The 60,948-nt window shown below is 45.8% G+C and overlaps 1 protein-coding gene and 1 long non-coding RNA gene across 3 annotated transcripts; one reads left to right on the plus strand and one right to left on the minus strand.

Moving 5' to 3' along the window:
• Positions 1 to 16,204: 16,204 nt before the first annotated feature.
• LOC119028700 lies at positions 16,205 to 17,285 on the plus strand. The gene is made up of 2 exons (XR_005077784.1): positions 16,205 to 16,637; positions 16,714 to 17,285. It is a non-coding gene; the product is annotated as an uncharacterized LOC119028700 (long non-coding RNA).
• A 12,120-nt stretch (positions 17,286 to 29,405) lies between these two features.
• plpp3 (phospholipid phosphatase 3) lies at positions 29,406 to 60,072 on the minus strand. 2 transcript variants are annotated; one of them, XM_037114679.1, is made up of 7 exons: positions 59,441 to 59,579; positions 45,097 to 45,254; positions 42,549 to 42,641; positions 41,521 to 41,708; positions 41,375 to 41,432; positions 37,221 to 37,397; positions 29,406 to 31,713 (listed from the first exon to the last, which is right to left on the minus strand). In XM_037114679.1, the coding sequence occupies exons 1-7, from the start codon at positions 59,577 to 59,579 to the stop codon at positions 31,585 to 31,587; spliced, it is 942 nt and encodes a 313-aa protein (XP_036970574.1). In that variant the 3' UTR covers positions 29,406 to 31,584. The 2 variants fall into 2 exon arrangements, with proteins under 2 accessions (XP_036970574.1, XP_036970575.1); XM_037114680.1 differs by lacking the exon at positions 45,097 to 45,254 and adding an exon at positions 45,761 to 45,915 and having other exon boundaries at positions 31,574 to 31,713; positions 59,441 to 60,072.
• Positions 60,073 to 60,948: the final 876 nt, after the last annotated feature.

A 60,948-nucleotide genomic window follows, 5' to 3' on the forward strand; every position in this document is an offset into this window, starting at 1 on the left:
AACCACACACACACAAGCCACTTCACTCTCTTACACACCATCACTTCAAACCCGTCCATTACCACCCTCCACTATCAGCTGCACGTCTTGGTGCTCACCACGACACGGCCCCCATAAACCTGAGAGATTAGACGGGTGGTTATGACGGGCAGCCGTCATCACCTCTGTTTATTCAATCTCCGTCCCCCTCTCACCTCTCTTCTTCTCTCCCAGGACTCGATCTTTGACTCCTTTAGGGAGGTCTGCACTTCTAGGAAAACCCCTCTGGACCCAGCAAAAAAGACACCACAAAAACAGAGAGCGGGACGTGTACGCATCCACACAGATAACCACCACACATGTGTTGAAGCATGCCAGTCCTCCCAGAGGATTTGGGATGTTTTGGCTGAATAAACACGAGCTTGTTTATGCTCTGAGGTGGCGGTCAGCAGCCTTGAGAGATTCAAAGACCTTTTTTTTCTGTAAAAATGATTATGGTGGCAGATAAACATGAGCGCTGAACCACAGAGGACTTTTAAAGCTCTCAAAGGTGAATCTTTTTTTCTACTTGAAGTGTCCTCATCAATGTTGGACATCATACCATGGGCCCTGTTGTAACTACGGTGTGTGTTCTAAAGGGCATGGCACAAGTGGGTTCAGGGTGCATAAGTTAAATGGTGGATAATCTGGGTCCAGCTGATAAATCCTGAGATCCTGTCTAGAAATATTTATTTCAGAAGCTACACATTTCCTCTGGAGAGTTTCCTTCGTCCTGTCTAGTTTATAAATAAAGCTATTAGTTTTGCTGAAAGCCACAATATTTTTTGACATTACTGCATTAATGGAAATGTTTCAAACAACTAAAAGCAGCTTTTTTATAATCATAAAATCAAGGTGTACAATGTTTACTTCAAATAACAGGTAAAATACTTCGCCTTTAACTTAAATCCAGCTTTTTTTTAAGTGATCGGCGGTGCAGCCACCTTCTGCAGCCTTAAGATAGCAATGTGCAATCAACATGTTGATCTGAAACTAGCAATGACACTTGTGCTGTGTTGTGCAAAGCTTTGCACCAGGCATAAGACAGAGCCCCATGAGTTGGAGACTGATATGTCCATATCAGGTGCTCACCAAATGGTCTCTGCTCTCGGGTGCAGAAATATTACCCAAACACTCGAGGAGCCTCAAGCCTCGGTGAACCAGAGCCCAACACGGCCTGAGAGGCAGAGAAACAACGAGCATCCGCGCTGGGAACAATCCACAACACAGAGAGCGAAGACAGAATGATCTGGGACATCTGCAGAGGACATTCTGCAGAAAATGTCAACAAACAAATGAGAGAGGAGTGATGCATGTGATTTGTGGCTGCGCAGGAATCCTGCAGAACAATAGCAAAGTCAACAACATTAAGATAAGTACATAATGCACTTCCGTAGTGTACACACACACACACACCCACTCGCCGACATTTGCATAAATAGTGTATACATACACTGACACACTGATGTCGAGCGGCAGTAAATCAGCTGGAATGTGGTTTCAATAGTCTGAGTCACCGTGGTTGGAGCCAGAGAGACACTGTGGTTTATCCCCAGCAGAGTTATGATCCCAGTAGTAAACATGGGGACGAGCCACACGCCCACGCAGTGACCACCCACCTCTGCGTCCTCTGTCCGGACGCCGAGCGTTTGGACGGCGTGTCTTCAACCCACTGATTGATTTTCGCACTTTAGGCCGAGCTCAGACGGTTGGTCGCTCAGACCTCCGTGTCTCTGGGACGCACTACTGTAAATATCAGACAGCCAGAAGGTTTTGTGCTGAGTGAAATACGACAGGTGACCACGGTGTGACCCAGGACGCTGGAGGCTCTCAGACAGAAACCATAAAGCTCGCTCTCCTTCTGAAATGGAAACTGTTGGGTCTCAGCGTTGGCAGGACATGAAGACACCAGGCTCGTTAGTGATTAATACTTGTCTTCCTCTCTCTTCCTGGCTTCACTGTGTTAAACCTGCAAACTATTAATTTCCACTTTCCCTTTTAGTGTCATAAGCTGAGTTTCGATGCAGATCCAACAGAATGGAATGCAAGTGAAAAATGAAAAAAAAAACAAGACTTGAGACTACACTGCTGAGTTGTAATGACAGCTTTTAGAGACATAAAAGACTCCTACCAGACATTTGTATCTGTATTTTGTTTATAAGCGCTTGTGACTGGATCTGGATTTGCCCCAAGAGTCTTAAAAATCACTCTGGATTCATCAAGCTCCAATGAAACGCACTTACATAGCCTAAGAAATGTTTTGTTGACAGTTCAGAACAAGACACAAATTATAAAGCGACTTCAGACGCCAGTGTGCTTCATCAGAGCGGCCTGTCGGATGGTTGAACAGTTCTTTCCCTCCCACACCTTTTCCGATGTCGTAATTGGGCGCGCTGTGTTCAACGATTTCTCTGAATACCCAAAAAAACTGATGATCTGACATTCACACCCACTTTGCGCTGTCATTGGCCAGCTGTGCGGGCGTGGGAGAGTGAGGAGGGTTTGAATTTCTCTCTCAACTCTCTTTTTTAATTCTTGTCACAACTGCATTCTGTCACTTTTCATGTGATCAGCAGAGTACAGCGCTGTGAAAGCCTTCTGCGAGAGACGCCAGGGGCCAAATCACAGTGGTTCGAGCAGCGTTCTTTGAGGAACTACTGGCAGCTACGGGTGGAGATTACAGCATCTATTATATTAGAACTGGAAAGAACATTCATTAAGCTTTATTTACCAGCTGGCTCCCCTGGTGGCAGCGTTCTCCTACATGTACTGTAGATGTGATTGGTTGACGTCAGCCAGTGTTAGACGGTGATAGACAGACGGTTTGTTAAATCACCTGCCAAGTGTATTTTTGAAATTGCCTGAACTTTTTTAGAGAGCATCCATGGATGACTTCCCAGATGGTTGCGTCAGGTTATGCTGTTGCCATATTTCAACAAAATTGTGTCTTTGGATCAGCTACAAGCACTTGATATTTGACAAGGCTCGACAGCATGTCATGCAAATTACATTGTCTCGAGCCGCACCGGCCAGATTTACTCTAAATCCGCCCTTTTGTTTATTCTCTGGAAAATCCAATTTAACATTATTCAACAAAGGCATGTATGGTTTAGATTTCTGTGTATAATTTGTCCAGCAGAACTATCTACAACATGTTTACTTAAAAAAGTAAAGAACATTAAGTCATCAAAATATCATAATTATCTGTGTATTGACATGAAGTCTTCCAAAATGGATAAAATTACATTGGAGCATTGTGGGAAGTCTGCTGCTGCTAGAGTATTGACAACAACAGACAAAAAAAAAAGATGCTCAGAGAAAATACAATGTCAAGCCCTGGTGTGACTTCTAAATATCTTATGACACAGCTGGAGTCACTTTAAAGATTAGAGGATTTCAGCTCAAAGACAATGACTGTCATCGTCAAGCTTGTGAGTAATAATTCAAGATTTCCTTGTATTTCATCCCCGCAGGATCTAAGCTGATCAACAGATCACACATGCATGAAGGCAAAGTAGTGTCTCCCAGACAACACCGTGATTTATGTACCCAAACCTCGCATTTAAACATGACTCACAAAACACTCTTGACAGGAAGAAACCGAAGGAGACATGAGACGGAAGCTGTCGGCCGTCAAGGAAGAGAGTGGAGGAAGAGGATGTTGGTAGCGACCCCCAACCGGCCGATCACCTGGTGCAAGCATCAAAATTCTCCCCAGGAACCTCTACTGGTCATCTCATCGTCACGCCCACTCTGTTCACTATAAATAACCCCGTCTATGAGTCTATTGTTCCCGCACGGCCATTCATGAAGGGGAAGGCCACACTTTCACCTCATTGACTGGTTGTGTGTTTGTGCACTGGAAGCGACAGCGTGTCCGCGCCGCAGGTGGGCGCCTGGAAGCGTGTCTAAGAGGAGGAGGATTTACGAGGTGGTGTGAGACAGGACGGGGGGACACGGTCTGCCTGACGGGATGCTTCAGGCGGAGGTCAGGTGGATGATGTTACTGAGGAGAGTTTACGGCACAAACGATGGCTGTCATAACACTGCACCGTTACTGGAACCTCTTCAGACTTTCGCAACGCACATCTGCATCGCTCTCCGAATGTATACAGCCAGAAGCACGCTGGTTTTGAATGGAGAGTGCTGAGCTTGCAGGCTGTGTTTGCCCATTAGTCTTAATGGCAGCGCTGGAAAAACCTTCCATTAAGTTCTTGTTCAGGGTTTCCCTTGAAAGAGTACACCGGAACATGGTAATGGCTGTTCGCTGGATCTTATTGAACACTGAGTTTCCTCCTGTACTAATTTGCTTCCCCTTCCCATGCACGGCCTCCTGAGCAGTGCCTGTTGCTTGATGTAATTACACCAGCATCCACTAGATGGGGTGTTCTGACCCCTTGGTCTGTGGTGCACCATGCCAAATGCTCAACCATGGTGGTTCACCATAGATCTGCCATCTAACCCAGGCTCATTGTGGGATATTAATACACAGCAAGTCACGTGAAACCTGCTCGTTCCAATTCTCACAAAGCACACACTGACACTCTTGACTGCTGTGAAGAGCATTTTTTTTTTTTTTTCCGAAGCTGGAAGTGTTTTTGCGGTGGATCTGACAACATTATGAGGAATCTAAATTACTGCCACATTTATTATAATTATCCCCGACCCACCCACTCCTCCCTGTGTCTCTCTGTTCGAGTGTGATGTTCAGAGAACTGTGATTGAACCCTGTCTCACGATCCAGCTCTGATCTGCTCATGTTGTTGTTATTTGTGTTGCGTACGAGGATGGAGAGTCACAGGTCTCAGAGGTTCTGTAGGCTCTCAACAGTTCCAGTCTGTCTCGTCTTGACTCTTCATGGTACGAGGACGGAGGGCCGGGCCGAGGTTGGCTTCGGGCTGCGGCGTTTGAGGGAACCAGAATCCTGCCAACGACTATGAGACGCTCCACTGTCAAAGACCCATGTTTGTGTTTACACATTTGAGCGTGTGGGAACGGTTTCAGGCCTGCATGTGCATTCTGTGTTCTCGTGTCATTATGGTTCTGGGTTCAATGTACTTAAAGCATGCGGCTCCCCTCGTCTCCATCAATCAGGGGGTTCTCGCAGACAGTCTCGGAGTCATGGGCCTATTAGCCACCGCGATCAAACTCATCTCCAACACAGTTTCACTCACGATGACTTTAATCTGGGTCCATCCCTCAAAAACCCTGCTCCCCTCACTCCTGGTGCCTCAGAATGGGGACATTAAACACGGTCTACCCAAAATCTGTGATGATGTCATGAGAACAGTCACATCGGATGAGTCGAATGAGGCAAGCGTCAAAAGGGGTTTCTCACCGCTTTGAAATACGACATGAAAGCTGTGTTTGAGCGCAACAACAGAAACAGGCTGTAAACACACTCGTTAGCAAGCAGACTAAACTGAAACTTTCTTGCAAGCAGATGCTTTTTCACACGTCCATCAGACACGGACCAACATTAGCGTTCGTTTTGACTCATGTTTTTTAGTCCACCCCATGAAAGTAAGCTCAGTCTGCTTTGATTTGAGTCTTTCGACCGACTCGTGAGAAAGAATCTGGCTCCTCTGGCAGCTAAATGCTCCACTTTGTTCACCAGTTAGTCATCATCTTTAGCCCATTTGCTGCTGGGCAGGTGGAGAATGGTGGGTTTTTTTTGTTTTTTTTTGTTTTAGAGCTTTTTCCTTTTAACAGCCTCCCACTGTCTCTGGAAACAATGCAGATGTGAGCAGCGAGTGTGAAGCAAACCACTGAGGTTGCAGCAGTAAAACCAGAACACTGAGTTGAAAGATGCTTTAATGCTCTGCAGAGTGGAGCGGGAAGCAGAGGTGGGTGATAATTCTCCGCGAGCACATTTACAACCCAGATCCTGGAAAAGGTTGGGATGTTGTGTAAAGCATAAATTAAAACAGAATGCGATGCTTTGTAAAACATTTCCCACCTATTCAAGTGAATGAAATGGTAATTAGAGGTAATAAAACTTGTTTTTTTTTGTAAATTTAAACATCATAATTTAAGGCCTGCGACACACAAAGTGTGCAGATCCACAGTGTCAGAACCAGAAGCAGTCAGATGATCAGGGCGTCGTATGAAAATATTGATTTTAGAAGCTTTAACTATATGTAATTTCTTTCTATCAAAACCAATGTACAGTAAAGTGATCTGGCTGTTGTCTTAACAACGACTATTGCTGATGAAAATCTGTTTGACGGGATCCCGACACAATTGCTTACGTGTGGGGTCATGTTTTAGTTTCATTTACGGCACGTTGAGTCTCGTTCGCCATCTCTCATCGTTACTCTTTGACTTTATCCCGAAGCTTCAGCAACAGGCAACCAAATTAAACATATTATTTGAATATTGTTGGAAACAAAGTATACAACTCAACAATTTCCATTAGATATATTTTTAAACCACAAAGTGCGAGAGAGAGATAGAGGACATTTTAAGAGTTAATGTAATTTTCTCCAAAATGTCCACACACACCTGCCAGTGGAAATTCCATCTCTGTTTGGCAACACGGGGCGATCCCGGCAAAGTATATTTATGTGCGCTTGTGAAATCATCTGATCAAAGTCGAGGCTGGGTGGAGAAAATGTGTGAGTGTTCGACAGCCAAGTATTAATAGCTCCGCTCTTGCATGTTGGGTGAACGGGACACATGAAGGTGTACAGCATGTCTGGTTTGTGGGTTTGCCAATTATGCTGTGTAGGTGTGAGGTGTCAAACTGGTAGCAGTCATAAAAAAAAAGAAAAGAAAACGTACACTCAGTCTTGGAAGAGTCACTCCAGAAAATACAGAGACTTCTGCTGAGTCAGCGGTGGATTCATATCCTGTCTGATGCCAGCCCACGGATGAATGTTGAAGCCCGTCCAGCTATTAGCCTGAAGGGACGATTAAGATCACCCTTCATATTTCAGTCATAACCATATTAAAACATTGTCTGATGGATAAATACAAACATGTGCCTTTCATTTCCTAGAACACAGGAAACAGGAAGTCAGGGGACAGGAAGAGAGCGTAATGGCCCTCATTCCGATTCGGGTCCCTGATCCAAAAAAGCTAAAAGTGTTTTCATGTTGTGAGTGTTTCTCATTTTCTGTCCATTTTTGAATCCATCTGAAGGATCGCTGTGACTTCAAATTCCCTGTCCCAAAAATAAAATCTAGGTCTGCGAGGGGGGAAAAACCTTATCTGTTCCACGTTTAATCCATTTGTTTCGTATCCATCCAATGTCCTTTACCAAGATTTGATTTCATATTAACCAAGTAAACAGGAAACGCACGTCCCAGCCCCCTCGGCATGCGCTCGTTCTGTACAAAATTCATTATTCCACCCCACCCACACACCCTTATGATCTAGAGCGCGTTAACACTGGCATCCACCCGCCCCTGTGCTGCGCAGAAACCTCTCATAATCTGCTTTGATCCCACTCATTTTCTCATTGAGCTAAATTGAAAATCCCCTCTCCTCTCCCACTATATTTCCAATTCCTTCCACTCTTCTGTGATTGCTCACCCAGTGTGAAATTAACCAACTCTTCCAAAACTAACAAGTTTGAAGTCGTGTTGGTTCAGACAGGGTCGCCGCCACACCCCACATCCGTGTCCCCCCCCCGTTTCCCTCCTTTCCTGTGGAAATGGGATCATTTAGCATGACGCGAGATAAGCTGAGTGGACGAGGTGAGTGACGGCTTTTTTTTTTTTTTTTTTGTGTCAGGTCTGACGCACAGAGAGATCCCTTCCTGACAGCGCCCCTGCACTCAGTGAGAGGCGAGGGCACAGGTCAGACCGGGCTATGCTATCTGTTTATCCTCCCGTCCGTCTGTGTTGTCTTTCTCTCTGATTACGTCAGTAACTCTAATGAAAGTTCTCAATGATCATAGGCGGCACCCTCGCTATCGCTCCCACTGATGCCCTGTTGATCTCCGATGCTTGCCTGTTGGTGATATTACCACAACACCTTTCTTTATCTGCCCTCCTCGCCCCCTGAACTCTCGCTCATCCGTATCCTGTCTTCATCGCTCATCTCGCCTCTCTTGCCTAACCTCTGCACGTCATCTTTGTTATTCCGAGTAGGCAAGAATGAGCCACCAGAGGTTATTTTCCACTCTGGCGGAAGAGTAATTTCTTCATAAATAATGATAAGTGAGGAGGAATTTTCATTCACGCTCAGCGGTCATGGTCCTGAGGAGGAGGAGGAGGATGAACTTTGACATCTTGCATACTGAACCTCTGCCAGCTAATTTACAGAGATAAGAAGGGAGAGTACTGCCGATATAATGAGAAATCATAAATTCATGAGATTTGGAGAGGTTGACAGCCTCAAACCAATGTGAGTATTCCTGCTCTGTATTGTCACCTGATGGGACATCTCCTATTTTCCACGTCTGCGCAGGAGGATTGGAAAGGAATGACTGGAAAATTTAGAGGCAAATGCTCATTTGCTGTGTCGTCAAAGGTTAGGGTTTATTTATTTATACTCTATACGCTATACGCTATATATACATGTCTGTTTCAAACAATACAGCTGTCACTCCTTATGGACTTAGAAGCTTCCGTTACATTGACATGGATGTCAAGCAGTGACACCACTAGAAGACGCGCTGCAGAGTCAACTTGGTCTTGCACGGATCTCCATTTTTCTTTTCGCAGCCATCCAATCTCAACAATCTCACAACGCCACTCAAAGGCCGTCCCAATTCGAAGGCTTCTCTAAATGCAGCCCACAAATGCGGCCTTCTTTCACCTCTTTTTGGAGGATGCACTGTTACTGTTATCCTTCACGGCCACTGATATCCCAGTATTCTTTGCGTGCCCTTAAAAGAAGAAAGAAACAACGAAAATGGCGACATCACGTGGTGCAGATCGTCACTTTCTCGAGCCTGGCCGGCAGAAATCGTGACGAAAGGGTAAAACATCTGGTGACGCAACCAGGAAGTGCTCCAAAGACTAGACCGTCCCATTCAACAACGGCTGACGCGGTTAACAAGGTCTCTCCAAAGGACTCGCCTTCAAAGGCCATGAAGGCCGGGTCCTTCGAAGGACGCAGACCCCGAAGTGAGACACAGCACCTGTTTGTCTCTGTGCAGCTAACATGGTTCTATCTAGGTAATGAAACAATGTTTTATCTTGTTTAATTTTATGTTAAAAAGCCTTTAAATGGACCCAGTCTAACGATCTCTGCCAGCTTTGATTCTTTACGCTAAGCTGAGCTAACCAGATACTGCCATTAGCATCATATTTTTAAGACAGACATAACAACGATGCCAATATTTCTCATCTGTCTCTTCGCAAGGCAGCTATTTCCCAAAAATCTAACGTGACTAATCATTTACGGAGTGTGACGGTTGATTCTGGCAGGTTACGAGTCTGATAAAACCTCACCAAGCACTTGAGTCAGTGTCCTGCGTGGAGTGGAATCTCAGTTTGTCCCTGCTTGTATCAGTGACCTCATTTTTCCAGTGCATATGTCCTGTTAGCAGGTCTTATTTCCGCAAGGGCCGCGGGGAGCCCTGCCAACTCCAACTCACACAGAGCTTACAGCACAGACACTCAGCTGTATTACACATACAGCTTTGAGTATCGCACATACCGTACAGAGTAAGACTGATTTATCATTTCACCTGTTCATCAGTGTGTGCGTGTCAGTTTTGAGCTTGATTTGTAGTTCTTTTGGTTGAATTATGTGTTCCCGTGCACGGCATGCCAGCCTCATTCTTTCTCCACCGCTGATGCCCGCTGGTCTGTATCAAATCTCCCTCTCCTTCTCCTTGTCTTTGCTTCCCACTTCCATCTCTCTCTCCCCCCCTCTTTATTCACACAGGAATGTGTGATATGTGGATCAGCAGACAGGGTGTGTGATATTCCTGCTGAGCTCTGGAGAGAAGGCCGGATGGGGAAGAGGTGGTGAAAAACAACCCCGCTGCCACCTCCGCTCACGCATCCTTCATCGCCTCTCTCTCCCCGACCCATCACACACCTAACCTACTTTTATGACCTTTCACCTCCGTCCCGAAAAACTCTCCATGCGCGCATACGGTTTTTCTGGCAGGATCAAGAATCTCACTGATACTTGTTGCATCTGGTTCCTTTAAATGAGAAATAACCCCTTCCAGAGGCGATGCTAGCTTCAGGGAATGTTGACCTTCTGCGTGTATTTCATCCCTGAAATCAATTTAAAAATTGAGAAATTGTGTGTTTTTGATTTCCAGGAAGATAACTAAAGACAGGGATGGAGGAAAATAGGGATTTAGAGTGAGATGGAGAGGGAGGAGAATGCTAAGGAGGTCCGTGCAAGTATTGCAGATTGCCCTATCTTTTGGGTCATTGATGGCGAGAACACCACATAAACTGAAGTGCTGTGCCTCGTAGGACTTGAACACATGGTCCGAAAGCAGGGGGGAGAAGCGGCTCTGTGCAGCAAGTGGACTTACCATGCAGACCCTGCAGTCCCAGACTGAGGGAGAGAAAAAGTGAAGGAGGGGGATGACAGGGGAAGAGAAAGAGAAATAACTGCAGAGTCTGGCAGAGCCGCAGATAAAGAAGTGAGAGGGCAAAGAGGCACAGAGGAATAACTGCGGAGCTCGGTGTGCAGCTGAATAACGCAGCATGTGTTTCTGATAAATTATCACTCACCTCTAAAACACACCTCACATATTTTACCCGTACATGGAGTGAGTGAGACGCGGTGTTGGATATGTCTGTTTGTGCATAAGAAGTCCCAGCAGGAGTTACAGACCGGTTTTAGATTTTCTTCTTTTGTGAGATGGAGTCTAAGTTTGTTTTGAGAGGTGCAGCCTCTTCGGTTTTTTTTCCACCTCAGGCATTCAGAATCAAAATCAACTTTATTGGCCAGTACATACACAAATACAAGGAACCTGACTCCGTTTTTTTTTTTCCCTCTATGTATTTCCACTGGAGTTGATTTTACAGCTAAGAAAAGGGACGACAATGCTACACAAATATTGTTAAGCATAGGGAGTACTGTCAATTAAACAAGTATATGAAAACATTTTAATTACATGTAAATGTTTCTTCTATCTATATTGCATAAGATTAATGTTTAATTTAATGGAGACATGTTCTGCTCATTTTCAGAAACATAATGGGTATTTTGGGTCTCTACTAGAACAGGTTTACACACTTTAATGCTCAAAACACTAATCAGTTTTCTTGTACTGTCCAGTGCTGCAGTTTTAGCTCCCGTCTCTTTAAGGCCCCTCCTCCTGGACACCCAGTCTGCTCTGACTGGTCAGCTCAAACACGCCTGAGCCAGCACCAGTAATAACAGAGCATCTCTGCTTAGTTAATTCTTCCGTGCCAAACTAGCCACCAGGCATTAATTATGCAAATGTTTGACTCTGTGATGTCACAATGCACAGAATTACCGATGGGACTACTGACGAGGTGTTTGCGGAGCAGTGTTTTCTGTGGGAGAGAGGAGCTTCTGTTGGTGCAACCTTTGCCCTTTTAACTGTCAAGATCTTTTACATGCACAAGAACTTTTATAACACACTGAAGGAAAGAAAAAAAAGGTAAAAGCAATGTAAATATGCAACAGATTTATATGTTTGTATTATGCATAAAAGTAATGGATTTCAAATTGGTTATTCTGTCTCCTGTAATTAATCAAACATCAAGTTATTTAATGTACACACTGACTCAACATGGTGCAAAAACTTTGTATTAAGTGTGAACCTTTACATTGAACTCATACAATAGAATCAGACAGAAATGTAGATGCAATTAAAACAATTACATTATCCTGTAAAGTGCATAACCACATGTTGATTTATTCCCAGAACCAATTCTGGAGAGGCCCCTCCACCTACACAGGTTAAAGGAGGACAGAAGATGATTATGTAACCCCCTTTAACCCTTTAACTGTTACCATGAGGTCAAAGGTCACACAGATAAAGGGTCCAACAGAAAGCAGGGTAACTTTCTGTAACGATTGGTCGAGCAAACAAAACAAGCCTTCACACCGAGCTGACCACAGCTCATCCCAAACAGCTATCTTATCCCAGAGAACCCCCTTCCTCCACCTCCCCTGTGCCTTATCTCCAACCATAAACCACAGAAATGATTTAGACATGATAACTCATGAATCATGCTCCTGAGGTTTACTCCCAAACTGATTCACATAAACCAGAGTTAGAGAGTGCAGAAGTCAGATATGTCGCCATCTCCACCGATCCAGAAAACAGCCAACCACAACACCGAGGCTGTTAACAGGCCGTCTGGCTCATAGGAGCACGAGAGACGCTTCCAAAAACCTCAACCACCATCTTTCCTGACTCAGTAAACGCCTTAAACGTGCAGGTGGAATGACGGAGGGGAGCTGGAACGAACTTAGCAGATGGTGAAACAGTCTGCTTCTTAAAAAGGTAGCCATAAAATGATAGTCTCGGACAACCCAGATGACTATAGCACACCACGGTATAGCAGCTTAGGTAAAGCTGGTCTGAGTGATTCCACAGAGATTTCCTGGTAGTGTGATACTGTTCACCAGTGACAAGGTCAAGAGAGAGGCACGGCTCTTTCACCACAGTCCTGTAGACATGAAATACACAGGAGGATTAGTGGACGTCGTGTTACAGTAGCTGTAGGGTGATCTGGGTTGGTGCTGTTTCTGCACTGATGATAGAATTGGGTTGAGGCGTTGACCATATGAAGAGTGGAGAAGTACTCAGATCATTTATGTAAGTCAAAGAAGGGGTTATTACAATGGAAAAAACACCCCATTACAAGTAAAAGTTGGCATGGTGCATGTGGAAATAATGGCGTACAGCATTAGTGGCATATAAAAGCATCTTAATATCAATATTAACAGATTTTGAGCCGTTAAATCTTCAAAAAACAAATCTGATAGAGACATTTCTGTCAATAATTGAGTCTTTCCTGTTTTATATAGTAGATTTATCCCCGCTTCCTGTCTTTGTTTGTTTTCCCGCCCTTCTTCCAGCTCACCTGTGTTCCAGCTTGATTTTTCCCTCCACACCTGCCCTGCATTAGCTTCATTAGCCCCGCCCTGTTGCTTGCGCTTTTTCCAGCTCATCAGTTTTCTTCCCTCACCTGTGTGTCTCAGCCTCTCTCCACCTGCCCCTCGTCCACTTGTTAGTTTAGTTTGCGTTAAAGTTCAGTCGTTGGTTTGTTCTTTGCCGAGCTGTCTGTTGTGTTTGCCTGTTCCCGCTGCCCACCTGCCTTCTCTTCGTTTGGGGCCACTGTCTTTGCTTGTTTTTTTTTTTTATTTGTATCATCTTGTTTATCATGATTTTAAAACGAGTGTCTGATCCAGACCACCAGAACGGAATGAACTGCGGCCCAGACTCAGGCCAGTCCTGGTCAAGTCGGTTCGCTCTTGGCTGACATGTGGCCAGTGTTGCTGTGGAAATCAACACAGGAATCGTGGACATTGCAGTTCTGTGGGATGCACCCTCACCATCAGGCAGCCGGGCCAAACAGATGTTCTTCACTTTTTTATTACTTATTTATGTGTTTGAATGAGAAATCTGCAAAATAAGTGTTTGTGTCAGTTTAATAAAGTGAGGTAAAAAGTACAAAATACAACATATTTTGCAAAATGTACTTAGTTTCTTTCTTCTGCTGGTATTGTGTGTTCTGATGGATGAAGACGACGGGCTGTTGAAGTGTGAATCTTAAGCCCACATAGAGGTTTGCTTTCATTTTAAATGATAGGTTTCTGTTGTGTGAACAAGCACACAATGTCAGTAAGGTTCCAGGATGAGTGTGTGTTTGTGTGAGACGGGGAAGGAGAGCGGTTTTGGAGAGTGTGTTGACAGTTTTCCTTTGAGTCTCAGACGAAGTAAAGACGGAAAAGCATCATACAGAAGGAATTCTGCTCTTGCAAAAGAAGTCCCCCAGCTGCTGCACTCCTCCTGGTATCTGCTTCGTTTCTCAGCGTCATGATGAACTTCTCTTACACGCCGAAGCGGCAGATATGTCCGCGCAATGACGCTTGCTGGAAAACAAAACACACTCTGAGTGAGTACAACTAGCGGGTTGAATGCTTGGCAGTCACGGCGGTTACGCTGTTCTGAATGACCTTCATCAGACTGGAAAATTTCCCAGGCCAGACAGCAACTAAAACTGATTAATGCCTTTACGTGTTCACTCTCTTGGACGTTTATAGTCATAACCTTGGCTCACAGACCTCATAGATCTGTACCTCCTGATGTAAGCCTCGTGATCACAGGATGACCGGGACAGTGCTGCTGTTGTTGCAGTTCCAGGTTCATCTCAGGGTATTCGCTCGCCGGTCTGCTCTTCATTAGGATGCACTCGCTTTGCCCCGAACCTTTCATTACAACACTGTGTTCTGGACAAATCTGGAGTGGCTTTAAGTAAATTGGGAATAGCTGACATCTCTACGACTGTGTGTATGTTGGACGGGGACCAGAATCCCCCCCCCTGCCCCCTCGACCTCCATCAGCTCTCAGAGGAGCCCATCTTCTCTTCATCGTTAATAACAACAGGCATTTCCCCGAAACCAGAGAGCCGCATTTCTCCCTTCTCTCTACCTTTTTACCCATTCTGCCTCTACCCCCCGTAAACTGTGCGAGAGGTTCGCCTGAGTCGAGCCCCGGTGTTGTGAAAGCATGTTTGTGCCAGCTCTGTGCACGCTCGCGGAGGCAGAGGCGAGGGCTGAGTGTGTGAAAATCACAGTGAAAAACTTCACGTAATGCAGAGAGACGTGCAGTAAGCGAAGCCAGAGACACAAAGAGGGGTGAACACGAACATGGTTTTCCCAGGCTCCGAGCCACCAGAAGAAACAGACCTTCTGCTCCCCATCATGCGCTCGCTGCTCACTCTGCATGCATGGAAACACACACTGACAGCACAAAGAACTGACACTGAAATATCAATTTATGTGCATTACGTTCTGCAGAGGATCAGGGAGCAAATGCATCCTTATATGGAGCAGCTTTGGTCGCCGGGGTGGCGAACTCGTGGAGACATCGCTTTTCTTTACAGCCTGATTGATCTGATGTCCCATCGAATGAAAGATGAGAAATGCTCGTGTGTGTTTTTCTTCACTGTACATCAGCAGGATCCATCAGATAACCTCTTAATGGATTAATGACGAGAATGCTCCGTGGCTGAGTTTTAGAGACTTTAACTCTCAGGGAAGTGCGCTTACACAACAACAAGCTCACACAGTTTAGAGGAATGTGCGCTGACAGCCCCTCCTGCTATAATAAGGCAATAAACAGAAGGATTACCAGACCCCAATTAAGAAGCAAACCTCAGTCTCTGTCCGCACATTCTCCAGCTGCTCTGCGGCAACCCGCGATTCAGACAGGAAACACTTAGTGTACGAATACTTAACAGCAGAGCGGTTTCACGTGTCAGTCGATGATGGGCACACAAATGAGGAGTGCGTTTCCAAAACACTATCTGCGCGTGTGGAAAACATGTTTATCACAGCACGGAAATACACAGGATCAGACGACTCCGTCAGGTTGAGCTTTGATTTTTTGATCATCTGTGGGTCATTTCTGACTGGTCATTGCATTATTTGTGCTCATGTTTGGCAGATATAGACAGATAAGTAAGAATCAGAATCAGTATTCCTTTATTGTCCAACGAACGGGGACATTTCAGAATTCAGAATATTACAAAAAAGACAATAACAATAGTAAAAAGTAAACAATATGATTAAAAAGGTAAGAAATAGAAATAGGTACAAAATGACTTTGAACACAATCTGGTTGCTTTGATACATAAAGAGAAAAAAAGAAGAAGAAGTTCATGCAGGAAGAGAATCATCGTTCCGTGTGATCATCACTCCAGGATTCAACCCGTCTGTTATTATCCAGTGATTTCTTCATGGACGTTTCCTGATCCAGTGATCGTTGTAGCTGAAGTATATTGATGCCACTTCATTTGTTTTGGTGCAACTGGGTTACTGCAAAGTCTTCTGTCTGATTTTATTTCAGCGTATCTGAGCTTGTTGTGGCATATTTTGCTCTGCTCCCAGTGTACTGTGCTCCTCCACACCTGCACTGCATCACCTTCATTAGCCCAGGTTCTCTGTGTTCTCCTCCTCCTGTCAGCTCCTTCCCTGCTCCATTGTTTCTCCTACTCACTCACCTCACCTGTGTTTCTCCGCCTCACTCCAGCTGCACCTCCTCACCTCATTAGTTTAGCTTGTGTTAAAGTCAGTCATCTGCTCCTGCCTGTGATCCTGAGCAAAATGTCATCCACTGATACTCCGGCCTTCCCTCTCCTGCTTGTGCCTCAACCATCTTTGATCTAGGTGTGACGGTATTAATTAAACAAAGCTTCTTCATCGTGTTGACTTGAAAACAACGCAAAAAATGACTGCAAGCAGAGCAACGAACACTCTCGCTGCTGGCTGACAGGCTGCAGGTTGAGCGGTGCTGGTGATGCGTCCTGTTGCAAGTCGGAATTTACGACTCGGTATTCCCGACTTCAAAGCGCCCCAGTGAATTTGCTCTGTAAAACACGGATGGCAGAAACAGCAGCTGATTTAACGGTTTGACGTCACTTAAAAAAAAAAAAGACAGGAGGAGTCGGCTCCTAACACAAACTCTCAGAGACTTCTACTGAGCACAGGTCAACTGAGTGAAAGTGAAAATGACGACTGCAAAGTTGAGAATGGCAACAGAGGTAAAAAGTAATTGTTCTCTAGGTGCGCTGCCATACTGCTGTGATGACATCTGTGTGTGTGTCCACCGACTCGGACTATGCAGATCTTGGCTGAGTTTCGGGCCTGGAATTCTGACTTGGATGACCGTTCCATTGCACTTTTCTGTGACGGAGGTCGTTTTTTTTCCGAGATACGAGTACAACAGCATGCACCACTGGTTTGGGCTTGTCGGACATTTTGTATCAGGAGTGCCAATGACCTGCCAACCTGCATTGCTAAGACTCAAAAAATGCTCAGTTCTCATCGGTGCATGAGAGCTTATGAAGCAAACGTGTTAATGGCCTTTACATGGGGTGATTTACAGAGCTATTTTCAACCTTGAAAGTTGCAACAAAACCATGGTAGGTTATTTAGAAATCTGGGAATATATGTGCTGGAAAAAGAAGTGAATGTAATCAATAAAACATCGAAGAAAAAGCCTGCAGGTGTCTGTTTTTGGAAAATAATAACAGTTCTCCTGAACAATAAATGTGGACAACAGCTTCTTTCTTTAATTATCTAAAACACGCTGTGAGCCAGAAGGTTCAGTCAAAGCCAACAGGACGCAACAACAGGAGAAAATCTTGGTCTTACATGAACTTTTCAAACAGTATTTTGCACACATGCTCACACAACAGATTTATACTGCAATTTAAGCATTTACATAAGCTCAGAGCAACTGTCTGGAGAGGCATTCTGCACAGACAGACTGTTGCTCTCTTGTTTTATGGCAGCTGTAACAAAAAGGCAGAGTGACACTGAGATGTGTGTAAATCACTCGGAGCCATGAGACTCAACAGGCTTACTGCAGATCACATTCATATTTCACATCCCCGCTGCTGCTGCAGCATAAATGGTGCTTCTGTGAGTGTTAAATATAAAGATATTCAAACACACACTCGCTCTCCTGGGAAGCCGGCCTGCGTTCCACCTGAGTTTTGGGCCTCTCGGAGGCAGCGGTGCATTTCCAAGGCCCCTCTCTCTGTCTCTCCATCTGTCTCTCAGCCTTTAGGTAAAAGGACACTGGAGCTCTGGCCGACCTCTGCACGTAGAAGCTGCCTTTTCTGTGTGTGAATGAAGGATTGTGGGCTTGTGAACACAGCTGCTGCCAGCGGGGAGAGAAACAGGACGTTACCCAGCTGGACCTGAGCCCTAACCTGGACACACACACTCTGAACCTTTCCCCCTGTCAGCGTCAGCATAAAACCCCGGGACTCCTCCTGGGAGTGGATACATGCTGCCCCCACAACCACAATTTGATTGATTCACTTTTTGTTTGCTGTGGTAGAAGAGCTTCCACAAATAAATGTATTGAAAAGACATGAATAAGTATCCGAGGGAGTTACATTTATATTGGACTGCGCCTCAGGATTCAAGTCTAGTGCCATATTCAGTGCCAGTGCAGGAAGGTGTGGTGAGTTTGGCTCCTGTCATAGATCTTTTTCTAACCGTAATATGAGCAGATATTGAAGGAGGTGAAAAAAAATTGAAAACTGTTCCATGGATGTATTATTAGCTAATATCTGTACAATCACTGTAATCAACTTCCTGCAAATAAGGTGAAGATGAAGATGTGTACATTCTGTTCAATCGTCCTATGAAATATGCTATTGAGTTGCATGATGGGAAAAGGAGGATTCAGTGTGTTTTCAAACACCAAGGGCTACTGCTCTCTGTCTTTGTAGAAGTTTAATTTTGCTGTAGTTGCTCACTAAGTTGTCACAGTGATGAGAAGCCTGGTGCCAATATCAAAATGATCACTTCCCCCCCGACAGCAAGTTATTTAAATCCATATCCCATCTTTAAAAGACAACCCAAACACCAAAATAAATGTAAAATGTACATTTATTTATGTTGTTTCATCATGTGACATCCCTGTGCGTATGGTCTGGTTCGGTTACGGCACAAAAATGTGGTTAGGATGAGGAAAAGATCATTTTCTGGTTGATAAAATTCCTTTTTAGGTATCCAAGATGGAAACTGTCTCGAGATCGCGTTAAAATGATTCAGTGTTATCTCGCTTACACATGCTGCGGCATGCCCTGGATAAGATTTCTGGTGATTTCCTACTAAAAAAAATGTTGAAACACAGTCTCGAACTGTGGTCTCTGGCTTACCTGCCTTCCTGTCTGTAACTCCACCATCATCCTTAACGCCTCCAGACGTGAAAGTCAGGTCGTAAACATGCAATGTGAACGTGAAATGATGTATTTTGTTGAAATGCCAATATGATCCGTAGCCTTGTATGTGAACGTATCAGTTCTGCCAATATTTGGTCTTGTGATTGGGCTACTGAAGCTGTAACACTTTACACTAAACCCACACCCAGATACCAAACTCACATCGTATCTGTGCATCCATTTATCTTGAGGACGCGACCAAAGAGATGTACAGACAAACAAGCTGGCCGACAGCAGAGAGAAGACAGAGTCCAGAGAGGACGAGCTGGGTCACAGCAGGAAGCCGAGACAGACAGATCACCCCTGCCAGATAGAAGGACTGCCCTCTATGTGTCCTCCTCCTCGTCCAGCCATAAACAACCTTTTACCTTTCATCCCTCAGTGCTCTGTGCTACCTGTTAACCCCCGACCTCCAACACATGAGCTCCTGCATCCTGACCCCTGACCCTTCACCTCCGGCAGTCACGGTCAGCGTCCTGCTATTTATCACCCGGTGTCTTTGCTCTATTTCTCTAATTTTGCTTCATGCATCTAAAAGAAACATGAAAGAAAGAAAACGAAAGAAGGAAAGAAAGCAACTAATCCATCTTCCCCCCTTCTTGCTAAACCAGATCAGTCATTCAGGATTGCCTGGAAATGAGCAACACAATCTAACGAGAAGACTTGGGGGGGGGGGGGGGGGGGGTTGACAGAGGGGATTGTTGTTGATGCTGCGCTTACGTCTGTAATCTCAGCCGAGATTGAAACCAGATGTCGGGATGACGAGGAGCGAGAGGCAGGAGGGAGAGGAGCTGAAGGAGCGGCGCTGAAGGTAGATGAAGGGGAGGAAATAACAATGTGTAACCCCTGAGTGCCCCGCTGTAAGTCTTCAGCTAGCCACGTCTTTTTCCTGAAGAAGGAGAGGGAGACTGAAGGAGAGGCTTCACGCCACACCTCGTAAATCTGCACGTTTTTCCTGCCTTAATAATGCTGAAGCTGCACAACATGAAACTTTAGATCCTTTGAAGAGGCGACGCCACACCTCCACGATACTTTGCCGCCTCTCTTCCTCCTTTCCTTTTCCTTCACACCATTTCTCTTTCCTTATGAGTCCCGTGCTACACCTTTACAGAAGACAGCAGGCTCACGGAGGCGCCGATATCCATTCAAGTGTTTATCTCGCAGCTCGGTCTGATAGCGCAGACATACTGCAGGTCTGACAGCTGACTGGTCGAAACAAGGTTTGCTTTTCCATGGAACGAAACAATCCATGAGTAAGTCTTCCAGTGAGGATATGATGCAGATTGGTTGTTGTTGTTGGCCTTCCAGTGAAAGAGAAACATCTGAGGGACAGGTTGTTTGGCCAGAGCCTTCAGACAGATGATTTATCGATGCACTCCCTTAACGTCATCTTACGTCCGTAAATAAATTCAAACTTTCTCAGTATTAACTCAGGAAAAAAGGTTAATCCTGCCTCTCACAAATAAAAACCCCAAATCCAGTGAGAAACAACGTGCCTCTTTTTTAAGGGAAGATCAGATTTATGAAAAAACATGAGTAATTATATTCCAGTCAAGAATGAGAAAATACTGGGAGCATGTGAGCGATCAAGAAATTATAGCCGCTTTGATTCTTTTTTTTTTGTTTTTTCTTTGTGCATTGGTACAACTAATGGGAACTCTGGCTTTTCATGGAACACAGTTTGACACGTCACAGTAGAAACAGCACAGGCGTGTATAACCTAACTGAGCTGATAACGACTGGCACCATCTTCCTCTCCAAAACACATTTCATTTTCTGGTGCTGGATATGTAACGAGTGGGCAGTCCAGGTCATTTTTCAAAGACACAGAGATATTGTTTAAGGCACACAGCACAAACATTGCCTCTCGATGCAACAGTCCTCTAACTAGCAACAGGAGACAAGACTTTAAAGGTGCAGCACGACATTTTGGAAAAAAGCCAGTTGATTGTTGAGGCTCTAACCGGGTCGTCAGATACTGATGACTTGGGTCGATGTTTAGACCGAACACTAGTAACCTTATGGCTCATTATCATCAGACACTGTTGTGCCCACATCTTTGCAGACCTGTCTACACCTCAACAGCCCGTATCAGGCTGTTGCACTCAAAAGAAACTCCTTGTTCCAAACCAAGCGAGGACAAACAGACGTGGACTCTGTGTTTTTATGTCACTGATGCTCGGTGCTCAATCGCAGGTCAAACTTTTAATGGGAAGTTGCATCACCACCTTGTTGCCAGTGCTTACATTCAACCAGGCTGAGAATACGAGTGTGTATGTAAATAACGGTATTTATGTTTTATGTCTGTGCGGCATTGGAGGAAATAGAGACTTTGTTATGCAACCCTGTTTTGTAGCATGATGAGTAAACCTTGTTACCTTTGTTGAACTTCAAGTTGTTATTCTAGCTTGTTTTCCCCCGTGTTTACTGCAATACCACGCTGCCCAGACTAACAACTGCGGTGCCGCTCAGACGAAAAAGGGCTCATTAGCAGCATCTGCCTGTCGTTAAATCATGCTGATTGTCACTGATTTGTAAATCTCAACAGGACATTGTTTGCTCAGTCATGTGAGTAAAAATAGAAGTATCTCAAAAAAAAACAAAACAACGCCCAACAGTCAACAACGAGCCGCATTCTAGTAGATATTAATATGCAACATGTAAAATGAAATGGAGGCTGAAACTGCCGTCTGTGTGGTGTGAAGCTGAAGAATGCAAACAGAGAGAGAACGATGGAGAGCAGCTATTGTTCCAACACAAACAAAGCAATTAGCAACATCCTGTTTGGGTCAGAAAGAAAAAAATGCTGGTCATAGTTCTGAAAACCCAACTTGAACTAATAATAGTATTATTATCTCAGTGTGGTCTTATTCGTTTGCACTCATTGCTGTAATTGTGTCAATCAATTTGATGATGACAACGTTTGAAAACACACGTCGCGTCTCTGCAGCGCGTCTCCATGAATAGCTACTTGTTTTCGCAAAATGTCGGCGTGTCAGCAGCGGGTCAGACTTTCTCTCTTTCTCATTTAGGAGTGTGAGGCTCCTCGACATGTGAAGGTAATAAAGACATCACTGGCATTGTCTCTCAGAGAGGCCGTAAAACATTTGCTGACTGTTATTGTTTAGGCTCAAAGGAGACATTATCTTGTTGCTCTCCAGGCCTCAGAAAGACAGCAAACATCAAGCATCCAGCCGAGGGCGGTTTACAGCGCTGCGCCACACCTCTGCATTTCTTTAGCTGTGCTCGCTGGGTGAAAGTCTTCTGCAGTGAAAGTTGTCTCTGTCTAATCTCTCAGCAGTTTGACTCATTTCTGTAGCTTCTACTCTCATCGCGGGGGGGGACTGAAAGTGTCCCCTTGAGCAGATAAAAGGTTTGTGGTCGGACTCGACATAGGAGTCAGTTCCTGTAACTCAGATACGTGACTCAGTTTTTTTAACTGCTCATAAATTGGACAACCATGCACACACACAGAGTGTGTGGGAATGGACGGGCCTTCTTGGGTAGAACCAAGAGGCAGAACGTGGTGTTAACCGCGGGTCGAGCTGAGATAAGTGTGAAATCTTCCACGGACGGCCTTTGCTCCAGTCACATCACCCCATCCCCCCGTCTGCATCACTCATCTGCTTCTGTCTCTTTCTTACAGACAGATGATGAATCCCAAAAACTAACCTTTAACCCTAACCCCGACTTTTAATGGCACCATAAGGCCAAAATTGTTATTGGTGTATGACCAAACAGCATTCTCATCTATCTATCTATCTATCTATCTATCTATCTATCTATCTATCTATCTATCTATCTATCTATCTATCTATCTATCTATCTATTCTAACCCTGAGGTGTCAAGTGTACAATACATACAGTAAAGCCACATTCAGAACAATGTGGTGCAGAAGGGGCTGATTTTGCGTAGGGAGAAAGAACATTTCCATTTTCTCCACAGAGATTTGAGGATAAGTGTTTGGTTAGGCAAGAATGGAGACACACATTCACAGTCACATATTGTGTAGATCCATATGCATAAATCTGGAGCAGATTTAAGCAGATGACGGAGGAGCTTTGGGAGTTTTAAATCACATTACCAAACTTGTCCTGAACCTGTCCCGAGTCTGAACACAATGAAACCTCGCAGGAAGCTGAACTCTCCTCGATCGCCCTCCGTCCCCCGCAGAGACAAAAGACAAGCCGATCGCAGAACTGAATCAAGCGCGGCACAATCAATAATTCCCGCTTCACCGTGCACGGTCAAGTTACAACTTCTGACCTGAATACGTTTATATTCCAGTGAATTCCTGCGGGTGAACATCACGGCTTTACGAGCAGTGATGGATGGGCCAAACGTCTGGAGCAGGTATTCAGCTCGCTGTCAGCGAGGCAGATCCATGGCCCCCGAGTGCTGAGCTCACAGTTGGCTCCCCGCAGGATGACACAACAACAGATACGCTCCGCAGACACACACTCGCATGGGTGACCTGTAAATCAGGCTGCAGCCTTCTGGATCGCAGTCAGGCCCAGTGGAGAAATGTGTGTTTGTGGGCTTTGGTGTTGCGTGAGCAGGTGAACCACGAGGGGTCAAAGCAACTTCGCCTGTGTGACAGAATTTCCGATCGCAACCTTGAAGAGGGAAGAAGTTCAGGGGAAAGAAGAGGGACGTCTGACTCCATTCCGTCCATTTAAAGGATCACAGGGCTGTGTGTCGCCGCCGTCTAACCCCGTTTCCTCCTCGCCTTTCACCGCTCTCTTTTCATCCTCTGTCTGCTTTCTTCTCCATCTCTCTCAACCAGCGTCTGATCTAAAGGAACTGGACGGGTGAAAGCTGAGAGATCTTCACTCTGCGTTCAATTAACCCGTCTGAACGCATCAGCAGTGACGGCGGCTCGATGCATGTCCGCATTTGAAAAGGGGCAAGATGTCATTTTTTTTCCCGCCCTTGACGTTTCTGCAATAGTCATGACGCGTGATACGATGATCTCTGTCCCAGTAAAAAAAAAAAAAAAAAAAATGGAAATAACCACTAATAAAACTTTTTCTTGTGACTGTAAAAATCAGGTCTAGTAAAAAAAAAAAAAAAAACTTCAGAGCAACCGAATCCCTGTGCTCCTTTTCTGACCTGTCCACTCCTCCATATGGGCCATGACTGACGGGAGGTGGGGGGGAGATGTCTTTTCCATACAGTCACAGAAGGAGGTGGAAAGCAGCAGCGGAAGATCTGATGTTGTTCAAACTGAGAAGAAGAGGATTTAGGTTGGAGACTAAAGCCAAAGTCTGAAGCACGAGCTTAGAGACGGTGGTGATTGTAGAGAAGTCGGTTTTGGTCAGAGAGAAACAGAGTAGGCGGGCACAGACGCCATTTATGTGAAGATGACATAATCACCTGTTGCCCCCTACGTACAGCCAACATCTGCGAAGTTTATTAACTGCTCCATCCTTCGCTCCCCCTCTCCCTTCTTTTTCCATCCTGCTCACCACCCCTGCACAGACACTATGTCACACAGGGATAATGTTGTTATGTGTGAAGTGGCCAATTAGTTTTTATATACATGAAGTCGTTACATTTCAGAAACTAGACTCTCAAATTGCAAATCGCATACGTCTGTTTAAGATCTCTCAACTGAATCACTGGTGAGGAGTGAACGCAAAGTCAGTGTACTTCATCCGTAGACAGCAGTCGCTTTGGAATGGTTGTTGCTGAGCATCGGCGTTTCAATCCTCAAATAGCATCTTGGTGTACATTTAAGTCTGATCAGCTTTTGTCATTTTCAGCCACGCTGGCAGAGCTGTGGGGCCAAATTCACACAACATCAGGCATCGTGGCAAAACATCCCTAGTCCTTTTAATTTGAGCGACGGGGAAGTGTTTAGGCTGCGTCGGTGCAGACTGCAGAGGGTGCTGAAAGAAATGCGGCTGCCTGCAGCAAGAAAGTTGAACCAGACTCAACTTTGAAGAAGCAACCGAACATGGGTCATTATGTTTGGGTCAATCACACGAGAGAAAGTGAAAGGAAAAAAATTTGCGCCACATGAAAAGTCAGGTGGTCACCAACAAAATGATTGGATCTGGATCAACGACAGACATCCGGACAAACACGGCTGATGTCCTACAAAACACTTTGAAAGTGTTATATATAATACTGACATTTAATATTTCTTGTTGCGGTTGATTCCGCTGTATCGTCCACACCTAAATATGAAATCAGAACACAAGAAAATAGGTTAATCCAGTCTTCCTGTCTGTCACAATTAACACGAGATTGATGTCGGACTCCATTTTTTACGCTCGCTGGATTGAGCTTTCATTCGTATCAATAAAGCTCCAAAATATCTCCCCGGCTGAGACAAAGACGCAGTGTTCCCATGCAGGATCATCGGCGTAAAAGCACGACAATAATCCGAAATATTAATCCTTCTGCTGCCGACACACGGGCCCATTGACTGATTGTGGCATCCGACACCCCCACCGTGTCCCTTATTTTAATCACTGATACACATATAATGCAGTGGATTTACCTAAAAACTGGGTTAATATGTCACAAAATCTCCTTTTCATTTATTGAAAGGCTGCTCCATTTCCCCAGTGTATCTGTTATTGTTGAGTTACAGCGTGATTACTCCTGCGGGGCTCTGTCAGACACAGTCCTCCGCCATGTTTCTGTCATCTTTGGCAGAGGAGAATACATTTCGATCAGTATTTGGCATGCGGGGTATGGAGGACTAGAGCTGCCAAAATATAACAAAAATAAACAAATAAATGAATGGCTCAGTAATTCAATTAATGTTCCATTAAATGCACCAAAAAAGAAAATACACTTAAGCATTCATCAATTCATAAAATCTGACACAAACTGATATTTCCTCTGTATTTATTTAGCTTTGTAATAACTGAACTATTTATTCACATTCCAAATGTAATATTCCATTTTATTTACTCATTTAAAGATGCATTACTCATTTATTTCTGTTTTATGTTCTCTTTGCATTTTCCTTTAATTTACTTCCACAAACGTATTTCTTCTGTATTTCCTTTCAACATTTCTACCTCATTATGTGAATGCAGATGTGACAGTCTTGGGCTCACCAAGGTTGCGTACAGCGGCTGCAGCCAGGATCAGTAAGTTCCCTGACGGACAAATAGATGTACCTGTTTTTAAAGACTAACTGCTCCTTACTTTAGCATTAGCTGCCATTTAGTAGAGGCCTTATTAGCTGACTATATTTATTTTTAATTCAATTTTCATATCTCGGCAGTCTCAGGTCTCTATATGTGGGGCACTAAACCTGTAAAGTCCACAATAACCCATTCTTGTCCTCCCATTGTCCTGCTGGCTGGTCATATTATGTCTCCACAACTCAAGTGTGTTAAAACATGCAAACAGACTAACATTACTGTAAACAGTTGCCTGCTGGGAGTTCTTCCTCCTATTTCCCCCTGAGGAAGTGCAGAGCCCTGCCCAGACTGCTCTCCTCTGGTCAGCCTGAGTGCTTCCTCAGGCCCGGCTTCCTCACTCCTCCCTGGACCGAGCTGCAGAGTAAAAGGCCCTTCAGAGCTCCGGGCCTCCTGACGGCTCCCCTGGAGGTGCCACCCTCGCCACAACCAACCCTCCAGCCCTCTCTCTCTCTCTCTCTCACACACACACACACACACACGCTCGCTCACAACATTCAAGCCAAACCAGAGCCACCTACAGTAGCACTCTTGTTATGCCGCGAGGCTTTTTATATCATGTGTGCCAGTGGGCCATTTCACCCAGGGCTTCTTGACTACAACCGCTGCATGGCAAGAAAAGAGGTCTGTTCGTCAGCCTTGTTTGGGAATCGCCAGCTGAGAGCCACTCTGACCACTTTTACACATACCGATTCTGAGTTAAATTTAAACTGAAATTGCTCTTTCACACTTGCCAGTTCTGCCGCATTCTCGCATGTGACATACCCTCTGCAGACCTACTGCTTACAGAGCGATACTCACCCGTGTCCTTGTGCAGTCGCTCTGTATACAGCATGTGGATACATATGTTATCAATCTGTCGGGGTTCTTCTCAGAAAGGAAAGGTTTTCCACAGCAATTACACTGGAATCTCTAACAAAGTCCAGTTGAGCAGAACGGGGTTAACTTGCCGCTGACACTTACCAGCTGTCAAGCGGTGCTTTATTTTCCACATTCGAGTGCATCAAAACTTGAGCATCAGTACCTGTATGACTCAATTATGTAGCATACTGTAATGTAATATTAGCGTAATACTTTGTGTCGCGGTGTGTGTGTGTGTGTGTGTGTGGAGAAAACTGCGTATCTCAGCCTCGACTTTAACGTGACCACCGCGCATTTCAGAGTTTATCCAAAGGGGTTTTGAAAGGCTTTTATAAGACCGTGGGTGGAGGAACTTTCTCAGCCCTCAGAGGAGGACGTAATCCATTCAACTTGTGTTAAAATGTCAACATCACCAACAAGGTTTTTTCGCATGCCAGCAGGAACTAACGTCTGATGGTTTTTTTTGGTTTTTTTTAACACAAGCTTGGACACCGAGGCGAAGGGAAACATCGGCTTCTTGTAAAGCAATAAATGAGAGTAAACAGACCGAGTGGATGTTCGGCGCAGTGCGTGATGATGAGGGACGCACACCCAGCACTCTGAGAGAGGTACAGCAGCGCTATGTAATGCCTTGGCCCTCCCTGTGACGGCCCCGTGCCAGCTCTGCTCTGCTCTGCCGCTGCCAAACAAGACCACAACATGGGCCTCTCTCTGCCTCAGCAGCAGGCCCTCTACTATTACAGCCACGCATGGCTGACCCCAGGCCTACCAGCTGTTCGCAGGCACCGTAAATCTCACTTTGGTGCTGTTTTTTTTTTTTTTTTTTTTACAACTGACCTCAGACCAGCTGTACTGTCACTGTCAATAAAAGATGGCACTTTATGGGACACTGAGGGGAAACATGCGTGCCACTATAATGATAACATCAGTCAAATGATTGCCCCGAGTGATTGCCTCTTTAAGCGTAGCGAGTGCCCGTCTTGCGCCGCAGGAGGCTCTCGTGAGAGTTGTTCTTCTTTTCTTCTTCTTCATATCAAGCTTCGACAAAGAAGACATCTGTTTCTTGTTGGTTGGGTCATACATCTGCTTGGAATTGTAGATTTCTTAAGTACACAAGTTTTAAATATATGTCTGTTAAACACTGAATATGTGGACATGGTGTGCTTGTGCATGATTAAAGTGTAGCTCTTGGATTTAACACTATGTTTTTGCAAAGAAGTCCATAAACACTTGAGATGACAGAAAGTGTCAGTCAGGCTTTTCTTTCCTCAGCTGAAACATACTGTGGTGGAGAAAATGACATGTCTCGTTTAGGTCAGAATAATCACAAACTGTCGCTTTGAAACACACACACACGTGCAATGACGCCAGCTCCTCTCGTCTGCTGTCTGTTAGAGTGTGAAATCACACACACACTTCTGAGCCATTCTCAGCAGCGTGTGTGTCATTACGCTTGTATTTCATGTGGGACTTTTGACAGGAGGAACTGAGGCTGCCATGAGGTCATTGCAAATGCAGAGAAAGTCAAGTACAAAAGTCTGTTTCCTCAATTAGCACTATATTAGACAGAGATGAGAGAAGTTACTGAGATCATCTACTTGCTGCGCATACGAGTAACAAAATCACAGTAAGTTAACTTCCTGCAGAACATTCTCAAGTGAGATAAATACAGAAGAAATGATACATACTTAATGCTGCAGAGTTGGTTCAACAGTGAGAGCAGCAGTAGCAAATTAAATGCCTGTAGAGGGCCAGCTGGGGATGTGTTCCCAGCTAATTTGTTATGTTCCATGAAGCTTTTTCAGTCTAATAAATGGTATAAAAACTCATATATCACATTCATGTTACCATAAGCAAACATTAACCTATGTCAGTCCCAAAAAGGTGACTCCTTTGTTGTAACTTAGGTGTGTGCTTTGTGCTAACGCTAGCCACTGTGTAAGTCTGTTGCTGCCTCAGTGGCTCTGTTTCTTGTCTTAGGGGCTGCGTGCTTTGTGCTAACGTTAGCCGCTGAACGACAGGCTGAGTTGCTGTGTACTAGGAGCGCAGCGCATTGCTGTCATCGTTAACCGAGTCCGATCATGTGAAAAGGTTCCAAATATGATCACAATCAACGTACACAACAAACATGGCTATATGGTATTTGCCACTGTCATGCTAGCATGTAAGTAAGGGGAAATAACGGCCGCACTTTCTCTGCCATTATCGCGTCAAGTAGCATCTAGCTCACAATGCTAATAGCGTAGAGTAAACAAACAGGTAGTTCCATCATGTCACACAGGCCAAATACGATGAATGGATGGGGTCATTAGAAACCTGCAACAGCAACATTTACTGGATTTGTTGCTTTTAAATAATAATACAAATAAAAGTAATCCTATTTCCCGAATGAAGTTGTGTGCAGAGCATACAATTTCAACAAAGACCATCAAGCCATCTTCAAAAAGTTGTAGTCAAAGTTCAGGATTAACAGTCGACACAAACCGCAGCTGTGTTCATAATGAGCTTTTTATTTAAAAGCACATGTATTAGAGCTAAGTACAATTAGCAGGAAAAAAAAACAGCATTGCAACTATGTTGTTTGTACAAAAAAACGAGACAATACAAAAATACTAATAATGAATTTTAATACAATTGTGGGTGTATTTGTTTTTGAATGCATATTACACAACATAACTATAACAAATCTACAATAGTTTAGTTATCTAGATACAAAAATCTGTCAAATCGATGCTTTTTAAGCAGCATTTTGTAAAGAACACAGGTCTGTAATCATAGTGGATATATCTAAACATGTTAAGAAACAATATCTTACAGAGTTAATTTTAGTGATCTATACATTATTTATATATTTATAAAAAGAGTGTGAAAACGGCTTTGTGAAATGATAGGACGGACTATACGATGAGAAAAGATGTGCAACATGGCGGAGTGTGTTGTTGGAGGAGGATATCTGAGTAGGCTGTAAATAAAAAGGGCTTCTGTGTCTGTACAACTGTTAGTGATTATACAGGACCGGCTATAAACATACAAGGTTAAAGATGCTTCTTAGCAGAGAATAAAAATAAAAAGATCCACAGTTTTTATAACGTTCGCCTGCCCGCTCGCTCTCTGACGCACAGTGGCACGCACACATTCACACTTGGCACAGCTAACGGTGCGTGTGTTTTATGACACACACATAGTTTATCGAGGGGGGAGGTTTCACAGCGCTCATACATATGTACACACACATTCAAACACACACACACAAGATGTACATGTACAAGCACGAGCGTACCCACACAAGCACAAACACACAGACACATACACACACACACACTGAGAGACCAACATCCATTGCCAATGAGTGATTGGGTGGGTGAGAGCCCCTCCCTGCCAGCGGAAAGAGCCCAAATCATCCCAAAATAATGTGCCAGCTTAGCTGTATATCATCACCCTCTTTCCACGGTGACAAGACTGCACCCCTTCACTCTGCCTACACATCCTCTTCCACTTCAGGAAGCCAAGCGGATGGCCCCAACACCAGGAAGTGGCATGGCACAGCCACGCCTCTCGTACAGGTGCTGGGAGGCTGGGAGATCTGCCTCCCTCCTTCCACAGAAAATATCCCCCCTTTTACTACATCTAACCCTCAAAGAAATGCAACATCCCGGGTTTTGGGCCGCTCTGAGAGTCCGAGGCAAAAAAGCTTGAGGTGCTGATTTGGAGACAGAAGTGTATGAGGTCGGAGGGCAGACACAGCTTATTGGGGATACTGATGTCTCAACTATCAGTCAAAAAGGTTTGCAAGACAGCCAGAGGACTGCTCTGACACGTTAGAAAGACCGCAAAGAAGGTCGGTGGCCTACAGGGTTACTGTAATGAAAGCCGTGCTATGCTAACTTTATCCTGCCCGAGTGTGGAGTCTTGTGCGACCACCACACCAGGCTCAGTCGGGTCACATTTCTGTCTCGCGGGTCTCAGCATCATCAAGTTTTCTTTCCGTAAGACGCCTCAGGCAGCGAGTGGTGATAATGGACAATGAACTTTAAAAAAAAACAAAAAACAGTGCTATAAGTTATATTTTTTTCTATACTGTTAATATTTCTATGCCGCTAGTTATTGCAGTAATATCCTTCCCGTAGCTAAGGAAGTTGTTGTCCAACGGCATTCCAAGGCCACAGAGAGTTCAGAGAGGAAGCATCGCTGGACATCCCTCTCTCCCTAGGCAGGGGGGTTTGTCTTTTTGTGTCTCTTTTTCTTCATTTGTTTTTTTTCTTCACAAGGGTTTTTTTTTCCCTTTATGTGGTTACACTTCCATCAACCCTCCGCACCCTCAGCTCTGCCTGTCAGGTCATCAATTTCTGAATTTGTTTTTTTTTTTTTTTTCCTTTTTGTCTTTTAGCTTCCAATTCTTCCCTGTTTGTGCTCAAAAATGATGGGCTCAAATGCTGATTAGTAGTTAACAAAATGGTAAATAGTAAGTCTGGATAATGAGAGTGGACTCTGCTGTGCAAATCTCAAATCTGACACCCTAGTCCACAGAGTGCCTCGCTGGGCCAAAGGGAGGAGGATGCCGTTTGAGAAGCAGCTACAGTCTCTCGTCGCTACATTCTACTGTCCGATGGGAGGTGAGCAGCGCTGTGATTGGCTCCTCGGTCGCAGGAAGACGTCGCGGGCCTCTCTCTCACACCATGTTGTGGTGGTTGTTCCTCTCGATGATGTCGGAGGAAGGGAGCAGCTCCTTCTTGATGGGCGAGGGCGGGGGCGTGGCTGGCTTCACCCTGGGCTTGAACAGGTCGGACACGTAGAACACCTGGTGGACGCAGAGAGGGAGAGCAAGGTGAGCAAACATGAGGACATCGGCAAAAACAGACGAGGGCAAAGTGATCCAAATAAAGATTTAAAGCTGCAAAGGTCAATTCTCTGTATTGGATCGTTGGCAGGACAAAAAATAAAAATAATAAAGCCATCACTATGTGGCTCGTTGCAGCTCTAATCTAATCTCATCTGATATCAAACCAAATTTCAAGATGACTAATTAGCCCTTCGTGTGTTCAGTTTCGTCATTCAGTTGAAATGCAAATGCACCCCGGCTGACAACACCCTGTGTTTTGCATAGAGCATGTAAAACCTATCACAGTGCATTTGTCTATCTCCAGACAACCTCCACCAGGGCTTCTTCAAGCCTGCTGGCAAAGCAAAGTTGCTAAATAACGACCATAGGTGTCTTCTGTTTGCTGTAAGGCTGGGCTCAGAAACATGAGCCTCTCTGTCCTTAAACCTTCGATTTGAGTGAGGAGTCTTTATCAGCAGGTGCACCTGTGGCTGGATTTGGAAACACTCTGGATAAAACATGGCAGGTGTGTAAATATGCAGCAAAATGTTCACGTCTGCAGAGGAGCCGTGAACAGGAGAGACGTGTAATTATATATACTGCATGACTTTATAATGCCATGATGAGAAACTCCCTATCACCTCCATCTGCAACACTTTGTGCAGTCCCACTCTAGCAGCACTGAGTCATCTGGCTAAACGAAGGGATCTGAGTCTAGCTCGCCCTTAAATGACTAATTTAGTGAACCCTGGCTAATCATCTATTTAATGCTGCCAGGGGTGGATTCCCATTTTGCATCAACCATGAGGTCAGCCTGGCAAACAAAGGAAATCTAAGACTGTGATGAAATCATATGTCAAACAGGAAAATGGGCATGGGTGGACAGGAAGTGGGACCATGGAAACTACTGTCCACTGTGTAACCGTGGATCACCGTCGCCACTTACAGGGGTTCTGGGGGGGTCATTCATGAGCAACAGTGGCTTCAGCGTCGGACTAACACACAAACAACACACCGAACACACACACACACACATATAACTGGCAGGCGCAGCAGCTTTTCCTTCCGTGCTGCCAGTCGAGGGCGAGCGGAGGGCCTGTGCCAGGGAGAGGAGGGGGGAGGGCTGGTGGGAGAAGCTGCCATTCAACACTAAACTTGGAGAAAGAGAGCCCACTGTGCAGCAGCTCCTCGGGGGGCGGGAGGACAATATGGACAGAAAATACACAGGGAAAACACATCGTGCTCTAACGCTTGGGGGAAAAACCTACTGTGGGCACTTCCGTGATCATCTTTCGTTGTTTTTCCAGGAAGAAACGGTCCGCATACAGTCACTGATCTATTTATACAACAGGGACTGTCTCATTCTGAGTGGTGGGCTCAGCACAAAGACTTCCTCTTCCTCTTCAAATTCCATTATAGCTTGACATTTTACGGACTACAAAAAGACCTTCACTGCTGACCTTTGACTGATGGATGACATCACACTCAGATAGATACCTACACACAGCTGCTCTCATAGCTTTCTAAAAGACCTCTTTGTCCCTACAGTGGGCGGTTTGCGCAGAGCCTCTGTATGGTGCATTACATATGATATATAATTAGGTGGAGTGTGTGTGGACCCATATCTCTGGGAATCACCCGAGCCGCCATGGGAAACACACAAGCCTCGTTTCCCATCAGGATGCATTGTGTCCAATTACAGCCAGCCTTGCTGCCGCGTCACCCAACCTCTGACATATCGCCCCTAAACCTGCCGTGGCAGAAGGCTTATCGCGGCCGCACCACTTCCTGTGCGTGATATAGAAAACACGCACACACGCACACACACACACAATGCCTGTAGGCCTTTTGTGTTGGGTGATGCAGACTCAGCAGTTTGTCTCGTAAATCATACTTGAGTAAAAGATATCATGTTAAAATGTTACTTTGAAAAGTGAAAGTCACCCATATGAACAGCGCTCGAGCCTTAAAGTATCTTATATTAAATGTACAAGTTCACATAAAAGTAGATCTTCTTGGCTGATTACTGGATTAATTATATGATTTTTTTTTTATCCGATTGCAGAAATAATTAAAGGTGCAACATGCAAGAATTTTAGTTTTAAAAAATTCTAAACTAAACAGAAATCGTCAACAGAATGTGAAGGGAAAACAGTTTTGACGATCTGATGTCTATGAATGAATGTTGTAAAGTATGTTTAGCATGCTAAACAGCTAGCCTACGCAGATGCTCATGTGCTGGCGGTGTGAAAAACAACACTTCTTCAAAGTAACCAGTAACTAAAGCTATCAAATAAATATAGTGGGGTAAAGGGTACAATATTTGCCTCGAAAAACTGAAGTGAAGTGGAAATGCAAAATCCCAGAATACTCAAGCAAAGAAAAAGTACATCAATATTGTACTTCAGTTACATTCCATCATTGTATAGACCAGCTACTTTCACATGTTAGCAGCATTTCCTGGTGGCTGGTGCTAATTTCCCACCCACTGTGTTAACCACTTGTAAGTCTGACGCATAAAGAAGCTCAGTCACACAGGAAGGTAGCGCGCATACTTGCAGGAACTGTGAATGTCTTTAACAAAAACCCCCCCAACACATTACTCACTAGACCCCCTTTGCATGTAGAAATGGTTAATTTCTTTGCACGCACGTGAAACCAATTATGAATATACACGCAGCCACACAACACAATCGGCAGATGCCTTTACACCAATGTGTGCCACTGAGAAAACAGTGGGCCTTTCACTGCTGACTTACCAACAAATGTCTAACTGTATGTGTGCAAAAAAAAACAAGATACTTGACTTGTCTGTGTTGACTGATTAAAGCTGACTTCCTGCTTCACACAAGTTCACTGACCACACAGACGCTGCTTCAGTGTTTGTGTATGTGCCTCATGCCCTTGTGCAGGGATAGCATCCTCCCCCTCCTCCTTCAACGCCTGACCCGACTCCTCTCCACTGTGACAATGAACCTCGATAAACAAATGGCCGCTGCCCCGGCTTTCTCTCTGACAGCTGCTTCCTGCTGGAGTCACTCTACTTGACCTTTATTACAACACATGCTGAAAAGTAGGTCAGCGCGTCTGATAGGAAGTGCCAGGTAGGACAGACGAGCCACTTCCTGTTGTGGTTCCTCCATTCTCTGGATCACAGAGGGTTTGACTAAAAACAGACATTCATCTACATTTTCAACAATAAACGTCTCTGACTCAGACTCATCCATCTTCAAATGTGAGGACAGACAATAAGGTTTAAAGCAGCAATAAACTTACAACAAAGCCGCAGTCTTAACACGTCACGACTTATGAATGTGTTCATTCTTGCCCCGGGTTTTGCATTGTTCCTTTACTGGCACTCAATGGGGGAGCACTGGGATTAAAGAGGTAACTGTAGCCTGGGGAAACCTGGAATAGCACCGACAATAAAGTCATGGAACAACACACTTCTCGACAGACAATTACTGAAATGTATTTGGAGGGGAAGACGCTTTTCCACAGGGCCGTGTAACGCATCGGAGCAATTGTTCGGGACGGCACACTTGAGACTGACGTGCAAATCCACTAACTCGTCCAATGTGTGCTTTTTGTTCGTCGAATCAAGTGCACCGTCGGTGTTGGGAGCACATCCTTTTCATGCATGCGCACAAGCTCAGGCTGGATTAATGGACCACATTACCCAGGCTGCTGTTGGGGGCTCATAAATATCAACCTTTTCTTGCCTCATGGAAACATCTCATGAGAAAGATGGGCTTATGGGCTAAACCCAGAAACCTCAGAAACCTTTGTTATGCTGTTACTGTGCATGTTCACAGTGACCTCAAAGACAAATAAAAGTCGGGCACATAAACAGCAATCATTGAACATCAGAGGGACGTGCAATAGATCTAAGCTCAGACATTTAAAAGAGCGTGCTGAAATATTCACTTCAACAAGATTTCAAAGTGTGACCTCCTGCTCTTTTTCTTGTGTTTCAAACTCAACATCTGAAAAAATAATGACTGAACCTGCACACTTGTGATCTAAAGATGTTCACACTTTGATTTAGTGCTTTCTGCCGGTGTTTCTGAGGCACGCGGGCGTCACACCTCCTCCGCCCTGCCTCCACTCATCTCCTGTCAGGTCCTTTCTGCTCCGCTGCTCATTGAGAGGCCGAACCAGCCGAGCTAAAGTATTCACAGATGTGTGTTTCGACCAAGGCTGGGCAAATTCAGATTGTAAAAGTAACCTCAGCGCCTCGATCGGCAGGGGTTTCACTATAAGTGTGTGTGTGTGTACTTTGTGTGTGTGTGTGAATGTTGTGTATGCATATAGATGTATGGACAGAGTGTCTGTGTGTGCGTTAATCTGTCTCTTCGATGGTCGTGGAATAGCTGACTTGGACTGAAAAACCCACGCTCATCCCGAGCCAAGACGCAGGCAAGGCTCCTCTCTCCTGTCACCTCCCTCTCTTCGTTCCTCCTGCCAGATCTGCCCGTTCAGAGGTCAAGCTCATAAATTGAGAATACTCTCTGAAAACATCCTCCCCTTCTTTTTTTTTTTGCCTCCTCGTCAGAGCCGATGTCGTCCAGGAGCTACACCCAGCAGGAGGAGCGCTGATTGTGCCAGAGCGTTCCAGTCCGTTGTTGCTCACCGATTCCTGCTCACGGGTCCCCTCAGTGATCTTGGCATTCGTGGACCCCGTTGTGCTGGTGTGTGATTGTGTGAGTGTGAATTTCCTAGCTGTGCCAAGGTCTGCCTAGGCGCCACTACTAAGGTCTAGCTGAATTTTATGAATCTAAACCTCTCCAGGTCCGTGATTTGGATCATGTAGAAAGGTAAGGGCTGCTTGTGGTGTGTGTGTGTGTGTGTGTGTGTGTGGGTTCAAGTGTGTATAAGTGTGTCTTTCCATACTTTTCCCAGAGGCAGCACAGTTTAGCGGCGGCCCGCTGTGCTGATAGAACCAGAGCCGCCAAATAAAAAAACCCAAAATAATTAACAGCCCCATTCCTGTTTCAAAGGCTAATCCTCTCTCTCTCTCTCTCTCTCTCTCTTTTTACACTCCTTCCATTTTCCCCCCCCTGACCCCGAATTCAATTTTCCTTGGCTCCATCTAGCTTAGTGTAATGATGAGGGTTATGAAAATCCTCTGGCAAAGGCTGCGACGACATGTCACAAAGAAGAAGTGAAGAGGGTTTGCAAGCGTATGGATTCACACTAACGCGCCGACACGCACAAAAACACACACACGCACGCACACACTCTTCAAGTAGGCCCTGGCTCCAGGCAATGTGTTATTCATTAAAGGGAATCAGATTCTCCTCACTTTGCTGCCGGCTCCGATTCTCTTTTTCAGAAGAAAAAGCAGAGGGGAGAAAACGAGCAAAGAGGGGAGCCGTGAGGAGGCAAACTTTATTTGACGGTTGGTTCCGTCTGCAGGATCCCCAATGGTCAATTATAGAAAAGTATTAAGTTGCATAAAGATGTATGGATCCGTGTGCACTCACTATGCAGTAGGCCACCAGGGCTCCCTGCACAAAGCCTGCCAGGACATCAGTCGGGTGGTGCTTGTGGTCGGAGACACGTGATAGGCCGGTGTAAAAGGCCATCATCAACAGGGTGAACTGGAGCAGCGGGCGGAGAAGACGAGCGCCGCGCCATGTAAACCTGGACTGGAGATAGAACTGAGGAGAGAAAGAGAGAAGGAGAGAGAAAGATAGCAGGAAGGAGAGCAGAACAAAGAGGTGACGTTATTTCTTTTCTTCATACGGTGGAAATTCAAACTCAGAATTTTTAGTGTTTACAATATGAATGAGGAAATAATACAAACTCAGGAATATTTATCTTTTCCATAACTGAATAAACAAGTTTGTTCTCAGAGGAAAATCAGTGTTTGAAGCTACAAAGGTGGCAGGGTCCGTAAGTAAAAACAGTTTGTCCTTTAAGGTCAGTTTGTTTATTCAGTTCATTCAGTCATGAAAATGAAGAGAGTTTGTTTATTTAGTTTGATTAGACATGGAAAAAAAAATCAGTCAATGAAGAACATTCTGAGTAAAATGTCTCATAACTACACAGAGCACCTTTACTTGCATATTGTCATGTAAATGCTCTGATGTAGATACAGTTTGATGAAGAGTTGTCTGTGTTTATGATGTGAAGCATGTAAAGTAGCTCATGTTACTGATGGCGTAATGAAACCCACATTTTCATTTGACAGCCATTTAAAAACATGTCGCGCTGACTTTTTAAACCTTCACGTGTGGCGCGTGTGCGTCTGTATTATTCCTGTCTGAGAGGTCTAGACTGTATCAAAGTGGGCAGGCTGGCTGGCAGAGCCGCAGAGAAACACACACCGTCTTCCACAACACACACACGCTCGACTGCCTGAGACCCGTACATTACTGATTCATGGTTCAACGTTGCAGCTGTAAAAACAGCGAGACCACAGAGATCCACTGGAATACGCACATATATACATACTGTGCCATGAACGTTTCAGGACTTGTTGGGATGAACTCTCTTCCCTCTGTTAGAGTCAATACGAGACAAAGTGCACACCTCCCCCCCCCGCCTTGTGCCGTCTGCACCGAAAAAAAGTTCTTTTCTGGGTCATGATAAAGGCTGAGAAGAGCGGAGACAGGAAGACCAAGGCCGCTTTCAGTCACTCGTTAATGTGCAAATACATGCAGTATCTCTTCTTTTATCCACCTACATGCCCAGTGGTGAGATCAGCCCAGGTTCCTCAAACATCCTGTCATTCTGCACCACTCATACCCTTCACTTCCTGTCTCTCACACCCAGAAATGACGGGCCTGGGAGGGCCGGCCTCAGCCAAGGTCTACCCAGCCCAAAACCTCCAGACTTGTGTCTTATAATCAGCTCGGCTAACAATAACCACAGGCAGCAACCCCCATCCACTACGAGCCCCTGTAGGTGTGGACGTAAAGCTCCTTCGCACTTCCTCTATGACATTCAATCATTGTTCTTCTCCTCAAGGAAATAGAGGAAGTGTTCCCTCCCATCCCTTACAATTTTGTTCTCTCCTCCCTGGCAGGGATGTTTAGACTTCAGGTTTCCTCTGCAGTGGTTCTCAGGTAGTGGGCAAGGATACGTACTTCCGTACGAAGCTGAACGCAACATCAACAAAAAAAACCCCAAAAAACTCTTGGCACAACTTCCTAAATCGCTCAGTTTTTTAGCATGCTTGGAGAAAGAATAAGCACCAAAACAAAAGGTTACTTTGACCTGTGCTTGGCACTATCTCTCCGAAGGGCAGCGAGTAAACCCAAATAACCCGTCCAGAACTGATTCAGCCGGAGCTCACACACACAGAGTCACGATTAACAACCGAGAGGCTCATTGACCTTCTAAAATCTTAAAAATGCGTCGTCTCCTTTTTAGATCTAACTCAGACCTAAACAAACCGCCTCTCTGACCCTGGATGTCCTCGCTGTGATCTGCTTTGTCTCAAATATTCAGATCGAAGGGAAACAACAATAAAACGCAACAACAAAAGGATTCCCGGCACATTCCCATGAGAGAGGGAGACAAGAGCGACACAAAGTCTGGTGGTTTCCAAAGGAATCCAGCTCATTCCAGTAAGATCTTCTTCTCCGTTTCTCGCTCTGACTCAGAGTCAGTTTTCCATAAATGAAAAACACAACAAAGTGAGAAAGAATGAGAAAAAGGGCACTTTTTTTTCCTCACCAGCCTCCTTCCCCTCCTCCTTTTGGTTAACACCATGCTTTGAAACAAAGGAATATCTGTGGTTGATGCCACTTTCATCACAAACAAACATATTAGTTTCTATTTATCTAACAAAAAGCAATTTGTCTCAGTCGTAGTAGGTTCGGTCTGAACAGACAGCCCACAGAAATGTCCTCTGCTACTGGTTTTGTATGTGCAGAGAGACGTGTGCGTGTGAGACTAAACAAAAGTGGAACGCATGAAAGCCAAACGTGCGCTTGTTCCTCTGTGGCTGCGGTGTCACTGCAGGCAAGCGTGCCATGTGGTCCGTGCCATCTCGCAGTCTCAGCTCAAACCACATCGGTCACAGGCGCAACGCTCAGGCACCCGGGCAGGAAACGAAGCGCCTCAAAATCACAGAGTGTCAATTAGCAGACGACTGGGGGCTGTGGATGGGAGGGCGACGTGACAGCCGCACTGTGGAAATTATACTCTCACCCTGGCAAGCAACAAAAGAGCAAAGACAAAGAAGGAGAAGAAGAAGAAGAGGAGGAGGAGATCTATATTTGTCTGTGCTTGTGGAAGCGGGAGGACAAAAACAATCCTGAACCTTTTTTTTTTTTTTTTTTTGTTTAGCCAGAACTGCACCACAGAGAGCGGACGTTCAGATGTAATGCATCCAGAAGTTCACTGATTATTCTAATTGTTCCAAAGAATGAGTTGACATTTCGCAACAAGACATACAGTATTTGCCAGCCAGAGTCCCATGAGAGAGTCATAACCACTCGCCTTTTAATTCCTAATAAAAATACTGATTATCTGAGGTTTTTTTATTGGCTATGCAATTTGCCTTGCAGGGTTATTACCTGTCCTCGTGTATTGATTCGTCTCTACATTTTGGCAGTTAACAATATCTGCCGTGATGTAGGACGCATGAGAAACTTGTTCTCTTCCGAAAGGAGACGTCAGTAGAGTGGGAGGGTCTGCGTGTGAAAACATGATGTCACGCGACGGGCTTTCAGCTGGCAAAAGCAAATAAACACTGCATATTCCTTATCCCACCAGGAATGCGTCCACTGTGGGATTTGTTTCAGGCTGGTTTTGTGTTCCAAAACATTCGACTACAAACTGTTCCTCCTCTGCTTCACTGTTTGCACCAGCCTCCTCTGGCGACGGTCCTGAGCTCACCGCAGCTGGAACACTGGTCTCGGACTAGTGTGTCACTCTGTGGTCTGGATGCATCGACGCTGCCTCTCGGCTTTTCCCCCTTGCTTTTTATTCGCTCTAGTCTCTGTTCCTCGGTCCGACCAGAGCGCAGCTGTAGGTTCACCAAGAGGCTGGGAAATACCCATCGTCTCTCGCTGCATGATAATGCATTACGGAACAACGGAATTTCAACCGTCGGAACACCATGAGAACCGAGACCACCTTGTAACTGAGCTCAGGCCAGACAAAAACCCAAAACACAGACTCTGACTCTCCTCTGCAGAGACACGAGGGGAGGAGATGACTGGGGAGCTTTGAGCTGGCAAATGTGTGTGTGTGTGTGTGTGTGTGTGTGTGCATGTGAGTGTGCGCAATTACACCATTTGAAGCATGAAATGCCTCCGGGGTGCTAAGCCCCACCCGACACCCACAACAGGTGGAGTGAGAGGGAGCAATTGAGGGGAAGGGGAGAGGACAGGAAGCGCACGCGCAGCTGCTCTGAAGAAAACAGGTGGAGTGCATCCATTCACGTCTCGGAGGAGTAAAAAAGAAGAATGAGACTCTTCATAAACTGTGTGAGGAGCAGGGAGGAGAAGAGGGGGATGAGAACAATGTTTTGCTTTTTTCTCCCGGCGGGCGGCGAATCCCAAAATCACGGTCCAACCTTCTCTCCATGAAAACCCATTGTTTGTGTGACTCTAAGCATGTGCGTGCTTGCGTGATTGTGATTGTGCTGCGATGTGCGCATAAGAGTTTAATAGTTACTTACAGCCAGGTAGAGCATGGTAAACATTGAAAAAGAGGCGTGTCCTGAGAAGAAGGATTTCCTGCGGAGGGAAAGATTACCTTCAGTCAGTCATAATAATATTAGTCCAGTATACTGTAGTGTGTGCGCGCAGTGGTGTTTACACAAACCTGGCCTCCTGTACATCACTTTCCTTGCCAGAGCAGGTGTAGTTGGTGATGTATCCCAGTGAGCAGTCGATCTTGGAGAAATCTGGTTTGCACACGTCTATGAAGTGGGGCCTCATACGGCCCACCGACACCTTGGCAATGTCCGTGAACGACTGGCTGACGGCACATCCAAAGAGAAACACACCCATCTGCAGGACCACACATGCTCACGATTAGACATAATGGCTATTTATGTAGCTTTCAATAATTGTCCCCTAGCTAAACCCTGTCCCTCTTACTTACTGTTTACTGTTTAAACACCTTCAGTCCTGACACATCACATATTACAGTGGCGACAGCAGATTTACCCCTGAGTCATTTCTGAGTTACTCATGTCTTCATATCTTGCCATAGACCGCTGTTTTTGTGGCTGAATGGACGACATTTGCAAACTGATTTTTCAGCTATGACAAGCTAGCCAATCAAGCTCACGTTAGCTTCATGAATTGACTGAAAACACTGTCTACAGCTGATGTTATCTGACGACTCAATTTAAATCAAGAGCCGAGGGTAAAAGTGTCTTAGAAATGCAATGATGGCTTCATTAATGATGTGAAAAAGTTCAAGATGGACTGCTATGTCATCATAACAAAACCAAAATCGGTCGGGCTGCACGGCTAACTTGGTCAAGCAAGTTAAAGTTGAGATTGATGGTTTACTATTATTATTTCAAAACCGTGTTTTTCACTTTAAGCATTACAAGAACAATGGCGTTTAGGATGAGGACAAACCAGTGTGTTTTCACAAATGTGATCCAATAGAGCAGGATAAAGTTGTTGACGTTGCTGAAGCCTAAATTCTGATAGCATTTAGCATCCACACAGTGAGGAAAGTACTCCACAGTGGATGTGATGTGTTGGTGTTGGTGGTAATCATGGCATCAAAAGCTCAGAGTGAGCAATAACCGTTCAGGTGAAGGGTTTAGCAAATGGTCATTTATTAATGCGACAATTGGATTACACACAACAACGTGCTTGTGTGGAGCTGACCTGTTTGTAGAGGGCTGCGACGTAAGGATTCCCCACAAAAGACTTGGTTCCCTCGTGTAGCTGGTGAATCCGGAAGCATTCTCCAATCACGATCTGAAGGAGAGGATTGTTTTTTGAGACACACGCAACAACACCGACCGTAAAAACACAAGACACATTCTAGCTGTGTGATGCTCCTACAGTCTCGCAGATAAACTTACAGCAAATATGCTAACGTTTGAGTGTGTATCATGCAGGATATCTAATTTTCATTCCAGACTTGAGTCACAGATTGGTAAGAAAAAAAGGGCGAGTAAAGGACAGACAGGATGAGTGACATTCACACACAGACAAACACATAGGGTGAGCATGGCCTGCCTTTCCCTCAGGCAGTCTGAATGTGGTGTGAGATTATTAATGAGTGGGCGACGCTCTGCTCAGTGATATGATGGCGCCTTTTGTGTGAGATATGGAGGGTAATGAGACAGTGAAGGCAAGGGGAAAGGAAAATATGAAAAGTTAAACAAGCAGATCCAGACTCGGTCAATGTGCCAGTCAGACTGACCTGACTGAGAAGGATTTATATTATTAGAGTGGTCTGCTGTACGGCTTAAGTTGAGAGGGCTATCCCTGAACCCCGCCATTCCAGCCGGGCGCTTTTAAGTCGTGTTGGGGCCCGTGGAAAGACCTCGTCTACACTGAGGGGGCTTATGGCCAAGCCAACGCTGCAGGCACGGACATGTCAATCATATACAAACCACCTGGGGTATCTGACTGACAGACCGGCTGCTCTCCACCACTAACCACATCTCCCTTTCCTTCCTCTTTCCATACAAGGCTTCACTCTTTGGCCAACCTCCTCGCCCAATCTCCCAGGATAATATTTACCTGCCTATCTGTGAGCCAGCCGACGGCACCGGGGCCGTGCATACCATCAGGACTTAAAATGCGCGCAGTGTTTCACAGACATCCTCTCGAGATAATGCAGATACATAATGTCTGTGTATTTGCATGTGTTTTTATTGTCAGGCTTGATAAACACACATATCCTGCCTGTTGGGTGATCAGCTGGCAGGCTCACAGCCAGAAGAAACAAACACGCCGGTGCATCGGTTTGTGTGTGTGTTTGCTATTGTTAATGAATTCTTCTGATCTGAGCTTAAGATAAGAACCGCAGGAGGCCAATACAGGCCAGAGAAGTTTATTTGGCTTGTCAGCATTTGCATTGAAACCTCTCCTCCTCTTGTCTGTCTCCCAGTCTTGGTTTGCTACCATGCCTGTGCTTGTCTACGTGCAGTCAGGGCCTTTCTCACCAGAGCAGAGGGCTCAACAGGTTCCCTGATTGGTTTATTTGGATCACCAGTGTGTGTGCTTACAGAACACTATATCGCTATTCTTTTTCTCACAGTGTCAGACGCAGACAGGTCTGACCAGCGGGACTGTTGGGATTTCCCTCGCAGCAAAGAGGCCCAATTGGAATCTGCCACTAAATGCACGTACATGCGTGCATATACAGCATGTGTGTGCGCGCCTGCATGAGAGAGCGTGCATGTTCGAGGAATGGTGTCGGCATGGCAGTAGACGCCGCTAATGGAACACAGCTGTGTGAGACACGCCAGCCTTGCCCACACGTGAACATGTGAGGAAACTTCGCTAAATTCAAGTACAGTCTCCTGGTTCCAATAAGCAGAAGAGCTGAGCTGGTACGGTGTGTGTGCGTGTGTGTTTGTGCCCACGGAGCTAATGGCGAGGAGACGGGGGCGAGGAGACGGGGGCGAGGAGACGGGGGCGAGGAGACGGGGGCGAAGCGACGTCTCAGTCTGGGAACTTACAAGGGGGCTGTGCCACAAAGAGTCTAGGGGCTTTAAAGACCATCTAGCCTGACCACGTGGCGCTAATTGACATACACATACCCCACCGCATATCATTATAACGTGTTTCCACTAACCTCGACCCCCCCCTCAGCCCCCGCTAATCTGCCGGCACTACACTGCAGCCACTCAAGTCATGGGAATGAAGACTTCACGCTCGAGGCTATCAGTGAGGCACTGCGGGCATGGGAGAGGGCACTGACACGTTCACCCGGAGCAATGTGCGGGGCAAAGAGGGCACGGAGTCAGGATGCAGGGATACGAGTGGGAGGTATGAGAATGGACCGAGCCCTTGTAAAAAAAATGTCTTTGATCTTTGGCATGCATGCGTCAGCACACACACATAAACACACACTTCCCTAATGTCGCTTGGGGGGCCTCTCTCTCGCTACCACCGACTGGCTTAGCGAAGTAATAAAAACAGGCCGGCTACAAATGGCTTGGATGAGTCAGAGCTGATACGGAAGAAAGTATGACGAAGAAAACATGGTAGGATGAAAGGGCAGGACATATAGAGCACATTTACAGCAGAAGACTGGAGTATTTTAGAAAATACTGCATGATAGGTAATCACTCAAACGTTTTGATTCAGGGGGAGTATGTTAGTGAGACTGATCTGTCGGACTGAGAGTCAAATGAAGTGGCTTTAAATTGGAGTAAAAGCAGAAAACAAAAGGGAGGTGTAAAGGTCGACTTACAGAGAAGATGGCAATAAGAATGCCAACACCACAAAGCACGGCATCGCTAATGGTGTCGCCCACTTTTTGGGGGTAGCGGATGGACTCGTCCGAACAGTAAAACCCGCGCTGGTACGGCTTTATGGTGCTAGTCTCAATGATCAGGAAAGGCAGGCTAGCTACAAGAGACACAAGAGGGGAGCAAAGAGAGAGAAGGACAGGAAGAGGGAGAGAAGGAAGAAAGCATAAAAGCACCAGGTCAGTGACAAAGACATAAACAGAGGAGAACGGGGGAGCACAAGGAGCACGCTGGACCCAGGGGATCATGGGATATGACAGAAATGGGATGGGGGCTGACGGATGTCACGCAAGGTCAGCAGAGAGCAAAGGAGTGATGGGTTTACAAAAGCAAATGCAACTAACCCCATGAATTTAACTATGACAAGGGTGCAAAACATTAAAATCCTTTATTTTTTTTTATGATCACCAGAATGTGAAAACTTGGATTCAACAGGTGCCCACTTCTCACATATTGCACCTTTTTAGGAGTTACATCAACTTATTCTGGGCTCATTTAACGCTATCACTCCTTCACAGAGACCATCATGATCCACCAGCCCTCCATGTTTCTGCCTTTCCCCCCCAACATCGAGTGCTCTTTGTGTGTGGGCAGGGGGCGACTTACGGACACCGCGGGCAGTGTCAACCCAACAGAAGTGAGCACTGAGGAGGGGACGGTGCTGCTCTTGTAGGGGTACCTCAGGCTGGAATCACTGCAGTAGAGACCCCTCTGGTACGGGCGAACAGAGGTTCGGTGCAGAACCAGGCTGGGCAGCATTGCTACACACACATGAATGGATGTATGAACCCACACACTCACACATACAACAAGGCTGATCCACAGTCACGCCTAATACAGGGAAACACATTGCAGCGCAAAAGCTACTCACCTGTCAGCTGAGGAGAAATATATCACGTTAAAACACATATTTGCACATTAGCATCATCACCGATCAGGCTGTTGACTGAGCAAACCCTCCCCTGCCAAGCTGCTCCTGTTGACAGTGTGACACCAGGCTATTGAGAGCTGAGATTTATTCTTCAGCATTAGGAGACCCCCTCCCTCCTGACAGAGCAAATATTTGGCACTAGGGATCCATTACTGGAGACAAAAGAAGCCCACCAAGATGGAGACAATGTCAATACGTTGTGAGAACTTAAGTGTCGTGGACTGAAGGGGGAGAGAGTGCCATTCCAGGTAGAGTGTTGAAATGTTCAGTGTTTTGGGACCCTTATTTTATTGTGTGTTGTGTTGGATGAAAAGATTGATACCTCTCTCTTTTTCTTAACTTGTTTGCCTATTAGCTTACATTAGCATGGAGGCTTACAACAGAGAAAGTCGGGAAGCCTTCCAACAAAATTAAGGTTTTGTTTATTAAACTAATGAGATTTAAAAGGTGCAACACAAACTGGATCCCTTTCAAATTCATACTCAAAACAAACAGTGGGCATTCTATTGCCATAGTAACCGCTATCTGCTGCTAACTTGGGTTGTTTGTAGGCAGATTGCGTTACCTTTGGAGAAAGCAAGGCTAGCTGTTTTTGCTTGTTCTCAGTCCTTATGCTAAGCTAACCAGCTTAGGACAGTAGCCACATATTCAGACCTTTATTTAAGCATTTTTACTACATATTTACTTTACAAACACAAGAGGATATCAGCCTTGTCATCTAAATCTAGGCAGAAAGGCACATAACACTATTCCCCAACATGGGAAACTGTTGCTTTGATAACAGCACTCGTGAGGATCTAGAGGATCTTCATCCAACTACCTCAACTGTGTTGCCGAAGCCTTCAACAGCATACACACGCACGCGCTCACACACACCCACACTCCGTTCTGTTGAAAGGAAAATAAATACATATCTCCAAATCAAATGACTACAAATACAGGCGTGTAAACTCCAGCAGGGGCTTTGAAAATTTTCCTTTGGGGATTTTAAAAAATGTGTGAATACCAAGAAAAACAAAACGAAGCCCACCCAACTCTGGAACATTTTTCGCATGAGAGAATGTTTGGCGTGTCTACGTATGACCGTAGTAGCTCATAAATAGAGGGGGGCGCAAGACAAGAAGGCGTCCTGAGGACCCACACACAGACACACCGACATATACATCCAGCATCAGACTGCACAGAAACTATTCCTGCGTGCGGTTTGTGTGGTTAGCGCACATCACAGGGATTTTTGACGTTCGGGTCAGAAATCTACTCAGGAATTCTCAGAGAACCCGCGGCCGTTGTCTCACCAGCGATGGGAGAGGGAGATCGTGTTACTGGTCCGTCGCGAAAAACACAGCCCTCACCAGTAACCACTCTGAATGAACACACACTCTCACGCATTCTTGTGGACAGTCGAGGCTCTCACAGGCTCCTTAACATCCACACTGTGACATCTGCGCCCACTTGAAAGAGGGAAGTGTTGTCTCAGGTGTAAATGAGCCCGTGTCCATTTTAATACGGCTAAATAGGAGGAAATTTCATGTTTCTTCTGTTTGCATTAATATACGAGGCGCTGGTGGCTTTTGGCCGCAGAAAATGAGGATTTTGAAAGCTGGCTGCAATAAATGAACTCGTTTTTTAAGGAACGTTTCTGGAAACTTTGAGGTCAGAATGAACATTAAAAACTCAACCCTCAACCCAAACCGAACAAGAAGTCCTTAAAATGAAGTGCTCCGGAGAAAATGAGATGTGAACATCTACATTTCCGTGACAGTCGTGCTCCAACGGCTGATGAGGACGATGTGATATCAATGTGAAGCTCAAGAACGGGTCTGCCGATTTTTTAACTTCGAGACTGAACTTGGCAAAATGATCTCAAGAATCTCCTCGTTTGATTGCAACAACAACAAAAAAAAATCACCTGAAAGCTACTAAAATGGCGTAAAGAGAGTTGAAGCTGACCGTCTCTCTCTCCGGTGGTGGGCAGAGGGCAGCAGACGGGATGGTCACTGAGGCAGACACCTGCACAAACAGGGTGCAGCGCCAGGGCTCGCCGGGCTGCTGCTGGTGGGCCCACACAGGGCTGGGCCAGACTTTGGTGGTGTCTGAGAACCACGCTATCCACACAACAGGCAGGGTGAGCTTTGGGTGAGCCGGTTCACACAGAACTACGGGGGGCAAGGCAGGGCGGGACGGTCGACGCGGCTCAACAGCACATTCTGGTGCGGATTTTCTGCGCATGTGAGTCTTTTAGCTTAGCGCCCCAGTAACCTTTAATACCCCCGCACGCCGAACAAAATAAGATGTGTTGGGTAAACACTTTTCAGAAGGCAGACCTTGCTTTCTCTCACGCCAATCTCTCCTCCTCTGTTTTCTCCTGCTTCTCCTTCCCTCTCTGTCTCCGTCCTTCCACTCTGACCCACTTGTGGAGAGGAGGGGGGGGGATTCAAATGCTAATGAGGAGAAGTGAAAGGAGAGGAGGTCATGAGCTTAACAGACATGGGAAACACGCAAACGGACAAACGTACACACACCATGCAAACTGGTGCTTAAAGGCTAAAACTGGGATCGGAGAGCAGCATGGGAAAGCTGACCGTCTCCCGAGAGAGGCAGAAAACAGGAAAGTGAGAGCGAGCGATCGAGCACATCGGCGCTTATCTATCGAGAATTAACGAAAGCCTCCCTCCCATCGCACGCTTCCCGGCCTCGAGATGCCAAAGCTGTTTAGTGTTGCCTGTCCCCCCCTGAAAAACAGCCTGGCATGTGGGCATTCTCCTCATACCACAGACAGCCCGTGAAGTTAAAACACTAACCCCGCAGCCCATCTGAGCCCCATCTGCAAAACAGCGGCATGAAGAAATATGACCTCTTTAACGGCGACGGGATAAAGAGTGGGCGACCTTCACAGAGGCCGCTGACCCCGAGAGAGGAGGAGAGAGACGGGGGAGTGTCTGAGGAGGGAGAGATAAAGACAGTAAAGAAAGAGGTGGGCTGGGCTGTTGGCAAAGGCCTGCGGTGCATGAGTGAATTAAAGAACAACTATTTTACAAGCTCTGTCATGAGGTCAGTAACATTCAGGGACGCCTCAGTGCAGGAGGGAGGAAAACACCTGCGCTGCTGGTGAACAGTCCTACTAAATGCACCATTTTGCATTAATCTCAGCCTTCATTTTTTGTGTTTTTTTTTGCCTCTGCGGGAGGGGTTTGCGTGAGTTCTCCTTATGAGCTGCTTTTCAATGCCACAAAACCGCCTGAGAATAATTGGGGCCTTAAAAAAACCCTCAATGGAGACAGAGAGAGAGGGAGAAAGAGAGAGAGAGGGCGAGAGGGAGAATAAGTATGGAGAATGCAGCAGCAGAAAAAAACAAAACACGCGTCCTAAGTGGGTGGTTTGGCGAGTTTGGGGAACAGTTCTATTTGTCTTATCAGATCCTGTCATGCATTTCTCTCCTTCGGTCTGCAAGGAGAACCACTGCAGGCCACTAAAGACTACTTACCGCAGGTCAGATAGAAAGTGAGAGAGGGAGGTATTTCATTGGCTGGGCTGAATCAGTGTTTATATGCAGAGGTCATCGCAGGGCCTTGGCGTATGTGTGTGTGTGTGTTTAAGTGCATGTGCTGTACTTATTTTCTTTCCATAAATCCACTCACATGCTCACGCTTCACTGCAGGCCAGAAATCGTGGCACAACGGTATGCTCGCGTGTGTTTATATATGGTTTGTGTGCACATGTTTGTAGGCTAGGATTGTATATGAAGCCTGCTATGTGTGAGTGTGTGCGTGTGTGTGTGCCTGCATGCATCTGTTTGTGTAAAACAGAGATTATCCAGCCGGAGCCCGTTTGATTGGCTTTGGAGTTAAATTTGGTATAGTTAGTTAGCGCTTAGATTAGCAGCACTAACATGGCTTAGGCTGGATTTCACATTTCCGTTGAATTTCAAGAAAAGAAATGCTTATTTCACCACCTCTCTAGACTTAGAAGTAGCTGGATTTTAGGGGTACGGTTAGCGTTAGGGTTTTGATGTATTTCAACAGCGCTGATTAATATAAAGCCCTAATCGCCTCTGTCCTACAGGTTTAGGATCAGTGAGCTTCCATTGTTTTCGCTCGTGTTAAGACGGACTGTACCTGCCAGAACGGGACACAATCACTATTCTTAAGGCAGCTCAAGCTCTGCGTCGCTCAAAAGGTTAATTCCCCCTGATATGGCACTAACATCCCTGTAGAACAACACCTGCGTGTCTGCTCAGACTATAGCGGCGAGCCTTCCCCTTCTCCCGCTCTCATGACTCTCTCGCTCACCCCTCTCGGTCTCTATTGACATTTTAATGAGCTTTCATGGCTTTCGGGAGCAGAATTAAGAATGATATTGTGATTATAGTGAGCGAGCCGGACTGTCAGGGAGGTGAATGGGAGGCGGAGCGGGGAAAAGGAAGAGGTATTGTGGTCTGCTCTAATGGAGGATTTCCTCCTCCTGTCTCTCAAACACACCATGTGACCCGTCCTGAGAGGGAGCGGGTCCAAGAACTGAGAGGAAGGTTAGAGAGGCTGAGGGGGGATTGACTCCGCAGACCAGCCAGTCAATCAATCAGTCTTTGTTTTCTCTTCTTCTATGATTTTTCTCACAGCTCCGCAACAAATCAGACAATACTGTTGTACGCTCAATATCTGTGGGGTTTGGGCTGTAAGTTGCAACAAACAATAAGTTGCAACTTGAACTCTGGAAAATTTAAAATCTTAAACATTAAAATAACAATCAATCTCAGGGAACAGTTAAGAAACAACTTGATCTGTGTATTTGTGTCAAGTGTGCGTATATACGTGTGTGTGTGTGTGTGTGTGTGTGTGTGTGTGTGTATTGTTATGACAGAGAACCCTAGCTACAGATCCATTACCGTCACTTGTCAATTTGAGGCCAGTCTCGGTCTCTGGAGGAAACTTCTGTCACACTTCTATCAGTTCAGGCTGCAACATAACCTGTTGTTACAGAGCACTTTGACACGGTCTACATTACTAAATATATAATAGAATTATGTATAGATATTATGATGTTGTCACTTGATATGTGTGTGACTCTGTGTCTTTGTAGAGACAGGAAGCTTAAGTGTCTTTGTTCGATTTCTTGCATCAGTTAAGCCCTCTAGTCCGTTAATGTGGATAAATGCCTCTTCCAGCAACATGAGTGCATCCACAGTGTGTGTGTGTGTGTGTGCGTGTGTGTTTGCAGTCTCCATGGATCATAGAGAATGAGTGGCTCAGAGCCAGGTCGACTTGTTAGCGGACATTGTTCTGCCGAGAGTGAAGAAGCAGGTGAGCAGGAAGCTGGCTCGGTGGCGACAGCACGGTCACAGACATTTGTGAAGGTCGTTTCTTTTATTTCCATATCTCTTAATGAATGATATCAACAGCGAGTTCTCTAAAATAGCTTTGTATTTCCTCCTCCGCCTCAGTCTTAATATACATCTTAACATTTAGAGAGGGCACACACTCATCAGCCTTCAAATAAACACTGCGACGACCTCTGGGGAGGGTTTTAAAATACAAACAGATGCCTCGGATGCTCTGAAATTTGTCGCACGGCCCACTTCACAGTGCTGCGAGCCCACGTGTTTAACTTTATCTTTAGGTCACTAAAGCCATGCGCGCGAGTATGTGTGGCGTTCCACATATCTGGCGACAGAGTGCAGAGGTTAGCCGAGGTTCATGACAGACCCTGGAAGTAGCTACAGGGTCAAGGGTCGAAGGTCAGGGATTGTGAATTACATCTAGGATTATACTGTAGCATACAAGAGCAGGGTCACCGAAACACTGCCCAGGACATCTGCAAGAGTGTGTGTGTGTGTGTGTGTGTGTGGCTGTGTGGGTGTTACAGTGGATTGCTGTGGTCCCACTGGTAACTTCAGTGGCGCTTTTCTCAAACATTTTTTTTTTTATGTTGTCGACCACAAAGGCCTTTAAAAAATGCTCCCGCAATCCAAACAAACAAACTCGGCGGCGTAAAAACCACCCGGGCTTTTTTATCCACACGCGTAATCACTGTTTAGGAAACATACGTCCATGCACGTGACACACCTACACTGATACAGATGTTTGGCCCTAGATGTCAGCTCTTTGTTTCCACAAGCTGCTGATGTGTCTCACACAAATCCACAATCGCGGACACACACACACACACATATACACACACAGGAGTGGCTGAGGTCAGCAGAGTGGTGTGAATCCCTGTCCTTTTTCCCCCCTCTGTGTGAATGCTGCAGCGACCGGGGGGCCGCTGGCTGAAACATGTGCTTACTCAGAGAGATTTTATTCACAGGAATAAATGCCTTTTTACACACAGGCATCCGTCGGGACACTCTCTAGGGGACTTTTACCAGCAGGCACCTGCGAGGGCAGCCTCTGAATGCTGCTGCTGCTGCTTCTGCCTCTGTGTTGCTGTTGGCTGATGGGCACATTTCAGGAGATGTTGGACTTGACATTGTTTGGTAGGAAATCAACTTTGGTCCACATTAGCAAGTCAAGAAGGCTGGAGGACTTTTATAATGTGCTGGCCACACTGTCAGGTGAAAGAGGAGAATGAACGCACAGCTGCTCCAATGAGGGGAAACCTGAGCAGTGCCCAGGGGCCAGATCAGGCTACTAGGCTGGTTGGTTGGGTGGCTGGCTGGCCGGCTGGGCGTTTCTCTCTTGTTTCCATAATGGCATTATTACCCTCTGGGACAAAAGCCTGGCTGAGGAGGAGAGGGCCGTGGAGTCTTTGAAACCCGACGCCAGCTTTTCTACTCTTCCCCTCAGCTCCTCCCTCAGTATCCTCCTCACCTCTGCACACATCGTGGACCTGAAGACAATTAAATCGCAGCCACAGTGTGAGCGGTCTACATGTTGTTCTTGTTGTATTCCAGCGATCCTCTTCACTGTATGTAAACAGGATAGGGCTCTGTGGCTGCAGCACAGATAAGGGCCAGCGCCAATAAAGATGCTGAGCTGATTACTGCAACAGTGCCGGCCACAGCCGAGCAGATAAGCGCTACGGCCCGCAATCCAGTCGACACTGCTGCTAGGAGATGCAGCAACGGCTGTAAACCACTGACGGATAATCAAGTGGCCTTGAGAGCTCAAAGCTTAGAAGAGGAGGCTCTCTCCCTCACTCTCTCATCTCTACCTCATTCACTCCGTCCCTCCCTCCATTTCATCCTCCTTCTGTCTGCCACTAGCCGGCTGGGTCCTCGTTAACGAAACAAAGAGTGCTGAGATGCATCAAAAGGGGCATTGTTCTCAGTGAAACAGTGAAATCTCCCTGACCCCCAACCCCCCATCTCTGGATGTGCACACACACAAATACAGAGGATTGTAGTGGGCAATGTAGTAAAGGAAAGTGACAGACAGAGGGGCCTGTGTAACAGCAGGGAGGAGGCCCAGGCGAGGACAGTGTGGTGTTACAGAGAGAGACGTAATGAGGCCTCCTGCTCGCAGCCCGCTGGCTATGATGAAGCACTGATGTACAAGATCAACGGCTCTCATTTACATCCAAGTGCTGACAGCATTGTTGGTGTCTGAAGCTGTGTATTCCAATGTTAATAATCATTCTATGATCCTAGAAAGTGTGAAAACCTCTGGTAAGGGGTTTATGAATCAGCTCAAACAGGATTAAAACATAATATTCATTTTTATAGCACCCGTTAAGAACTCACACACAGGCGTAAACACACCGAGACTGAGTGCTAACAAAAGTTTATGGTCGGTTCCAGCCCAGTAATCCTGATTTATCTAAATAAGCAGTTTGACGGCGTAATTATAGATAAGAGAGCGAAGAGAGAGGCAGCAGTCACAGAATCTTTACTACACTATTGTTGTCGAAGTGTAAACTACAAGCTGTTGTTCGCCGTCAAAGTTTGGTCTTTTATTGTGCAACTGAATTGTTTTGCAAGGAAGGAGGAGGCACTGGGAATCGAGTTAAAAGAGATGAATGTGTCTGGTTTGTAAACCAGCGTAAAGAGACACAGTCGCATCAGCCAGCCCGATGCCTTCGGCTTGCCCACGAGAGCCACACGGGACACACAAACACACAAGTGGAGCCACAGATGCCTTACACATGCTACCCCCACACACACACACACACACACACACACACACACACACACGTCGCAGACACATGCATACACAAGCTTTGCCCTTCAGGCCATACAGTCCATCTAATGACAGCTCTGGGCGCCTTCTTTCTCCCTCGTAAACCCCACGGGACGCACACGTGCACGCTCACACCCACACACCTCTAATCGCAGCCCTGCGCAGACACACACCCCGGGGGTTTGTCATTTAACTCCTGCACCAGCAGAAACCAGCCACATGTCACAGTGACGGGCTTAAAATGCTGGAGTCTGACCACAATGCCACCACCGGCCTCCATCACGACATACAGAAATATACGTCTACATGTTTGAAATTACACACATTCTGTTGGGACCAGTGGCCCCCGTGGCCACAACTGTGGCTGATCTTTATCTTATTATGTCATACAATGATGGTCATCTACCAGAGGACATTCCTCACCTTCTACAGAGCCCTGACCTCGCCTCGTCCTGCAGCCACAACACACATCCCAACCCACCACAGTCCACCCCATAAAGCCCCCCTACAGAACACACAGGCATGCATACAGTGATGTAATCACACCGTAAATACCATATCCGACTATTGTCAGAGCTGAATCTTGAGACTGATGTTACATAGTGCTGTGTGTCCATTGAATGTCTGCACGATGCCCTGGGCTGTATGTGAGAGCAGGAAATGTCATACGGAGAGCACTGCGGGCCCTTGTCCTACATGAGTCTATTTTCTGCGTGACCTCTGACCCCGTCCTGACAAACAGAAGAAAAGACTGTCAGGGAGCATCAACATCGGGGAAAATGCAAACAACTATGGTACTTCTCATCAATAGATACAAATGGTCCTGGTGGAAGCTAGGGACAAATAACTTGGCTACTAATAGAGAGTGATGGATTTTATCGACTGAACACCCAAACCAGTGATGCTTGACATGACAGGCCTCATGGTGAAATGAGCACATTGGCATAATAGCTGCTACAAGTAGTCAGTTAATTGATTAGTGATTGGGAGGAGTGGTGTACTCCGAGGGGGTGATTAAAAACTAAAAGGGCACCAGCTCTATGTGATGTGGTAGTGGTGTGTAAAAGGGCACTGAAAGAGCACCAGAGAAAACACTTGATCATGTTTTATCTACCATAGGGGCATAAAAGAAGGCTCTTACTCGAACACTGGGGCACCAGACTACCAACTCCCTCCTTGAGTCTACCAGTGATCCGAAGCATCACTTCAAGTTTTGTTGCTTTTCTTTGTCATAAAACTATTTGAGTTCTGGACTGTTATTAACTAACTGTGATGTGCATTTCACACAATCGTTCAATGGTTTCTGGACCAAATGATTAATCGTGAAAAATAACTGGTGGATTAATCAGCAAGGAAAACAATCATTAGTTGCGGCCTTAATCTGCATGTTTATCCCACCTCTCCTGCTCTCTCTGGGCATCTGTATCCAGCCAAGCAGTAGTTCTCATTCAGCTCCTACTCTGAACACACTGACTCGTGCAGAATATTTGCCCTTAGATTAAGGTCAGCAGCCTTGGACTGGAGCCTGTGTTTGGGTTTGCGTGTGCGCCCCCGCCCCACACACTGCCAGTTTGATTACAGTTTACTATTAAGACACTTGGCAAAAACTACTTTTCTATTCATCTGTCTGCCACAAATACAAAATGAACCAGACTGTATATTGTTTGAGTATTTGACTACTAATGCATGCCATTTCTCTTCGGATAAGGAGAGCGGAGACAAGCTTGAGTGGAGAGGGAGCAGAGAGGGAAGGAAGGGGGGAGAGGGTGGAAATGGGCTGTGGGGCAAAAAAAAAAAAAAAAATGGACAGGATTTCATTTCACAACCACACCTACCTCCGACCGACACTACCTTTCCGTTTCCCACCCTTTCCTGAGCACCACTTTGCACACGCACACACACACACACACACACACACACACACACACACACACACACACACACACACACATCATGCCCCCTGGTTCACTCACTCCTGAAATTGCACCAGATGTCACATCAAGAGTCTTTTCAGCCAGATGAAGAATTCGAGAAATTCTGGAAAATATTTGTAGAGCGGCTCAGGACTGAAGTGGCTGAGGCCTGGAGAGGTAGAGGTTAAACCTCTCCAGCTTTAATGAGGGGCTGTGTGACTGACTGCTGTAATGCTATAGCAGCTAATGGGGAGGCAGGAGTCGGCTACGGCCATATAGGGTTAATGCTCCAGGGTCGGTTATGAAGCTGATTCCCTCGGGCCAAACGGTTACACTCCTCTCCCCTGCCAATAACATCTGTCGCTCGTGGAGAAGTCACGTCACTGAACACCTGAGTGTATCATCTGAGATGCTGATGGGAAAGGGTTTTCTGAGATACGACACAATATTATATGAGCTGTCGTCACCATAGCAACATCCAGACAGATGTTGCTGTGCTTTAAAATCAACCGACAGGAGTTAAAGTCAGCGGAGACGGTTCTGGACAACCTATGTTTATATTGTGCAAAAAAGGCCCCTGCAGCTCTGACTCTGAACGGCTTCCAAACCCAGACACACAATTGTGAACGCGCCCAAGCAAACACACACACAAAGCATAATCTCCTTTGCATTGTGTAAAACTTAATCTGGGTCTTAGGTGAGGCTACTTTTAGACATATGGTTTCCTGAAGGCTAAAGTGAGTGACAGTGTGTGTTCACAGTAAATATCCACTTTAACGTGGATGACAAGTAGACGGCCGCGCTCATGAGGGGACTGGGAAAGCGAGAAGAATGAAATTCTGCAGCCCGCGGTGAGGTTGGCGTATTTATAGCGAGTGTATGGTGTTTGTGTGTGCGCTCCTTATGGAGTCGCTAAATCAACTCCGCTGCTCAGCGAGAGTGGAACCCGAGCCAAAGCAAAATCAGCAGATGATTCCTGAGCTCAGCTGCCAGAATCGAATGCTGTAACTCAAGAGTTGATCCTGGGTGAGTGTGTGTGTGTGTGTGTGTGTATGTATACATTTTTTCATTAGCATTCTGGTCCCGCTGTGTTTATGCATCATTAGCCTTGATTGGCAGAAGCAACATAAGGGGGAACCCTTTCTTTAGCTTGTGCACATGTGCTGGTGTGTGTGTGTGAGCAGAGATGGCCTCAGATGTCCTTTATGCAAACAGAACAATTAGCCGTGCCTGAGGGCAGACTGACGATATACAGAAAGGTGTCACCATACAGACATTTGCGTGTGTGTGTGTGGCACCAGCTGGCAGATAGGAACTAATTAAAGGTAATGAGATTTTTATGCATTGACAAGCTGTGTAGTGTACACTACCTTTATCTGATACGCACACAGAGCCCATTCAAGATTATTCTGAGCCCTCCACACACCCTGCATTCCTTGTTCCTCATTCAGGACCCCCTGATAACCCCCCCACCCCCCCTTCTCCTGGCCTTTCTTCTTCTTCTCTCTTTTAACCCCCATATCCCTCCACCCCCCCATGTGTAACCCCCCTCCCCGAACCACTAAAGTGGGCCAACCAATCATCAATGAGCAGCCAGATTGTGTTTAGCATGACAATGAAGAATCGTTGTGCCCTTTTGAGTTCGTGTGTGTCTTTACATGCATGCGTGCATGTGTGTGTGTGTGTGTGTGTGTGTGTGTGTGCGCGCGTGTGTGTGTGTGTTTCCCCCCCTAACATGGCAAAGACTGTAGAGCCTTAACCAGCAAAAGGAAGTCGGTTTATGCAGGAAATTCGCTCCACATGCGCTCAAAGCTCATCTACGTTTATAAGGGTGCAGATGAAACAGCGTATCTCAGTCTGAGGTTCTTTAATAAGCAGAACCAATATAAAAGGGCGCTGGAAAACTTTGCGCCTGTCAGGCAGATCTGCTTCTCCTACACAGTGGAGTTAATCTGCACCATTTGTAACATCCTGGGTCATAAAAAAGTCCTGTTCCTGTGTGGCAATGTGGCCTATTTTGTTACTACTGTTGATGCTTCAGTTTCCCCATACGAAGCTGCTGCTGCTGCTGGGGCTCCCACCTGCTCCTCTAAAGCCCGGTCAGCCACGCGTCCCGCCTCTCCACCTCTCTCCGTCCGATCGGAGAGGCATTCCCCTGCCACAACACATGCTTAAGCAATTATTCCACGCAGTCCCCTGGACAGAGAGGGAGAGAGAGGGCTCGGGAGAAAGCTAGAGAGGGAGAGGGAGAGTAATTTGAAGTGGAGTGATCAGGGGCAGCTGGCCAGGGATTTGCAGGGTTCTGGGAGAGAATGTGTAGAAGTTAAAGCGCTACTCCCATAATCCTTTTCCAAAAGAGAGAAAGGAGAGACTGGGGGACTGAAAACAGAGGGAAGAGAAAGGGGGGCCGCTGGAGCTTGAAAAGGACCGGGCTACAGTGACAACAGCCAAAAACAAACCAGCTCTCAAAGCACACACACACACACACACATTGACAGTGGACACTGAATCTGGATGGGACGCTGGCGGAATAACAAGTTACTAACACACAAAACTCGACCGCACAAACAAGCCAGTTTGGAGCAGGCGTCTGCGCCCCGGTGACAGTTTCATCAGCCATGAATCGACACCTTCATTACACTTCGATTTCCACTTGCACCTCTGCGCGTGGACGGCTCTAGCTGGAATGGCACCTCTGGAGGTTTAGGGTCAGATGAACAAGGTTATGAGGGCACAGGAGGGGGGTGGGGGCCTCAGTGGCTATTTAAAGGCCAGGTCACAACACTTCAAAACATTTATGCCCCAGGCGTGTAGGCAGGGGCATCCACCGATAGAGTCCAGAGTCCAGTCAAATGATCAATACATGATGTGTCACCATGTCAGCCAGTCAGGAAAGTGTCAATAAGTCCAAACTTGTTTTGCATTGATGATGTATTTATGATTAACACACGTCATGTCTGTGATGTCCTCTATCATAAAAAGTGTATTTGTCTCTCAGTGTGGCAGGCTGGGCTGTTGTTGTGCGCGGTCAGTGTTGAGTTCCGCGCCTCCCCGGCATGGGGTGGTGTGTTGGAGCTGGATGATAAGTAGATGTTGCAGATTAAAGTGTCTTGTGGTCACAGATAACAGGCAATACTTTTAAAACGATGAGGCTTTTATTGCCAATCATTAGAAAGCGCGGGTCCTGGTTAACGTGTTTACTGTTTCTGCTTGTTTTGTGTTTTTATTTTGGGTCATTTGTAGCTCAAATCAGCTGATGTGAGCTTTAAAAAATAAAAAAAGTGAACAATTCAAATGATGATACAGTGAATAAACTTATTCATAAACTTACCAAGTAGAAGACAGAAGATGTCGAGCGCTATTAGCAGCTTCTTCTTGCTGTTGTCAACACCATTGTTGTTGTTTAACGTAGAGGTTCCTCCGTTCCTTGTCTCTTGGGCCATTGCTTTCTCATACATGTACTTTTGCATTTGAGAACTCCCCGATTCAGCTCAAAAATCCCACACCACGCGTTAGGTGAAGAAACTCTGTCAGGCTCTCAAGTCCTTCAAAACAAATGTCACGCACTTTAACGGGGGAAAGAAACTTCCCAACCCCGGAGCTCTCGTAAAGTTTCAGATCTGCTGATGTAAAACAAAACAAAAAACAAACAAAAAACAAAAACAAACACAGAAAGCTGTAAAAGTTTAAAAACGTGAAGAGTGTTATCTGGTGAGCGGACCCGCGCCACGGACTCAAGACAGAGAAAAAAAAAGTTGGCTGCGCTCGAAATGAATGGAAAGCCCGCTCCCCGTTATCGCTCCTGGTTCAAACACTTGGAGAGAGTGAGAATTGCGCTGCGCACCGACAGCCGCTTGTTATATCAATCTTCTTCTCCTCCTCCCCCTGCTCTCTTCGAGTTCCCCCAGCTCAGCCCTCTTCCCTCTGCTAGCGGTGGGTAATCACCTCATCCCTGCATGGAAAACTTTCTCAGACTGGAGACCAGGAGGGGGCAGAGCGCAGCGCGGGGACGCAGCGCCCCCGGCGGTTACGCGCGGTACGACAGGCGCACCAGAGCGACAGATGCCCGGAGCGTTTCAGAGGCGAGATGTTATTGGATATGAGGGTGTTTGCTCTTTTCACCCTGAGAATAATTAAAGCAATTCGTCCTTGTTGTTGTTTTTCAATATGCTTTGATCCGTTGATTGGTTGACATCTTTAAATCGAACATGTACATTTTCATGTATTTATTTATTTATTTATTTAGTCCACAAACAAATAAACCAACAAAAGAACAGTGCATATGAAAACAGGCAATTCTGGTTAGATGTTCGAAAAGGAGTGGGAAGAAGTATGAATTCATCTAATCCCACCCCCTCTCCATTAATCTTTAGATAGGCTTCCTTATTTAATCATTACTTATAAATAAATAAATAAATAAGATCTGCAAAGTATAATTGAATTAACCAACCATTGTCTTATGTATGATAGTTTATATATTGATTTATTTTGTCGTTTGTGTACTAGGTTTAGTCAGTTCATGTTGAAAGATTTATGTTAGAATCTTAAAGTAGCTAAAGAAATGTCTAATTTGTTTTTACATCCCAAATAAGCTGAAAATATTCTGTGTATTCTGCTCCTGTCAGTGAAACCAATCATGCACTATCTGAGGACTGAGTGTATTAGATGGCAGCATACATAAAACATAAATGAAAATAAGTTTCATTCTTTTATTCTAACTTTGATAAGAAGAAGTTCATTGGCCAGCTCTACAAATGCTTTCCATTTTCAGAGAGGGCTCTCAGGATCAGAGCGGCTCCAGGAGTCACACTGAGCAGTGGTAAATTAAACTTATACTGT

This window comes from Acanthopagrus latus, chromosome 11 (genome assembly GCF_904848185.1).
Source record: "Acanthopagrus latus isolate v.2019 chromosome 11, fAcaLat1.1, whole genome shotgun sequence".
Classification (NCBI taxonomy): Eukaryota; Metazoa; Chordata; class Actinopteri; order Spariformes; family Sparidae; genus Acanthopagrus; species Acanthopagrus latus.

Bases quoted from the DNA above. Each gene is read 5' to 3' on its own strand.
- plpp3 (XM_037114679.1), bottom strand. From the start codon at position 59,579: ATGCAAAAGTACATGTATGAGAAAGCAATGGCCCAAGAGACAAGGAAC. The intron at 45,255-59,440 runs GTAAGTTTATGA...TGTCTCTTGTAG, and splicing joins CATCTTCTGTCTTCTACTTG to CTAGCCTGCCTTTCCTGATC. The intron at 37,398-41,374 runs GTAAGTAACTAT...TTCTCTCCTCAG, and splicing joins TTACCATGCTCTACCTGGCT to TTCTATCTCCAGTCCAGGTT.